Source organism: Silene latifolia, unplaced genomic scaffold, assembly GCF_048544455.1.
Source record: "Silene latifolia isolate original U9 population unplaced genomic scaffold, ASM4854445v1 scaffold_20.1, whole genome shotgun sequence".
NCBI classification, from domain to species: domain Eukaryota; kingdom Viridiplantae; phylum Streptophyta; class Magnoliopsida; order Caryophyllales; family Caryophyllaceae; genus Silene; species Silene latifolia.
In genome coordinates this window covers 97,207-169,295 of record NW_027413163.1, presented here as the reverse complement: position 1 = coordinate 169,295, position 72,089 = coordinate 97,207, and the positions used below count along the sequence as shown (strand labels likewise).

At 37.4% G+C, this 72,089-nt stretch overlaps 1 protein-coding gene across 1 annotated transcript; it reads left to right on the top strand.

The window, feature by feature from the left end:
* Positions 1-43,913: 43,913 nt before the first annotated feature.
* LOC141638452 (uncharacterized) lies at positions 43,914-44,825 on the top strand. The gene has a single exon (XM_074447865.1). The coding sequence runs from the start codon at positions 43,914-43,916 to the stop codon at positions 44,823-44,825; it is 912 nt and encodes a 303-aa protein (XP_074303966.1).
* Positions 44,826-72,089: the final 27,264 nt, after the last annotated feature.

Below are 72,089 nucleotides of genomic sequence, written 5' to 3'. Positions count from 1 at the left end.
AGTTCAGTGATTTATATACATATTGCATTGCATTAATTACTGTTGAGCATTTCATATGCATTGGAGTTGGAGGAGGATGCGGTGGTGACGATGTTGGGATACGATGTGATGTTGTGATAAGGCCCAGGCGGGTTCTGCAGGACTTGCCCTGGTGTCCTCAGCTGCGAGCTGGCAGATCGGCTACGGTCGATATATATAGTCTACCGGGGATCGGTATGGCTGGGTTGTCCGGGGTATGAGATATGAGATATGAGTTGAGATGGAGATGGAGGTGACGGAGGAGCATGCATATCATATTTATTGTTTTATTGTTTTCCCTACTCAACCTCGTGGTTGACCCTGTGTATTCGTGAACACCTGTGATGAACCATAATGGGGAGCAGATTTGACAGGTACTAAAGATTAGCTGACTTGGGAGCTATGGGATGCGTGAGGACTTGGCCAATCTACCTAGAAGTTTAGACCACATAGAAGATTTATCACTTAATTTATTTTCCGCTGCGGGTTGTATTTATCTTATATTAAGTATTAGTTGGATAATTTGTAATAAACACATAATCGTTAAGTTTTAATTTAAAGTACTTTGGTATTGTTGTACTTTGTTATTCACTACCTCGGGAAACCGAGATGGTAACAGTCCGATTTATTAGGGAATGTCTTGCTAAAGGCTCCTTCATAAACCGGGGTGTTACAAAGTGGTATCAGAGCCAACGATCCTCAGGCCTAAACCAATGAACCCAATGAACGTAGGATGTGTCTAAATAAAATGAACCCCAGGAATAAACGTTAGGAGCTCACGGTGCGGTTAAGAAGGCGCCCTTAATACGTGCTCTTTTGCCCTCTCGATTTTGAACCGTAACCCGAGAGAAATTGAGTGAATGGGTAGTTAGAAGGAAAACCTTGAATATAATCGAGTGGATGTACACCTTGAGACCCATATGTTCTAACCATTCTACAGGACAACGTTACAGTAAGTATTTTGTATGAATGATGATGTGATCATATGATGTTGTGGAAATGAGAAATAAATCTTCGTGTTCAGATTGATAATCAATGAAGTGTTGGAATGTGGTAATCGTGAGCGTGGAAATAATTACGAGATCATGATATTTACCTAGGTGGATGTTGAATGATGTGCTGATAGTACTATTATGTCTAGTGATATGCGGTTATGTGATCCCAAAGCCATGCTAGTATAGTCTTGTGATAGTAATAAGAAACACTATTGAATTGCATGTTTCTAGTCATAGCAATCGTGATTAGATTTAAGGAGTAGATCGAGATGCAACGGGATTCTATGGGGTAGATGTTACGAAGGTATACAGTGTGAGATTTAAGTTAGGATGAGTTAGTATCGATAGTGTGGTTGTAAGAGCTTGGAACATAGTAGATGAATGACCTAGTGCTGAAACACGTTTGTTTGATTTTACTCCCTAATTGATCTTGCTGTCATTTCTTTTCTGTTAATCCCCTATGGATGACACTTTTGTGAGAGATAGCCTCGTGGGTTAGTGTTCTTTTGCCGTTGGTCTCATGCTTATATGATATACGGATTGGTAGTAATAAATATTTTAGTGGGCTGTGGTCAGGAAGTTCCTGTGCAGTGATGTTTTGACCAATGATTTTGTAAAAATCCTCATTTAAATTGTATTGATAATTTTTGCATAATTCCAACTCCATCGATCAAAAGAGTCGCATATGTTTTCAAATTAATAAGCCACGAAAAATCTTGATGTTTCAATATTGAATAATAAGTGTTGCAAACTGACCCAAGTTTTGGACCAATAGCTGTCACATGTTTGTTTGGACCAACTGAGTTGTAAAATTTTTTTTTTTGGAATTCTTGTGCTTTAGACATAATTCTTTTTCCCCTATGTTTTTTAACTCTCGGTATGTTATAAAAAGTAATCTAACTCAAGTATTCGTTGGACGGTTATTTATTTGTGATTTTTGAAAGTTACAACGTGAATCATGACTTGTAAAATGTGCGTACTATGTGAGTTTTCATATAATTGTTTGGTTATTTCATGAGCCTTATCAATGTGATCTTATAATGTTTTATATGATGATAGTAGCACGCATGTTCAGTAGTTATGTATCTTAACAGGCGATAAAATTAAAGTCTAGTTGATAACATTGTTGGCATGATAGCGTGAGTAAAATTGGATAGCTTAAAATTGATTCTTAATCAAGGGTGAGATATTTTATACGAGTCCAGTTGTTGCATATTTTATGTATGTTTGGCATGTTGTAATATCTCTAGCATGTTCATCATATTTGCATAGTGGTCGGATATATATAAATATAAAACTATGTTCTCATATCTTGGTAAAGTTGATGGCGTTAAAAGTTAATTTGATTGTTCTAATATACTCGCATGAATAATTATAATAATTATGCCTAAATGTTTACACATGGATGATAATAATGAGTACGTTCAAATGTTCACACATGTAGGATGCATCTGAGTTCTAATGTCTTTCATATGAGTTGTGTGCCCATAGTTGTATTTATTATCTTCATCACATTAAGTTATTTCAGTTGGACCTAAGCCTATAACATGATAATAAACAGCGTCGTTATTCCTCATTGAATATGTTCGTTATTACATTGTCATAAAATGCTAAAGTAATTCTTGCAATTGTATGGGCGTGACATAAAGGAAATTGTTTGATATAACACGACATTTGACATATCTATATTCTCGAGTCGTTACTATCAATTATATTATAATAAAAATTGTCATGATAACTATGTTGGCAATTATAATGGGATAACTCTTTTGATGATTCACATGATATGCATTGGTTTAAATGATAGTCATTATAGTTACATTTAATTGAGCCTACGAGTTGCCTAATTATTCAATCATGCAAATCAGAGAAGTTGTTCAAGTTGCTAATCTTTTATCATAGCTAGTGTTCTACAAAGTATATGATGGCAAATGTATATGTTTAAACTATTTATACAATATATCTTGTTTTGCTGAGAATGAATTATACTAAGTTGCTGGACACGATTGAATGATATGGTTGCTAAAATGTGAAACATAGGTGTGATATGGAAGTAATGTTGTCGTTGTCATAGATCATATGTAGTTACTTTTATTGGGAAACATGTTTTCAGAATTGATATCGTGCAAACAATTTTTATAATTTAAAGTATGAATTATGGGTATGTTGTTGATTGCTTAAATTCATCGACCTAATTCGTGACCTAAACCAGTGAGTGAGTAAAGGGTTGAATGGACGTGTCAATAAGATCCTGTGATTGTGATAGATAGTAGTGGTGGATCTATTTCTGTGATATGTTTACAAATGTGAGAAGTTCTTAAATTGTTTTGTTGATTTTGCTCTCGCTCGTTCATAACCTATAATTGATCATCAAAATTGTTTAGTTGTGAAACCGTGTAAACCTTGGTTCCTTTCTTGTTGTTCTTTTAGTTTGATGTTGTGTTTTTAAGTTAAGCATGAGCTAGTAATAAATGCTACTTGTTGACAATCAGTTAATTCCTTAATAAAACCTCGTTTCGACCTTAATGTTGATGCGCAATCTCTTATCATGTATTCTTCCTGTCACATGTGGTTGATAATGATTTTGTTGTATAGGTATATGAGAAATTGAAAAGAGGTTACGAGGACGTAACCATGTTTCTAGCCGGGTATGATTGTAAAATCTTAATGTTATGTTGCACTTGTTTGTAGATGGTAGTTTTGACCAAGTAGATGTTTCGTTGTGGGGTATCTATGCAAATGAGTTCTATATGTTTTATTCATACTTCTGTTAGTTGGTTGATGTGTAAAAGAAGAGTGTAGTTAAACTATTGATATTGAGATTGAGATTGGCCACTAGTATTGAGTTGTGGGGCCTTTGTGCCGAGTTATGTTTACGGTCCAGTGTGATCATGGTTATTGAGTTACGGATCGGAATTTAGATGGAAGACGACGGTGTTCTCAGATGATTATTTAGTTGTTATACATTTGTGTTCTCAGGTAGTTATTAGTTGTAGTTAGTTGGGTTAAGTGAAGATGAGTTAAACTTCGGGACGAAGTTTATTTTTAGGAGGGCAGAATGTAACATTTCGTGTCTGTTATGTTTAATTGATGTGTCAAAAGTGTGTGTTAACTGTGTTAGAAATGCGTGACGTCCGTATGTACGATATACAATACCCTGCTGATGTTTGAGTACGGGAGCGAACTTCGGGACGAAGTTCATTTTAAGGGGGGAAGACTGTAATACCCCGTATTTTATTTGAGCGAGATATTATTATTTAGTAGTATCGTAAAAGTAATTAATTGATTCATATTGTAAGACGAGTCGGGTTTATAGTTTTAGGTGGCATTTTTGGGTCAAGATGTTATAACCCATTTACCCATTTACCAAATGTTATAACCCATTTACCCATTTACCATATAACCTAATTTTAACCTAAGTTTAACCTAATTCTACCCTAACACAAAACGTCCTACTCCCTCAACCCGCCACCCTCATTTCAGCAACACCAATCCCCATCTTCACGCAATTCGAGAGAGAGTGAGAGGGCGTGGGCAGTAGCGGCACATCAGGGATGAGGTAGGGGCTTTTGTCGACGACGGTGGGTGGCCGTGGTGGCTGTTATGGCGGCGGGAAGGTAAGTACTCAACCCATTCCTCCGTTTTAGTATTGATGTTGGGTTTTGGTTGATTGTTTCGTGTCTTATATTGGCGTCTATGGCAGTTGTTGACAGGGTATAAGGGTAGTGTGGTGAGAGACGAGTGTCCTGGTGGTTGTCGCGGTGGTTTAGGTGGTGCGTGAGGAGAGTGGGAGCGTGTGAAGGGGGGGTACGGGCTGTTTTGGTTTTTAAACGGGTTTTTCATCATTTAATCGTTATATTTCGTATCGGGTCGTATTCTAAATTAATTAATTAATTCCCGAGTGCATTAAAATAATTAAAGACGGGTTTGAGTCGGGATGTTTGAATTGTTTAAAGTTGATTCGGGTATTTCTTAAATCATATGATTCGTGTAATCTTTTATTTATCATATTAGTTATTTAATTTAATTCTCGAGTCTTTTAAATAAATTATTCCCGAGACATTAAATAAATTATTTAATTTGATCCCAGTCGTTTAAATAATTAGAGATGGACTTTGAGTGGAGTGGTTAAAATGGAAAGTTACTATAAGGGGAAAGTTTCTATTTTGGGAGATTGCTATATTTAATAGTTAGTAATTATAAATATTATAATTGTTTTAGGTGACGGATTCGTGAAGGGTCGATAATCAGATTTGTTGCTTTATTTTCTGGACTGCTTGATCTACTTAATTGGAATTGCTGGCACCTTGAGGTAGGGAAATACACTTGACCTGTTATCGTGTTGTTGAGTTGTGTTGACTTGATTCCTGGTTGTTGACTTACGTGATGATTTATATACGGGAAGTGATTGACTGAATTTATCGTATTGAGTATGATATCACAACATCGGGTAACTGGCATGACTTTATGATTTATCGATTTCATGATTTATATACATATTGCATTGCATTAATTCTTTGTTGAGCATTTCATATGCATTGGAGTTGGAGGAGGATGCGGTGGTGACGATGTTGGGATACGATGTGATGTTGTGATAAGGCCCAGGCGGGTTCTGCAGGACTTGCCCTGGTGTCCTCAGCTGCGAGCTGGCAGATCGGCTACGGTCGATATATATATATAGTCTACCGGGGATCGGTATGGCTGGGTTGTCCGGGGTATGAGATATGAGATATGAGTTGAGATGGAGATGGAGGTGACGGAGGAGCATGCATATCATATTTATTGTTTTATTGTTTTCCCTACTCAACCTCGTGGTTGACCCTGTGTATTCGTGAACACCTGTGATGAACCATAATGGGGAGCAGTTGTGGTACTAAAGATTAGCTGACTTGGGAGCTATGGGATGCGTGAGGACTTGGCCAATCTACCTAGAAGTTTAGACCACATAGAAGATTTATCACTTAATTTATTTTCCGCTGCGGGTTGTATTTATCTTATATTAAGTATTAGTTGGATAATTTGTAATAAACACATAATCGTTAAGTTTTAATTTAAAGTACTTTGGTATTGTTGTACTTTGTTATTCACTACCTCGGGAAACCGAGATGGTAACAGTCCGATTTATTAGGGAATGTCTTGCTAAAGGCTCCTTCATAAACCGGGGTGTTACATCAATCAACCCACATGCTAAATTACAACTTTGACAAAGTTAGTTTAGTTGCATCTAAAACGACATCGAAATTGTTGTCACATGATAGGGTTAAAACAACGTTCGCATATCATACATCGTAGTAGCTATGACCTTGTTTGAAATCCGACACTTGACTTAGTAGAGGCCGTTATCGACGGGCGGAGTTGGGTGTCCTTATGGGCTTCCCAACACGTACCCTCACCCCTTACTCAAGATCTATGGTTTGTGGATCCGTCTAAATACCATTGGATTACGAGAGTCATTCAAATCGAGTGATATAGGGTACAAGTCTTTATCTTTAATCACTCGTAGTCGATTGGCTTTATGCTTTTCGATGAAAGGTGTAAAGTTGACTTGAACGGTTCCAAGTTCCCAAAAAACTTGGTGGCGACTCTAATATGTCTTAATTCGATTCGAAAGAACCTCGAGTCGATTATGCCTAGTGTGGATCCCGCGGACGCGATTCCCGAGGGCCTTGTCCACGATTTGGCGACTCATTGGGGAAAAGAGGACTAGTTACACTTTGTTTCTAGGGTCTTTTCCTCCGAGGTGAAACTTGAAAAGAAAGTGTTGGAAAGTAAAACATTACTCATAGTGCTACGATTCATGCATAAACCCTTAAGGACTTGCCCGGGCCATCCCAGCGTTTCTTCGTGATGCGTGGGGGGCGACATCCCACTATGCTAGGAAGCTGCACATTGCTCGCTTCCACTTCACCTCGCGTGGTTCTTGATGGTGGGGACGATCTTCTAGGTACTCTACCTTAAGACACCTTGCTCTATAAGACCGCAAAAGGATGGAGGGCATAGACCTTCTTGTAGAAGACTTGCCGAGACTTAGAGATGTCTAGGAGCATACATCCTTGTAACATGAGAATGACAATGTGCAAATTGTTTTGCCGAGTCTTTTCGAAATTTCCCATGTCCTTTTCAAAACCGAACTTTTAAACAACTTACTTTCAAAATAGCATGGTTTTAAAAACGCGGAATGCTGCCCAAATAGGACTAGAATTTTCGGCCCAAAACAAGCTTTTATAGCCGGCATGCTGCCCATTTCAAATCTCTTTTTTTCAAATCAATCTTTCGTTTTTTTCAAAACCAACCCAAAATGTCTCTCGAACCTCAACCAAGCATGAAATGCGTCAAGTCGTGTCCGGGTCATGTTAGGCCGGGTTGTTTCGTTCTAAGAGTCTAGAACACGACCTTGTTGGGTCACCCAAGCTCACCTCTTGGGCTTTCAGTCATGTTGGTCGACCATTTGGTCTAGGATAGTCCACAGAAGCGTCCAAGCTAGGCCCTTTAGGACGTTTAACCCGAACCTAAGGACTATGTTGGTCCAATCACGGGTTTAGTCACACCGAGTCCAGTTTAGAATCGAGTTATGACAGTTTGAGTCATGTCGTTTTGTCGGGTCTAAAATGAATCGAGGTCTAAATCCAACCGTGAGTCGAACCTTTGGTTAGTCAATCTCAAGTCGAGTCTTTGTTTGAGTCAAGTTGGGGTCGTGTCCTTAAGTGTGCAGGGGCTCTTACTTTAAATATTGACTCAGTACGGGGTTTTCTTGTAGAAAGGCCGCCAACAACCCGACGTCAAGCAATGGAAGATGCTGTTAACAAGCTTACTGAGGCCGTGAACCTCATGATGACCCGAATGGATGCAATCGAATCTAAGCTGGGTGAAGATTCCCCTCTACCACTGACTGATCTAGAAAAACGGTTCAAGTTCATCGAAGACCGTTTGAAACTCTCCCAGGGGAAGAACATTCACTATGAGAATGCTAGGGCCTATGCCCCGGTGCAGGATAAGTTGCCCACGAACATGGTACTCACTGACATCCCAAAGTTTAAGGGCACAGAAGATCCGATCCACCATGTTAAGGCCTATAAGGGGTACTTAGCACCGAAGGGATTACTGCGACATGCTCTCTCGAAATTTTCGCTCAATCTCTGGATGAACACCCGAAGGCGTGGTTCTACAATCTTGACCTTAAGAACTTCCCCACTTTCGAAGATATTACGGTGGAGTTCTGCAAGCACTATCTTTGATAATGTCGAGATTCAAACCAACATAAGAACATTGGAGGTGATGACACGGAAAGAAAAAGAAGGCTTTACTGAATTCCTTGCAAGATGGCGCGCTGAAAGCGTGAAATTAGCCAAGAAGCCTGACGAAGTTGAAATGGTAGATAAGTTCGTAAAGAATCTACGACCTATTTACCGCAATGCTCTGAAATACCAGAATTTTGGCTCTTTCAAAGAATTGATAAGAATCGGGATAAAGGTAGAAGATGATGTCATAAAGGCGGAGGGCCGAAAAGCGAAAGGGTACCAAGGGGCCTCATCGTCTAGGACCAAAGCTCCAAAGAACGACCCATTTAGATGAAGGCATCAATCTCTTAGAAGGGCAATCGAAGAAGTCGCGGCGCCAAACACCTAGGGCATTCACCGATATCGGATGCACTTATACATATGCTCTCCAAAGGCTCATAGCCCAAGGAAAGCTGAAGCCTATCGGTCCAACTCCGGACCCTCCCGCTGATCAACAAGGTAAATGGTATAAACCAAATGCCTATTGTGCCTTTCATCAAGGGAAAGGCCATGATCTTGAAAGGTGCTATCGATCAAGCACGAAATTCAAGACATGATTGAGAACGGGCGCTCCCGATCCCAGTTGTTAAACCTAATAACATCACCAATCCATTTGGCGATCACTCCAACTTTGTTTATGTCGAAGACAATGTCGATTATTCCCATCTTATCCGCCCATGTCACTTGAAAGGGGTGTTTATCGGGAAAATATTTGTGGATTGCTTTGAATTCTTGCCAAACCCGAAGAATGAAATTCAAGTCGGGAGTCTTGCTCTAGAATGTACTCCTCTCATTAACGAAGTTAATAAAAGACAATTCGATTCACCAACCTTCATCACTAGCGTAGATCCTCAGAGGACTACCTCGGGATGGAGGCAGACCATCAAAGGGATCAAGGACTAGAACCGAGCATCTAAGCTGACAGCTGAACAAGAGAAAGCTCAAGACCAGATTTGAAAATTATGAGTCGGGATCTATTTTCTTATTTTAGTCGAGTCCAGTCTAGGACTTTCTTTTTCTGAAGTTGAGTCGTTTGTTCCGTGATGACCTAGGGTGTGTCCTAGGAATCGTTCCTTCGAGTCCGTTAAGCATTTGTCTTTCCAATAAAAAGTTCCAGTTTCGTTTCCAAATATGTCTTGTTTCCAATCCTCAATCATTCCGAAACATGATAAAACGCACAACACACTCAAAGGAATCCCTGGGGTAGAAATATGCCCCGTTTCAAAACGTAAGGTACAATAGGATTCCGTGTTTGATTCCTTTACCTATTCCATGTCTGGCGGTAGAAAACCTCCATCAGAACCAGTGCTTTTGACAAGCTTTTAGATGATTCTGTGATGAACCCGGACTAGCTTCTTGTTTCCCCTATCGATGATGGAAGGCAAGCCTTTTCCCCAACAAAATCATCCCATCTCGAAGAGAGAAGATATCAACCCGTTCTAACAAGGAATTGTTAGTTCCTACCCGATTTAGTTGGCGAAGCCCAGTTCTCACGGTGTATCCATTTATGACTAAGAGAATGAATAGAAGATCATTTTCAAAAAGAGGAAAAAAAAAAGATGAAAAAGAATGAAGAAATGAGAAAAAGAGAAAAGTTGGAAAAATGAAAAAAAATGAAAAATGAAAAATGAAAAAAGATGAAAGAAAAAGAAAAAAGATGTTGAAGTCATTGCAGAACGCTTTTTGGTTGAATGTCGAAGTTACGGAAGCCAGAAGTCAAGTCAAGTACCCATAGTTGAAGTTCAATGGGCGAAGCCCAAAAGCGTAAGTAGTAACCTCTTTACCCTCTAAGTCCTTCCTGAGACAGTTACGAGGGAATAGTTAGGGATTCTGAGAATCATTCCGCTTGTGTTGTTATACCTAGCCTTTAGGGTCCAGACATGGAAATTTGAACCCACATCATTTTCCAACCCATTTGTACTCGGGTTTTATCAAACCCGAGACACCCATTCCAACCACATCAGCAGCCATAGCCCTTGGCCTTAGCACTACAAAACAAACCTTCGGAATGATGGCTAACCATTCCAACTTGTTATTGCCAAGCTCCACATCCCAAAGAATCAAGACCTTTTGTACCAACCCTAGACACGGGATACAATGGTACCTTACAGGCTAGAATGGGATACGACATGATACCTTAGGTGAAACCTTCGAGTGTGTACACACAATCAAAATGCCATGTTTATGCACCATGATCGAACTACGTCGGATTTGATTTCGCTCCACGCGAATACGTAGGCAGTCCTTCAGAATAAGGGATTCAATCCACTCATCAACCAAGTTGTCATCTTGTCGGTTTCTTACGGGTCTTAACCAAGTCCAAATGAAGCCACTTTTGTTTGAGTCGGTCTTAGCACTCGATGTAGGCTAGGATGAGGATATAGGTTCGGATGAATAGTATTGAGTCTCAGAATGAGCTTTATCTAACGGTTTAGGCAAAGATGTTGAGTCACATAGATGTGGGTTTGTGTTGGGAACAGAAAATATGAAAAACCGCTGAAAAGAAAGAAGGCGTGGAAGAAAAATAGTAAAAGCCCGCTGAAAAGAAAGAAGGCGGTGGCAAGAAATGATGAAAACTCGCTGAAAAGAAAGGAGGCGAGGAGAAGAGTGACAGAATGTTCCCAACAAGAGTGATGTGTGATGTCTAAATGCTTTCATAAGATCAGTCTGTGTTTAGTGTCAGGCGATGCCAACGTTGTTGCTCTGTGATTTTAATCCACCTTGTCAATGCCAAGTGATCTTGATTCCCATGTGCCCTTGGGCATACGATATCTCTGTCTCAAGTCCGATGGCCTTATGATTCCCATTTGTCGTTTTTTGGGCGCCAGAATGGCCTATTTACATTTCTACCCCCAACAAGTCAATAGTTGAATTAAAACCCGTGTACACTTACGGTTTTATTTTCCTTTTTTGTTTTACGGTAGCGGGCTACGCCCACGTTTGTTTACATGTCATACAGAGTGTCTGAGTCGTATTTCCTGCTCACCCGTCAAGGTTCGATTTCAAAATGCCAAAGATTTGAATTCCGAAATTTCAAAAACTTTTTGCGAATTATGGGATAGATGATCCAAGTAGTGGTACATTTCAAGTCAAGGTTCAAATCTCAAAGTTCAAAATCAAATTTTGGGTCGACGACCCAACATCCAAGGGATTCATTTCAAAATTCAAAATTTGGGTCGATAGCCCAATTATTCAAAATTTTCAACATCTTCAAATTTCGGGTCGATGACCCAGTCCTTCAAACTCAAATTTGGGTCGATGGCCCAACATTCCAAGTGATGTCAAATTCAAAATCGGGTCGATGACCCAATTACTCAAAATTTTCAAATTCTATTTTCGGTCGATGACCCAATCTTTCAAATGATCTAATTTTAGGATCGATGATCCAAATGTGCTTATGTGATGATTATTGCTAGTACGTTTTTGTGTTTCAAATGCAGCAGGATATGCTTCAACTGGGGCTCTAAAGTCTTCGACTTTAGAGCCATCACAAAGGGGTTACGGCCGTGGGCTTGAGACCATTATCAAGATGTAAAGGATGACATCCACCAAGAATTCAATTCAACACAAGAGTATGAAATGGAGGAATTCCTTAGGCGAAAGCAAATGATGAAAGCGGCGGCAACCTCCTCGGAAAGTCCCGTCCCATTTGGACACTGCCCGTGATGATAAATTTTGGGCAAATGTCGTGAGATGATGAATTTCGGACAAGTGCCCGTAGATGATAAACTTTGGGCATGTGTCGGCGAGCTGCCCGAACTACGACGCGGGTTTGATTCCGTCTGAAACGGATACGTAGGCGCCTAAGGATAAGGCTCAACTCACCATATATGCAATTTTATGGGTCGACGACCAACGACGATAATTTGACACAACGAAGCAAGAGTCAATCCCAACGAAGTTTCGGTATGGTCTCTTCTTATGGTCAAGCTTATATTATATACGCAAGTCTAATGGACTATAAACGACCGAAGAATCCTCGGTCGAGAGGGACCTGGGGTATACTTTGACTTTCGCCTTGTCCAAGCCTCAGTCAAAGTGGGGGCTCTGTAGATACCCGTATCCGTCGATATTGGAATTTATAGAGAACCCGACAAACACCCGATGATGATAGGACACATGTATTTATTAGTTGTCATTGTCATTATTTGGAGCCCGTTTTACGATGTAGAATGGGCGTCGTCGATGAAGTATTTTATTAATTTAAATGATATTTAAATTAATGTTTCTTAAGTGAGTTCATTTTATTAATTTAAATTAAAGTCTTTTTAAAGTGATTTCAATTTAATTTATTTTATTTTGAATTTATTTTCCCAAGTTTATTTTATTGAAAATAAAATAAATATTTGATTTGAAAAATCATTTTGTGAGTATATTTGGTTTGAAAAATCATTTATTTTAATGTGTTAGTTGATTTGAAAAATCGATTTGAAAATCGAAAAGAACTCGTTTTGACCATGCGTTTTTGAGCTCGATTATAGCTCGGTTTTTTAGCCCGTTTTCTTTACAAGTTGGCACGAATATCGAGTACACTAACCAACCTAGACTACTACCCATCCAACCCCAGTTCGAACCCCATAACCACGGCCCAAATCCCATCCCAAATCACCCCCAACAGCCCGCATACAAACAGCCTACCCCCTGTTTTGCGTGATGAATCCCGAGCCCAAAACCCGCTCCAAATACCACCAAAACCCGTGCCCATTAACCCTAACCCATACCCTAATATCCTACCCATATTACCTTACCTTAACCACCAAGAAAAACCCCCAAACGAACCCTAGAAAACCCCCCAAAAGCTGCTGGACAGCAGCTATGCTCAGCCGAGCCCGTCTGCCTCTCCTCCCTTTTAACCTACTTTAACTCCTTATAAATACCCACCCTTCACCATACATTCATTCCTCTAAGTTCTCCATACATCCTACCATCACCCACAAGCTTTAAACCTCAGAAACAAACCCTAATTGCCTCCAAAAACCCTAAACAAAACCGACACACAAACTGAACTGTTTGTGTGTCCTCCTCGAAAAGCAACTCGTTCCTCCATCAAACCTCCATCAAAACTCGATTTTCTTGTTCCTAATTAACCACATAACATCCATCTACACATTATCCAAAGATTTACGAGCCAAATTGCCCTTGAGAGTACACGAAATCCCTCGAAAAACAGAGTGTTATACACTCTGTTTTCGCGGTTTATTCTTGTCTGTCCGGTTCTGTTTGTGCTCGTTTTTCGTGCCCAATAACCCAAAACGAGCAGGGGTTGCTTTAAGATCTCTGTTCTCCTCTCTTTCTAGTTTTCAAAACATCTTTTAAATCGAATTTTCATCGTGAAACGAGGGAGAAATCATCGTTTGAAAGTTGCTGTCCAGATTTGTCAAAAAACGCGTGTTTGCTTTGTTTCTTCGTCGACGACGGCCTCTCGAGATAAAATCTACCATCGATTACGACCCAAGACGGTGTCAACGATACATGTAGGTTGAGGGTGCATCAAATCCTCCTCTTTCTCCCTTTTTATTTCGTTTTTCATGTTTGTTTTTTATAGTTTGTTTTTTATTCGTTTATCGTTTGTTTATCGTTTGTTTTAATTAACTATGAAACTAGTTTAGTCCGAGTATGAGTTAAAGTACCACCATGAACACCCGCGTTGACTTGAGATGGGAAAATAAACCGCTACTTCAGTCGGTCGTACACCCCCGTCTCATTTACATATCCTCGTGTTCAAGGTAGGGCATAAATAAACGAATTTCTAACTTCGCTCTTCGCTTTTGACCCCTTTGTTATTTCGGCCAATTCGACACACCCTAGGATCCGTTGTATGTTAGTTTAACCTCTGATTGTTAACATATGACGTATTTAGATGACATTAGATTAATTTAATAACCTAATTAGACATGTTAGGTGGCATCGACATAGCTTTAAAAATCGATTAACAATTCTATAACCTAATTGAATACATCTTTCTTTTCACTTGATTTCTCGCTAGCATAGGAGTGCGTGATTAGCACCTTCCTATTAACACTCGACGAGTAAGCATTAATCTTATGATATCTGACCTAATTGGACCCTTTAGGCCGCGTAGAATAACACACTCGCGCGTTTCTTCTCAATCGATCAACCTGTTTTATAACTTGTTTTCTAATTCGTTTTCTAATCCGTTTCGCAATCATTCGATCTAACCAATGAACCTAACCTAGGAACTAGGATGGCCTTGTCTTGGCCGTGAGGGTGGCCGTTGGTTTGGGCCGTGAGTTGGCCGTGTCTCCCGTCTTTCTCATTTCGTTTTTCTTTCCTTGTTTATCATTTGTTCTTTGTTGTTTTGTAGCTTGTAATTTATAGTTTGTTTATCGAGTTGTAATTTTCGAGTTAGTTTTCTTTTATCGAGTCAAAAACCTCTTTCAAAAACCCTTAGTCTTGTTTGGTTAGACGGTTGTTCCCCAATGCTTGTAGGAGCGTAGTAAACCGCATGTTGTTTAAAGCAACATGGCCCGGTTTATGCTAATGCATGCTTTGGTGCGTAGCCCTATGTCTAATTCGATAAGATTAAGTGAAAGCACGCATTACGAGGAGTGACCCAAGGCCGTGTGTCATGTAGGCCGTGAGTCATCCCCTTTGTGCACGGTTTTCTAGGCCGAATGGCCGTGTTTTGTGTCGTGTATGGTTCCGTATGTAGCAATTGTATTTAGATCGAGTTGTATCTTTAATTTCTTGTTGTGTCGGCATGAAATGCCTGGTTTGTAATAGGGTAGATCCCAACGGCTCCCCCATTCCCCCTAAGCCTTGTTTGCTTTCGTTTATATGTTGCTTAGATCAATCAACCCACATGCTAAATTATAACTTTGACAAAGTTAGTTTAGTTGCATCTAAAACGACATCGAAATTGTTGTCACATGATAGGGTTAAAACAACGTTCGCATATCATACATCGTAGTAGCTATGACCTTGTTTGAAATCCGACACTTGACTTAGTAGAGGCCGTTATCGACGGGCGGGGTTGGGTGTCCTTATGGGCTTCCCAACACGTACCCTCACCCCTTACTCAAGATCTATGGTTTGTGGATCCGTCTAAATACCATTGGATTACGAGAGTCATTCAAATCGAGTAATATAGGGTACAAGTCTTTATCTTTAATCACTCGTAGTCGATTGGCTTTATGCTTTTCGATGAAAGGTGTAAAGTTCCCAAAAAACTTGGTGGCGACTCTAATATGTCTTAATTCGATTCGAAAGAACCTCGAGTCGATTATGCCTAGTGTGGATCCCGCGGACGCAGTTCCCGAGGGCCTTGTCCACATAAATAAATGAATAATAGAAGCAAATGATGTAAACAATGATAAAAGAAATGCTAAGACCGTCGGTTCACTATAGCTGCAATGGCACAAAATCCTAGGTAAGTCCGAAATACAGTCGTGTAAGATGGGTAAAACAAGTCCTCTCGGTCCAAGTTAACTAGTAGCTCCTTTCGGCCTGTGCTACCAGTCCCTAAGTCTCACTAATGCTAGCTCTCGCCCCGATTAGTGATTCCTAAAGCCTAAATTACTTATCTTTCGATCTTAGCAATTTAGTCGTCTTAATTCATTAATTAATGCCCTTCCCTATCTCTCGATCTACGGGTTAGTCAAAACTAAGCATCTAACAAATCTCCTCTCGGTCTCATTGTTAAATATTGCACTTAACGAATTATACGGTGCTAATCAGACACGAAGTCAGTCGATCGACCAGCTACCCCGATCGATCGACTAACATTCGATCGACCGACTAGTTAAGCCAGTCGATCGACCAAGCCCTAATGCGGGGTCACCTATTCTAATGCCATCTTCGCCATAGCTCCCCTCACATCTTAGCAGAGGTACTTAGCTACTCATAATAGTGATAGTAACAACAATAAAATTAACAAATACCATAAGTGAAAACATGATTAATAATATTAAGCAATAGAAACGCAATAAAGTAAATAAGGTTTCGGGAACTATCTAACAATTCTAAACTATGGAAGAATTAAAGCAAACTGAATTTGAATAAAGTAACAGAGGAATACCGTAAAGAAGAATTGAAGAATCCGAATGCCAAAAGAAATACTTTATTGAAATTAAAGAAAACTGTAAACTGTAAACTGTAAAACTAGGTAAAACTAAACTAATGAATGAATGAATAAAAGGTAGGCAGGGGTTACGTTAAATAGGAATGTCACGTAACTCTTATTCTTAAAACCTAATTACATTGGGCTTCAGAATTCTAACTTTAATTTGCGCACCAGAGTCGTGGGGTGGTCGATCGACCACTTGTACCAGTCGATCGACCAAGAGTCTTTGTCTGAATGCATTCGACGATTCTGCAGCGCGCACCGATCTTAAAACAGCTGCCATTTCTTCGTTTCTTGGTCAAATCAGGCGTTCTACGCGGCGTTGGAAAGCTAAGTGGATAAGCTTTCACCTCCAATTGGAATCACTCGATTATCTACTATATAACTCGAGATATAGCCATCTGAATAAGCCTTCACTGTCGAGAAGCATTCTGACGGTCTATAGACCATGTAGGTCAGTCTACAGACCACTGTAGCTGGTAGTTCGCTTCTAAACTCTCGCAAATAAGTCTTTCAGGCCTTGAAATGCACACCAAGTTCGCTTCCCGAGTCTCTACTCCATGTCAAATGCAATGCTAAACATTTAGGGACGGATTTGGCTCATTTTCCGCTGAAATCTTCATATTTCTGCAATATCACACAAAAAGGAAGAAATACACGAAACAAGGGAAATAGTAGTATAAACTACTCAATTGAGCTCTGAAATGCGTGTGAAATGAGGTGCAAAACATCATATTTTAGACACGCATCAAACTTCCCCAAACCAAACCCTTGCTTGTCCCCAAGCAAGAACTAGACTCGATCTTAGAACCTAATGGAACGAGTTCAATCTCAGAGCGAAATGCAACAAGTAAAGCCTAAACCATTTAATGCACAACTAACAATCAATTAGCATAGTGAATCATGCAAACGAGTTATGGAGTCGTTAAAAACTGCTGAACCGTCAACTATAGAGACTTATCAAATTGGACTCTCACGGGTCGCTCAAATCACTCAAATAAGCACAGGTGAATATATGTAAAGATAGAAAGAAGTAATTTTATAACGACACTCACCTAACTACGACCTATAAGAACATGCCTGCAATCTAATATGAAAATAATCTCTACAACCGTACATATGCATTCCAACCAAACCAGTGACCATGACACATGCCGAGGTAAATATGGATATGTGAGGTAATGGGTAAGAAGAGGCAAAACAATTATGGGAATGTGGAGGTATAGGCGGCCAAGCTAGTACCTAAACAAAACCATATGACAACATCCAACTTCCTGCTCAAGATTTTTAATACAAAACGGTGCTAATGAGCAGCACTAATCTCACAATCTCCACAAAAAGTCAACTCTCCAAATAAAAATAATAAAGCATGGGAGCAAAAATCGCCATTTGATAAAGACTTTAAATTATGCGATTTTGATTTTTTTTTCTTTTCTTCCTTCTTTTCATTTTTTTCTTTTTTCTTTTCATTTCAATTCTATTTTCTCTTCCTTTCTTTCCTCCTTTCAACATTCCACCAACCTTCTCATACAGAGCAATATAACCAAGATGCAATAAACACATTCCCACAACTACCAATACTAGCTCGGATAGGGTAGGCTAAATAATGGTATGTAGCTTATGGGACGAAAAGGCAAATTTGGCTATGTGAGGCTTATGGGTAAAATGAGAAAAGGGGACCTCTACCACATGTGTCAACAAACCACAAACCGAATGCATACGGGTATTAAGCAGATTAAGTTCATATTTATGCATATTGATGTAACATGTCTTATAAGGAGTAACTACTCACATTCCTAAATAAACTGGTCACGAATGTCACCAGTTATAAGCTCTAAACCTCAGAAAATGATGTAGTTTGCCAAAAATCAAAGTCAAGTCTCAGGCTTAGCAAGTTAATTAACGAAAACTCGTAGATATGCATATATGATTCTGCTAATAACATGTCAATTTAGCACGGCTTAGGCATAAACAGCTGCAAATGCAATGTCATCATTGAGATACTACCGTTCCGACTCGACCTATATGCTAAAATAAACATGCATTTTTTGAGTTTTTTCAATTTTTTTCAATTTTTTTTTTTTGTATTTTTGTATATATGGAGAAATTAAATAAACAATGCAAACTGAAATAATAAACATGAAACAGAAATGCAAGAAAACATATACAAATGCGACGCAAAACCCTTCCCCAAACCAAATCGCACAATGTCCCCATTGTGCAAAATCATATAATGAAATAAAAGGGAAATGGGAATTTGCGATAAATTAACTAAAATTGACATGAAATAAGGACTCAGAAACTCACAAGACTTTAAGCGCAGCAAAAAGGAAACCTCCTCAAACCAACGTGAGCTAGGAGGTTTCAGTAGCCAGCAGTGCTACTAATAAGTACCTGAAAAGACAAACAAAAGTGCCGCGCATAATTTCCGAGAAAGCAAATTTGGGACGGTAAAATTATATGCTAAAACGATAAAACAGAAGAAAACAGAAATTAATCGGAGAATAAAGTAGAGGAAAGACTCCCTCGACTCCGCAAATCGATCAACACACAGGGGAAATGACCGAAAACAGATACAGTAGCGGACAGCGGTCGATCGACCACCTTACCCAGTCGATCGACCAAAATGACGGGAACAGAAGCTCCTGGAACTGTAGCGCTCAGTCGATCGACCAAGATGGCTAGTCGATCGACTGAAATAGCTGTTGTAACTTCCTGATTTCTTCGAATTAGCTCAAGAAATTGAGCTAACAAGGTCTATAAACCTGCAAATACACATAATAACGCGCCCAAAATTGCGCAAAACCCAAAGTAACAGTCTAAAGTTTATAAAAATCCTAAGCAAACCAAACTAAGCGAAGTTTCGCGCACACGAAAAACGATAAATAGTCTAAAAGCAATAAATTGTTTTTAAAAGGTCTAAGAAACACATAGATCAACGAAAACTGCGGAAAATCTCCGACCAAGGCTTCTGTCTACATGAAGTAGCTTCCGCAGTGCTCATCTCAGAAGTTGGACTCCACTCTACTCCGACTGGAATACTCAATGGATCATCTCTAGCATCTTCCCAAGCATGGCCATCATCTTCTAGCTCCTCACACTCAAGATCCGACTCTAAAATTTTGACTCCTTCTTCTTGGGCTCCTCATCGGCTCCTCGTCGGTTGCATAGCTCGGACATCCCAAACCGCCTCTCGAACAATTGGCTCCTTCACGATTAAAGCGGCGGCGGTTCTTTCTTCCCAAACCAGTTCTACAATGATCAAAATAGAAGAATCTTCCTCCAATTTGCTCCCATTCTCGGGCGGAGGTCTCATAACAAGAATAGGCACGAGGGCGGGCACATCGAGAAAGCACAAAATAAGATTTCTTTTCAGAAATCATATTACAGGTCATGGACCACATGGGGTCTTTCTTCCTAGGGGACTGGGCAAACATAATAGAGTGCTTTCCTACCTTAAATCTCAAAGTTCTTTCCCCTACATCAATTATTGCACCAAAGATGTGCGAAACGGTCTTCCCAAAATAATTGGGGTGTTGACATCTTCAAGAATATCCAAAACAACAAAGTCAACAGGGAAAAAGAATTTTTCAATTTGAACAGGCACATTCTCTAAGACCCATACGGCCGAATCGCAACGGTCGACCATTTGCACAAACATGTCGGTAATAGCAAATCTAGTTAATCCCAATTTCTTAGCCGGACTCAAGGGCATAACAACGACACTAGCCCCTAAATCACATAGTGCCTTCTCAATTGAGAAGGTACCAATATTACGGGGGACAGAGAAACTACCTGGGTCGACGGTTTACGGGCGACTTTGTGAGTTAAATATGAACTAGACTCCTCAGTTAATTGGACAGACTCGACAACATTCAAAGACCTTTTCTTAGCTAGCAACTGTCTCATAAACTTCATATATGCAGGTACTTGATTAACTAGCTCTAAGAAAGGTACTTGCACATTAAGACTACGCACTAAATCTTTGAATTTATCAAACGTTAACTCATCTTTGGTTGGCACTAGTCTTTCCGGATAAGGAGCTGTCAGAAGTAGCTTTGCCTTCTCCTCTAGGTCTCTCATACCGGCATCAGTGGACTTAGGCTGAAAATCCACTACTTTGTCTTTGTTGTAACTTGACCCTTCTTTAGTCCGTCTCAGGAATGAACCATTGACCGTCGTAGGGTCATACTTTGGAATCGAACGGACCCATCAATCCGGATCTTGCCTCGATGATTTCGGAGTCGTAGTACCAAAACAAGTAATCCCTCAAGTTATCGGCATTGGAGGACGGAATGGTTCGTCATCATTTGCTTCCTCGGTCGATCGACCATGTTGGTCGGTCGATCGATCGTGGTTTCAACAGATACCGAAGCTATGTCATTTCGCGGATGGTCGATCGACTGGTGATGTGGTCGATCGGCCGTAATCTCGCCGATCGTCTTTTTCTCGCCCTTTTTCTTCTTTCCTTTTTCAGCGACTTTCTCGGGTCTATCGAGAGCGGACCCGCTCCTCGGCGTCATTGCATGTACGGTCTCAATACGCTGATTCGAGAGTGGAATTGACTCGGTATCTCACCGCATTCTTGTCTAATGTAGCAATTTGAGATTTCTACTCCATGATTGAGACCTCATTTGCCGCATTACTTTTCTCGTACCTCTACCATAAGCAGCTGCACTAGACTTATCAACTCTGCAACTTCATTATTTGACTCTTGCTGTGACGGAGTGGATGGTGGTAGGGCTTCATAAGGAGGCATATATGGTTGATGTGGTGAAGTAGGAGCGTAATTATACGAATTGTCAAGCTGAAGTTGATGAAAGGCAAACATCTTCTCATTAGGGTTCCTGCATGCCTCCGATGTGTGTCCCGCTCCGCCGCATCTCCCACAAAACGGCACCTGCTGCTCCTGAGAATGGAACATGGGTGCACCCTTCAAATCTCAGAGATAGGAACTGTAGGACCTAACAAAACAACACTAGAGGAAATGGTAAGAACTGCCTCAAGGTACTCAGTCTTCCCTTGAGGCGAAACACAGACTAAAATAAAAAAAACAACTAAAACTAGCGCTGCCTCTCCGTCAACGGCGCCTAAATTTGATACCTGTCGATGTGAGTATCAAAAATAATATTTATAAAACCAAACTACTACTAGCAAGCGGTAGTAAGAGTCGATCCGCAGGGAGGTAGGGAGATAATAGTTGTTATTAATTCTAGTCTAAGGGTAACAGTTGTGGGGGTTTTGATGAGAAATATAACTAAATCTAATGACATAAACTAAATAAACGAATAATAGAAGCAAATGATGTAAACAATTATAAAAGAAAAGCTAAGACGGTCGGTTCACTATAGCTGCGATGGCACAAAATCCTAGGTAAGTCCGAAATACAGTCATGTAAGATGGGTAAAACAAGTCCTCTCGGTCCAAGTTAACTAGTAGCTCCTTTCGGCCCGTGCTACCAGTCCCTAAGTCTCACTAATGCTAGCTCTCGCCCCGATTAGTGATTCCTAAAGCCTAAATTACTTATCTTTCGATCTTAGCAATTTAGTCGTCTTAATTCATTAATTAATGCCCTTCCCTATCTCTCGATCTACGGGTTAGTCAAAACTAAGAATCTAACAAATCTCCTCTCGGTCTCACTGTTAAATATTGCACTTAACGAATTATACGGTGCTAATCAGACACGAAGTCAGTCGATCGACCAGCTACCCCAGTCGATCGACTAACCGGCTCAGTCGACCGACTAGTTAAGCCAGTCGATCGACCAAACCCTAATGCGGGGTCACCTATTCTAATGCCATCTTCGCCATAGCTCCCCTCACATCTTAGCAGAGGTACTTAGCTACTCATAATAGTGATAGTAACAACAATAAAATTAACAAATACCATAAGTGAAAACATGATTAATAATATTAAGCAATAGAAACGCAATAAAGTAAATAAGGTTTCGGGAACTATCTAACAATTCTAAACTATGGAAGAATTAAAGCAAACTGAATTTGAATAAAGTAACAGGGGAATACCGTAAAGAAGAATTGAAGAATCCGAATGCCAAAAGAAATACTTTATTGAAATTAAAGAAAACTGTAAACTGTAAAACTAGGTAAAACTAAACTAATGAATGAATGAATAAAAGGTAGGCAGGGGTTACGTTAAATAGGAATGTCACGTAAGTCTTATTCTTAAAACCTAATTACATTGAGCTTCGGAATTCTAACTTTAATTTGCGCATCAGAGTCGTGGGGTGGTCGATCGACCACTTGTACCAGTCGATCGACCAAGAGTGCTGTACAGAATTGCATTCTGACGATTCCTGCAGCGCACATTGATCTTAAAACAGCTGCCACTTCTTCGTTACTTGGTCAAATTAGGCGTTCTACACGGCGTTGGAAAGCTAAGAGGATAAGCTTTCACCTCCAATTGGAATCAATCGATTATATACTATAGAACTCGAGATATGGCCATCTGAATCAGCCTGCACTGTCGAGAAGCATTCTTGCGGTCTATAGACCATGTAGGTCAGTCTATAGACCACTGTAGCTGGTAGTTCGCTTCTAAACTCTCACAAATATGTCTTTCAGGCCTTGAAATTCTCACCAAGTTCGCTTCCCGAGTCTCTACTCCATGTCAAATGCAATGCTAAACATTTAGGGACGGATTTGGCTCATTTTCCGCTGAAATCTTCATATTTCTGCAATATCACACAAAAAGGAAGAAATATACGAAACAAGGGAAATAGTAGCATAAACTACTCAATTGAGCTCTGAAATGCGTGTAAAATGAGGTGCAAAACATCATATTTTAGACACGCATCAATTATTAACAACGGTTATAATGTATTACAGAGTAAACTGTTGTTATTAGTTTTTATATTAACAACGGTTGTGCAAGTTGACCCGTTGTTAAAACCTATAACAACGGTTATCAACATATAACCGTTGTAGTTAAGTTTAGTAAAATTCGCGCCATCCATTCTACAACGTCTTATGGTAATTTTCGTGAATAAGCGTTGTTAAAGGGGCATTGTAGTTGCCTGGATTTGTAGTAGTGAGTAAATCTACTCTTTAGTAAAAAAATTTGGATTGTAATGTTATGGCTCGTATGTAACAAGGTCGATTTAGGACAAGGTTCAAAGATCATAGATCCATATTAGACTCTCTAATAAAAAATAAATTATCTCATATCTTATTATTTTTGTGATCTATGTAACATGCATGCAAATATAAAAGCATAAAAATGAAAGTTAAGGAAAAAAACAATTTCGTTACATAGCTTTTTAAGGTAATATGGGCACAAACTAGATCACCTATCTAGTTTGTTCTTGAGCTAAAAAGAAATGGATGATCCTCCTTGAAAAACCTTCAAAAAGAAAGTCTCCTTCAAGTTGCACCCAAGAACAACATCCAAAATAATCTTACAAGTATTAACTAGATACTTGTAAAATTAACCTTTGATAATATTTGTAATATTACTAACACTCTTAGTAATAATATTTTGATTGCTAACTTCTTAGTAAATGATGTATAATAATTTTAGAGAGATAAGCAATTTTTGTTCACATGCAAAATGAAGTAGTGTGCAAAAATGAACAACAAATTGGAGTATAAAGGAGGAAGTGGCGGGTGGAGTGTGTAAGTAGTGGAGTGTTGAAATTGTCTTATATTTGTCAATCTTACATCACATGTAAAATATAGTTATAAGATAACTTGTGAAAGTATCACAAGTAAAGTGAAATGATTGTGTTTATAATCATCCACTATACTCCATTTACACGGTCTAATGTCCCATTACGTGTCCATTTTGGTTCTTATATTTGTCGCACAAATACATGTAAATTTTATTTAAACACCGTTTCATGTTTAAATGTTTCCAATTAATTTCGTCCAAATCACTCCGTAAATATACGTGTACCGCTACACATATTATTTTACGTACTAATATTAATCACATTAATTAATTAGTACAATTTTAGTGAATTAACAATTAATTAACTAAAACCCGTCTCCCAAAATATATTATTCAATTATCGCATAATTAAATAATAATCTGTCGCGCGCCTCGGTTTTTCGCAACTCAAATCTTTCTAAAATAATCGACTAACCTATTAGTCAATAAATCAAGGGACTAAATAAATTGTATCTCATACAATTAATTAGTTATCAATTGGGGTTCGTTCGTATAGGTGTGACCGAAAGGGGTCAGTTGATCACCGCCATCTCACGACAATAACGTCAAATTCTAGTCAGCCAACTGTTATCGATTTACGTTAATCAACTGACAAGGATCAAATAATTAAATATCTGAAGAAATTCCTTTAATGAGATTTATTATGTAAACGCACTGTTGCGGAGGACACTAACTCCAACAATCTCCCACTTGTCCGACACAAGGTGTGCGTTACCAATTCTCTTGTCCGTTTTAATCTCCCACTCAATGCAAGATGTCTTTCAGGTCGCACTTGCACATGAACATATCGCGAGTAGTTTTCTCAATCGGGAGTGTGACTATCTGACCAGAAAAATCTCCCACAGATTACTTCCGAGCGTGGCCAGGCATTTATAGTCATTAACTCCTTGAGTGGCCTTGAGATGTAGTTACCCAACATGGGTGGACAATTCTTGTATGCCTTATCTATCCTATTGCACAATACAGATCACCATGACCTAGTAAATGCCCTTTTGGCCTCCTTTCACGGCACGACCTAGGACAAAAACCAAAGTCACTCGGAAACTGCACTTGCTCAGATAATAGTCTCCAGTCAAAAGAATCGACTTATAGGAACATCTTAGAGATCCCCGCCACGACCAGGCGTCTATAATAGAACTTAGGGACTCTCTAAATGGTCACTGTCCGGAAAAGTGTCACACACACTCTGCGTATGGAATCGACCAGTCATCACGTATGACCTTATGGTGTTGAACAACCATCAATCGACTTACAATCTAGTCACTTCGAGACGTCACCTCATTAAGTGACTAGGGACAAAATACAATGTTGATCTTATTCACTTGAATAGTGTTCAACATTGTCTCAACAACTTATTCAGATAAACAAGGTATTTAAAATTTAGTCACACTAAATAAAAGATTCATAAAACAATGAATGCGAAAACAATGAATGTGATTATCATATATATAATAAGAGATACGCTATTCAATTATTACATATCCATAATCTAAAGAAAATCTGCTGGTACTCGTCTCAATCCCATTGTGACGACATGACCATCATGCTTAGCCTTTGATAAAGGCTTGGTTAAAGGATCAGCAATATTATCAACTGTCCCAGCCTTACAAATGTCAATTTCCTTCCTTTCCACATAATCTCTAATTACATGGTATTTTCTTTCAATGTGTCTAGATTTGTTACTAGACTTCGGCTCTTTGGCTTGAAAAATAGCTCCACTGTTATCACAATATAGAGTGATAGGATCTTTGGCAGAATGGACTACTCCTAGTCCCTCCATGAATTGCCTAATCCAAATAGCTTCCTTCGCAGCCTCAAACGCTGCAAGGTACTCAGCCTCTGTTGTAGAATCCGCAGTAACGCTTTGCTTGAAGCTCTTCTAGCAAACAGCTCCTCCATTTAGCATAAACACATAGCCGGATTGGGATTTCATATCATCCCGATCGGTTTGGAAACTTGCGTCCGTGTAACCTCTTACATGCAACTCAGTTTCTCCTCCAAACAGTAAGAACGAATCTTTAGTCCTTCTCAAGTACTTAAGGATTTTCTTTACGTCTATCCAGTGACTCTCACCAGGCTTGGCTTGATAACGACTTGTCATGCTCAAGGCATACGCAACGTCGGGACGAGTGCAAATCATAGCATACATGATAGACCCAACAGCAGAAGCATAAGGGACGGTCTTCATGTGTTCAATATCCTTAGGGGTAGAGGGATACTGTGACTTGCTCAAAGTAATCCCTTGGCCCATAGGTAGAAATCCTCTCTTGGAGTCTTTCATATTGAACCGGTCAAGAACTTTGTCAATATAAGCTTCTTGACTCAACTCTAGTATCCTCTTGGACCTATCCCTATAGATCCGAATACCCAAGATTCTTTGTGCCTCTCCCAAGTCCTTCATTTGGAAGTGTTTCCCTAGCCACTCCTTAACGGAAGTGAGCGATGGAACATCATTCCCAATGAGCAATATGTCATCCACATATAGGACAAGGAATGCAACCTTACTCCCACTAAACTTCATGTATAAACACGGTTCTTCCACACTTCTAGTAAAACTGTATTGTTTAATAACATGATCAAAGCGATGATTCCAACTCCGAGATGCTTGCTTAAGACCATAGATGGACTTCTTGAGCTTACACACCTTCTTAGGGTTAGATGTATCCACAAAACCTTCAGGTTGTATCATGTACACCTCTTCTTCTAGAATCCCATTCAAGAAGGCGGTTTTGACATCCATTTGCCAAATCTCATAATCATGAAATGCGGCAACCGCTAAGATTATCCTAATGGACCGAAGCATAGCGACTGGAGCGAAGGTTTCGTCATAGTGTAGACCATGAACTTGGGTGAAACCTTTTGCTACCAATCTAGCTTTGTAAACATCTACATGTTTATCCACACCGAGCTTAATTTTATATATCCATTTACACTGAACGGGTCGCACTCCCTCAGGTAAATCCACCAAGTCCCATACTTGGTTCTCGTACATGGAATCCATTTTGGACTGCATGGCTTCTAGCTAATGCGTGGAGTTGGGACTAGACAAGGCCGATTTGTAGGTAGTGGGTTCATCACTTTCCAAAAGTAACAAAATACCATCCTCTTCGATGTTACCAAGGTAGCGGTCAGGTGAATTAGAAATCCTAATTGACTTTTTAGGAACAATTACCGTTTCAGAGGAAGAGGGAATGCTATCCTCCACGTTCTCCTCTACCTCATTCTCGGTTTGTGGCTCTCGAACTTTGTCAAGTTCAAATTTTCTCCCACTCTGTCTCCTAGAAATAAACTCCTTTTCTAGGAAGACAGCATCACGAGCCACAAACACTTTGTTCTCATGTTTATTGTAGAAGTAATAGCCACGTGTTTCCCTTGGATATCCTACAAAGAGACATTTCTTAGACCTGGGTGCAAGCTTATTGTCAGACTTGATCTTGACGTACGCTTCGCAACCCCAAATACGCATGAATGACAAATGAGGGACTTTTTCTGTCCATATCTCATATGGAATCTTATCGGCCGCTTTAGTCGGGCTTCGATTTAGTGAAAATATTGCAGACAAGAGGGCAAAACCCAAAAATGAAATAGGAAGCTCAGTTAGACTCATCATTTACCGAACCATATGAAGTAAAGTTCGGTTTCTCCTTTCAGCCACACCATTTAGTTGTGGTGTTCCAGGAGGAGTCCATTGTGATACTATACCACAATCATTTAGGTGTGAATCAAATTCAGTATTTAGATACTCACCACCACGATCGGATCGTACCGCCACAATCGGATCGTAGGGTCTTAATCTTTTTATCCAATTGGTTCTCTACTTCATTCTGAAACTCCTTGAACTTGTCAAAAGCTTCACTTTTATTCTTCATCAAGTAGACATACCCATATCTAATCAAGTCATCAGTAAAAGTAATAAAGTAGTGAAAACCTCCTCTAGCAGTGATGGTTAATGGACCACATACATCCGTGTGTATGAGAGCCAAAACCTCACTAGCTCGTGTCCCTTTTCCCGCAAAAGGTGCACGAGTCATCTTGTCTAAAAGACAAGACTCGCATGTATAATAAGATTCGAAACCAGATGGTTTGAGCACTTTTGATGAAGCAAGTCTCTTAATGTGTCTTTCGTTTATGTGACCTAAACGACAATGCCAAAGGTAGGATTCATTTGGATCACCCGTTTTGAGCTTTTTAGTTTCCATATGATAAACGTCATTAACATCATTTAAAACATAAATGCCTCCAATTGAAATATCCTTGCTATAAACCACATCATTTAATGAAAAAGTACAACTATTGTCCTTAATCATAAAACAAAAGCTTTCCGCGTCTAACACGGAAATGGAGATGATGTTCTTGGTTAAAGTTGGTACAAAATAACGCTTATTTAAATAAAACTCTAAACCACTAGCTAAAGTGAGCACATAGATCCCCACGGAAACGGCCGCTACTCTAGCTCCATTGCCCATGCGGAGATCCACATCACCTTTTTCTAGTGCTTGCACGTCCCTTAAACCCTGCAAATGATTACAAAGCTGAGAACCACATCCGGTATCAAGTACCCAAGTGGAAGTGCAAGCATAATTAACGTCTATCACATAGAGAGATGAAATCATACCAATAGGCGTCTCACGCCCTTCCTTGAGATCCTCCAAGTATTTGGGACAACTCCTCCTATAATGCCCCTTCCCATTACAATGGAAACATTTGGCCTCAGAGAGTTTGACACTTTTTGCCTTGGGATTGCCATTCTCAACGGCCTTCCCCTTTCCCTTGTCATGTTTCTTTGACGATTTCTTGAATTGGGACTTTTGTTTTCCCTTTCCTTTCTTAACTCCAAGGGACATGTTCTTTAACTTCATGGTTAGAACATCCCCTTTATCATTCCCACTAGCTTCCATATCCCTCTCCGCTTGGGTGAGGAGTGCATGAATTTCATGATAACTCTTATCCATGCCATTCATGTTGTAGTTTACCCTAAAGTGGGAAAACTTGGTGGGAAGTGAGTGGAGGATTCGATCCACCACAAGTCTTAGGAATCTTACACCCTAGACGCTCTAGGTTGTCGACATATTCGACCATTTTGAGTACATGGGGACCAATCTTTTGGCCCCTCTCAAGCATAGCTTCAAAGAAGCGTGCCGCCGCATCGTATTGACGGACTTTAGGTGTTTGTGAAAACATGGTAATCATTCGAGTGAATATCTCGTACGCATTTAAAGAAATGCATGAAAGCTTTAGTTTTGGGGACATCGACCATATCAATACATTCTTGATATCATTCGGCATCCTCACATGGTCATCATAGGTGGTCCGCACCGCCGATGAAGCTCTTGGACCGGGCTAGATGGGAGGAGCATCGGTCAAGTAAGTGAGCACATTGTCGGACCGCGGCACTTTTGATGTTGGATTCCCATTCAAGAAAGTTACTACCATCATCTTTTAAGATACATTTGTCCATTACGGACCTTAGCCATGAATCTTTGCCTAGTGAAGTAGTTGATGGAGTTGAAGAAGTTGCCATTGCGAATTAAAATGCTACAACAAATAAGGAAAAATTAACATCCATTGTTTTAAAATTACTTGTGAAAACATGTTTAACCAGTTTTAGCATTTATATAATGACCTTCCACTAAGTTATATAAATGATTCCAAGACCCAAATCTTAAACAAAAATGAGCATCGCTTGGGCGAAACATCCCATAATCGTGTAAATTCGGTAAGTCACGTTGACTAATTCTACCTCTAGAACTCTTGGTTGATTAATTTCCTTAAATTCATCTGCTAGCACCGGAATACAAGACCGTCTTATACCCCGTTGAGTCCAAACAATTTTGGCGCGTGATAACCGTTTACCACCCTACTTACCCAAGGTAAAAAGAGAACACCTCGCTTGGGCGAGCGTGGCTCTAATGAACAAGGGATTCATATGTGTTACTAATTGGTAAGGTTAATCTCAATTTTAGTTATGTGAGAGATCTTGTCAATTTAGTCATAAATTCCCAATAAGTGAACTAAGTCGGTGAATATAAATGACGTGACTTGACAAACGCAAAAATAATGCATGTGAATGGCGATTCTGGCATGCGCGAAAATAAAACAAGCAAGCAAGTAAGCATATGAAAAATCCTAGTATGGCCACCTAGTTAATAAAAACTAGTCTATTACATTTCGGAAACCAAATCCTTGGTCCCTTGCCTCTTCATTCCAAAAGTGGCTTCTTCTTGTGGGATTTGGAACACCTTCCAAAAATAGACTCCGTCTCGATGTAATCCGTCTTTTGGAAACGTCGGTAAGAATAACTATTACAATTGAATTACATAGATATTCCTATTATACATTAATTAATAAAATAAATAAAACTATTAATTAATTACAAACCAACGATATGAAATCGTATTTAATTACAAACAAATCGATATTCCCATTCATTTCGGGTAATAACGATTAATATAAACTAGGTCATACTAGGTACAACAAGATAAATACTTTAAATAAATGACAATAATTCATTCAACTTAAATAAATATGCTTAAAATGCTGTAAAATGATGCCAAAATCGCCCTATCAATCAATCGTTGGTATCCGGCCATCTCGGTTTTTGTGGATTTAATCGACTTTTAACTTGTAAAAATCAATAATCAACTCTTAAATCTCATTTAAGTCCAAACTATTTGTCCAAACTGTTTTGGACCTCAAAATTAGTCCTCACTAATTTTATGATGAAGAATTAGTTTGATTTGGTGATATTTTGCTAATTTAATCGGTAAAATCATAATATTTAAGTAAAAATCCAAAATAATTGAAAATTTACCCAAAAAATTGAAACAAAAATTTTGAGTGTTCTGGAACACTCCCAAGAACACCAAAAAGTCAGAAAAATTGCCCCAAAAATTCGGATAAAATTTATGAAGAAAAGGATCGATATTTATCGGTTATTAACCACTAAAACCAATAAACATCAAAACAAGGTGAAATCACATTTTAAATTTCACTTCTAACTTTTAAATAATATTTTTAAATGTACATAAATTTATCAAGGGCAGGAACAATCGTTTCAAAATTATGATTAATTTATTTCACTTTTATCTCATAAAATCGATAAACATGCAAAACTTCAAACCAACCTTCAAAATTTTGCATACAATCTGTAGAAAACATGCATGAAACACCATAAACATTTTATGACCTGAATCAACATTTAACTATTTTTAGTCAATTTATAACTAAAATACGGCATTTTGACTCGGTTTTCTACCAAAAATCATTAAAAATAGCAAAATAACTTCAAAAATCACCAAACTTTACCACAAATCTTTTGAGATCAGTAGGTGTGCATGCCCTAAAAATTTCGTGCTAAAACCTCTTCTAACACAATTTTTGAGTTTTTTATAAATTAACTCATAATTTATTAATATGCTTAAAATCAACATGCAAATTACAAGCCTAAGCTCTGATACCACTTGAAAGATCATATATTCATATTAGACTCTAATAAAATTTAAATTATCTCATAATTTATTATTTTAGTGATCTATGTAACATGCATGCAAATATAAAAGCATAAAAATGAAAGTTAAGGAAAAATAATTTCCTTACATAGATTTTTATGGTAATATGGGCACAAACTAGATCTTGAGCTAAAAATAAATGGATGATCCTCCTTGAAAAACCTTCAAAAAGAAAGTCTCCTTTAAGTTGCGCCCAGGGACAACACCCAAAATAATCTTACAAGTATTAACTAGATACTTGTAAAATTAACCCTTGATAATATTTGTAATATTACTAACACTCTTAGTAATAATATTTTGATTACTAACTTCTTAATAAATGATGTATAATAATTTTAGAGAGATAAGCAATTTTTGTTCACATGCAAAATGAAGTAGTGTGCAAAAATGAACAACAAATTGGAATATAAAAGAGGAAGTGGGGGGTGGAGTGTGTAAGTAGTGGAGTGTTGAAATTGTCTTATATTTCTCAATCTTACATCACATGTAAAATATAATTATAAGATAACTTGTGAAAGTATCATAAGTAAAGTGAAATGATTGTGTTTATAATCATCCACTATACTCCATTTACACGGTCCAATGTCCCATTTATGGGTCCATTTTGGTTCTTAAATTTGTCGCACAAATACGTGTAAATTTTATTTAAACATCGTTTCATGTTTAATTGTTTCCAATTAATTTCGTCCAAATCACTCCGTAAATATACGTGTACCGCTACACATATTATTTTACGTGCTAATATTAATCACATTAATCAATTAGTACAATTTTAGTGAATTAACAATTAATTAACTAAAACCCGTCTCCCAAAATTTATTATTCAATTATCGCATAATTAAATAATAACTGTCGCGCCTCGAGTTCGCAACTCAAAATCTCTCTAAAATAATCGACTAACCTATTAGTCAATAAATCAAGGGACTAAATAAATTGTATCTCATACAATTAATTAGTTATCAATTGGGGTTCATTCCTATAGGTGTGACGGAAAAGGGTCTGTTGATCACCGCTGTCTCACGACAATAACGTCAAACTCTAGTTGGCCAATCGTTATCGATTTACGTTAATCAACTGACGAGGATCAAATAATTAAATATTTGAAGATATTCCTTTAATGAGATTTATTATGTAAACGCACTGATGCGGAAGACACTAACTCCAACAAATGTCATAATACCGTTACTTTCACAAAGCAACGTTTTAACAACAAGACATGTGTGCTAAACTCCCACATAGCTATACTCCCACTCTATCTTTATAGATTATAGTTCCATTACTTTCACAAAGTAACTCATTAACTATAAGACATGTTTGTGACGATCTAATCTACTCCCACTCTATTTCTTAGAAATACCTCTATCTTCTTAAGAGATAGCTTTGTGAGTTACAAACATATATGGTGAAGTAATTGGAAGTTTGTCTAGACGTACGTGTTAGCACATAAAAGACAAGCTCTATCATGGCAGCTTGATTCATGTCATATGCGAGCCTGATCCATGTTATTTGTTAAATAGACTCTCTATTTCAGGTATTTCCTGGTTGACCATCTGCTTAGAATTATATGTCCGTCTTGGATTGCAAATTCCCAAAATTGAGTTCAATAACTCAAACCAACTCATATTAGTTTGATCTTATGGGTACTGACACTAGGTCATAATCCATATTTTAATAAATCAAATTCATTACTTAGATCTTTGCCACTACGATCAGATCGTAATGCTTTAGTACTTTGTTCAATTGGTTCTCTACATCATTTAGAAATTCCTTAAATTTCTCAAATGCTTCACTTTATATTTGATAAAGTAAATATACTCATATCCACTTGAATCATCGGTAAAAGGGACGAAGTAGTCATAAATTCCCTTTGCGGTGATGCTCATTAGAACACATACATCGGCATGTATTAGTCCCAACAAATCACTTGCTCATGTCCCTTTAACACTAAAGGGAGTACAAATCATTTTGCAAAGGAGACAAGATTCACATATTCCATATGATTGAGAATCAAATGGTTCATAAAATCTAGTCAATACTCGCTTTCAATGCGTTTCTCATTTATGTGACCTAATTGAAAAGGCCAAATGTACAAATCACTTGGATTAAAAGTTTGAGTCTTTTGGATCGTATTATGAAGATATCTTTGCTTGAGTTGGAAGTGTCTAAAACTTGTATATCAAAAAAATAAGTGACATGGCTCACAGCCATGTCTATTTTCAACAAAATACAACAATTGTTTTTGATGGTTAAATATGAATCCTTCCATGTCTAACATGAAATAATGTTTTAGATAAAATGGGTACATAATAACAATTATGTAAATTACAACTCAAAGCTATTAGCAAAAACAAGTACATAAGTCCCTCTCTAAGTGGCGGCTACCCTAGCTCCATTTCCTTGTCGGAGATTTATATCACTCTTGTTTAGCTTTTCCACATTTCCAAGTCCCACTTGGAGTAATAAGTCCAACTTTGATATCTCCCAAATACTTGGGACAATTTCGCTTCCAATGGTCCATGACATTACAATAATGACATTCTACATAAGATTGGGCACCTTTCTTCGTCTTGGTTGTGGTAGTCTCACTATCCATTTCTAATTCATTATCAGGTTTGGGTTTCTCACCCATATTTGCTTTTCCTTTAATAATACCAATACTCCTTTCAGTTGCAAGAACACTCTTGCTAGAACTCCCACTTAACTTAATATTTCTCCTTGTTTCTTCAAACAAGGATACCATGGGTTTAGTTAGATTTTCTTCACAAGATTTTCTTACCAAAGTGGTGGGCATTAATATTGGAGTGGGTGGTGTGGAGGTGGTAAAGAAGCAAAAACTTCCATCCTGACCAATGCCAACGTGTAATTCTCTAATCGTATCATTGTCATACTCGGAGCACTTTTCATCGAATGATTGGAGCCATGAATCAATGGTGATTGGTGTAGGAGTATTAGATGAATTCATTACGTATAATTAACTACAAAAATGGAAATAAAGGAAATAATTAACATCTATCGTTTTAATCAAACTTGTAAACACTTTAAACAAGTTTTAGCATTTATATAGTGACCTCTACCCAACTATTATAAATGATTCTGAGATGCAAATTCATATTCACTCGGGCACGGTGAGCCGATTCATCCCTTATTAATATAACTCGGTGGATTAACCTCTTAATCGATTTTACTTCTAGAACTCTCGGTCGATAAAAATTACTCTAATATTTATCTTTAGCCCGGAACACATGCGACTACGGTCACGAATACTTCCGTTGAGCTCAATCCAAATTTCGATGTAATAACTTCTTATTACCCACTTACCCAAAGTAACAAGTTTAGTACCCCGGTTTACCACTTATTTGGTAAGGCTAATTCTCAATTATTATAAGTGAGAGGTTTTGTCAATTTATTATCAATCACGTTTTAAGTGAACTAAAGCGGTGAACTACGATAATTATAATTGACACGGTCGATGACTCGATATGATTTGCATGTGTTGTTATAGCAATTTGGCAATGCATGCAACATATTAAAATAAATGCAAGGCAATAATAAAAAATTCCTAGTATGGCCTTCCTAAAATAGAAAATCAAATAATCTATTACATATTTGGAAACCAACTCCTTTGGTCCCTTGAATATTCAAGTGACACGCCTCCCAAGAACACCGTCTTTGTCGGAACGCCTTCCCGAATGGCACCGTCTTGAAGAAACTCAATAATTACAAATAATAATAAAAATACAAAACTATTCCTATTATACATTTTTAATATGAAAAACTAGTAAAAATAAAAGTGATACGAGATCACATTAAATTACAACCGAATCAATATTTCCTTTCATTACGGGTAATATCGATTAAAACTAAGGTCATACTAAGATAAAATTACATAATTCAAAATTCAAAATTACATAAATAAAAGGACATTCAACAATTGAAATATGCAGCATTATAATATGTATCTATCATGCCAAATTATGTGCCAAATCGCCCTATTTAACTTACATCATATATATAGCCCGGTTTTATGGAAATGCGTGATAATAACCTCTTAAAATCAAAAATTAACACTTAAATCACATCTAAGCTCAAGTTAATTCTCCAAACACTCTTAGGGCTCAAAAATTAGTTATCAGTCAATTTTTGACAATAATTCAACTTGATTTAATTTTTATGCTCATATTTCACCTTAAAATCATAATATATATGAAATAAATCCAAATTAAATTACAATAATTTCAAAATTTGAATTTTAAATTTTTGAACATTCTGGAAAAATTCCATGACACTCATAATATCAAAAACCATGGTTAAAATTTTCGAATTAATTTTGAGAAAATATAGTTGCAATTTATCGGTTTTATCTCATAAAACATCTAAAGTATCCAAAAATTACTCCAATTGATTTTACAACTTTAGATCTGATAAGTGGGATATTTATTCAACCTAAAATGATTTTCTCATGCCATGCAATTCGTTTTAGCTATTTATGCTAAAATAGTCACTATTTATGCCATTTTTACTCTAAATATTCATAAATCATGCTAAATGAGATCATTTCATCTCAAAATTTACATACACTCTGTAAATCATGCATGTGACAACATATTAAAGTTTCATGGCCCAATTCGAAATTTAACTATTTTTAACCATTTTACCTCTTTTAATCCATTTTTATCTCATAAAAATCATAAATCATGCAATATTAATCCAATTAATACGATAATTTACACACAACTTGTAAAATATGCATTTTAGGTCATATAAAATTTTCAAGGTCATAGAGTAAGTTTAACCATTTTTAATCATTTTACTTCCATTTATGCCATTTTTACACTAAAAATTCATAAATCATGAAACATTAATCACATTAATATGATATTTTACATGAAATACATAAAATATTAATGTGAGGTAATACTAAAATACCACGGCCAGTAATGAAGGTTAACTTATTTTAGTGAATAAAACTTCATTTTACTCATAAAAATGTAATAAAATCACTAAAAATCTTTAAAATGAGCAATAAATTTCCATAAATCATAAAAATGACCTACAAATATTTTAGGACCAGAATATATAACATGCATAATTATTTCGTGACTTTCTCTTATAAATCACAATTTTTTAGTTTTATATGTTAACATTTTAACTCGGAAAAATAATAACCGATTATGCATGCAACATCCTATGCTCTGATACCACTTGTTAGGTTCATATACCTATTATTAGACTCTTCTAATAGTGAACAAATTAACATTTTAATATCTAGTTCTTTAGATCTAGTGCATGCATAACAAAATAAGAGATTTATAAGAAAAATAATGTCCCTTATATTATTATTTTCGGATTTATGGGCACAAGTAAGGTCTCCTACCTTCACTTGTTCTTGAGCTATAATTAGTATTAGGATGATCCTCCAAAACTCTAAATTAAAAGCTCTCCTCTTGATTGCACCCAAGATTTAACCCTTATCACTACTAAATAATATTTGCTAGATATTTGTTTAATAGTCTACCTTAAGATTGATTACTAATACTCATATATTACACTAATAATATTAGTAATGTAGTTGAACAATTTGGATCATCATTTCTCAAGTTTTAGAGAAAGATGAACAAGAATGTGTGAGAGAGGATAGTTTTGCGTGTGTAAAAAGAGTATGCATAAAGTGAATGAATATAAGAACAAAATCCTCCAAAAATATGAAGGGTGTACCGGTTTTGGGGAGGGAGGAGGACCAATATATGGACTTTCACTTTTCCCTTTTGTTCTTATCTAAACATTAGGTGTAAGACTAGGCTAGTGTACTCATGACATATGTCATACACTATGAACAAATGCAAACAAACAAAAGCCATTTCATCCTACCCAAAACCGGTTTCTCCTCATAAAATGGACTATCATTTTATTTTGTCAATTTGTCATTTGTCACACAATATGTCACATGTAGTATGTTACATGTTATTAATTAATTTAATGCATATTTATCACACAAATATCATTTTATAAAATAATTAAATTACATACAACAAATTGACTAGTGATACTTGATCACATAAATAAAATGGGTCATCTAATTATAATTCACAACATCTTGTAATTATAATTAATCATTCATTCTTATCTCAATTGTTTCACAAACAATAAACAATCTTAGTAATAAAGTATTTCAATTACTAAAATAAATCTTATTTAATCCCATTACAATAAGATATAAATTTTCTCTCTCACAAATGAATTGTTCAATCTTAAGGAATTGATCAACTTGTATCGTCATACAGTTAATCAACTTTACTGATTAGGGCATAATCCTTTAGGTGTGACCTTAAGGGATCAACTGACCACCACCATTCTACGACAGTAACGTCAAACTCTAGGAAGCCAATCGTTACCGATTAATGTTGATCAGTTGACTATTTAATTTATCATCCCTTACGTATTCTTAATATGAGATTTAATTATGATATTTAAATCATGTAATCGCACTATTGTTGAGGACACATATTCCAACAATCTTCCACTTGTCCGAGACAAGTGTGCGTCACCAATTCTCTTGTCCTATTACAATCTCCCACTCAATGCAAGGTGTCTCGTAGGTCGTACTTGCACTTGATCATATCTTGAGTGGTTTTCTCGATCTGGAGTGTAACTGTCTGACCGGAATTATCTACCATAGATACCTTCCGAGCGTGGGCACGCATTTTCAGTTCACTGCTCCTCGAGTGGCCTTGAGATTTCAAATAACTCTGACAAGGGGGTGGACAATTCCTATCGCACTATTACCTTTGTCCAGCCATAGTTCATCATAACCCAAAATATACCCATTTGACCTCATTTACGACAGTCGTAGAGTATAAATCAAAGTCAATCAGAAATTTCTGCCAACTTGGGCGAATATTCTCTAGTGAAAAGAATTGACTCACACGAATACTATAGTAGCTCTTGCCACGACCAGGCTTTATGAATTACCAGAACTCTATAAGCGGTCACTGCCCGACAAAGTGTCCCATACAGTCTGCCTATGTGATCGACTAGTCATCCCATATGACTCTATGGCACTTGAACTTGCCATCAATCGCATCACACTCTAGTCACTTTGAGACGTCACCTCATATAAGTAACTAGGGGCGAATACCATGTCAATCAAGTTCACTTTAATGGGGTTCAATTTGTCTCTACAACCCATTCGGATAAGACAAGGTAACGGGTGAGTTTAATGAAACTCAAACGATAAATGCGATTATCACATATGAATAGTCAATACATTATTACTACTTCATATCTTATAATCTTTAGTGTATTATTAACACTAGTTAAAATGCAATAAAAGCTAGGCAAGTGGATATACCATATATCCATATATTCCAACTTTGTCAATTGCTATTTCCTTCAATTCAATGTTATTTCTAATAACTTGAATTTATCTCTAAGTATTTATCTAGTCTTCTTACTAGACTTGGACTCTTTAACTTGAAAGATGCTCCCACTGTTATCGCATAACTTGTGATAAAGTCATTTGTAGAAGGATTCACCCTTAGTCCCTACATTGACCATTTTATCACAATTTACTTAGATTCTTTTTGTAGAATTTGCAATACATGAAACTAAAACACTTTTCTAGTTTCTTACTCCTTCGTCAATAAAATCAACCTAGGATTTCGACAAATCCTTCTCGGTTTGAAAACTAAAGTTTGTGCAACCCTTCAACACATGACTTAGCTTATCATCCAAACAATCGAACAAATCCTCAATTGTTCTTTAAGGCTTTCACAAGACCATCTTATGAATTAACTTGTTATTGACTTAATTATGCTCTTAGCATATGATTCATCATGACATGTACATTTAATGGCATACATGATCATTCTAATGGCAGAAACATTAGCAATCAATCTCATGTGATCAACAAATTAATAGGTTCAGTGAACGACCATGACTCCATCATTGTAGTTCTACTTTCATCACCATGAATAACGTATTCAACCTGGTTGATTTTAAACAGTTATGAAAGATCTTATCATCATAAGACCCTTAACTCTATGCCAATATTCTCTCTCATAGATTCATAAATCTTTAGAATATATCGCACTTTTTCCTAGTCTCCCAAATACTCTTTTACAGAAGAAGGCATTGGTACATTATTCTCAATAAGTAATATGTTATCAACATATAAGGCATGGAACAAATAATTCTTGCTCGCACTTAACTTCATGTATAATCATGATTCTTCAATCATGTGAATAAAACTATTCACAATTATCACATGAACGAAAAGTACAATCCTTTAATGCTAGCTTAAGACCATCTTGTGATCACTTAAGATAGCTACGCATAATATGTTAGGATTCTTAGATCTTTATCTAAGGTTTTGTGTTTCAAACACTTCCTTCTCTAAATTCCCATTTTAGAAAAGCTAATTTTAATTATCATTTGCCATTCTTCATTAAAATGCAATGCGGCAATTCCTAACTTAATTTATCATAATTAACATCTTCATGTCAATCTATGCACTTAAGTACTCTAAAGCTCTATTTACTTTTGAGGAGACCCTCGCCTTAAAGTAAATCTACTCTTGAGTAACAATTTTTGGATTGTAATGCTATGGCTCGTATGTAACAAGGTCGATTTGGGACAAGGTCATAATACCATTACTTTCAGAAAGCAATGTTTTAACAACAAGACATGTGTGCTAAACTCCCACGGAGTTATACTCCCACTCTATCTTTATAGATTATAGTTCCATTACTTTCACAAAGTAACTCATTAATTATAAGACATGTTTGTGACGATCTAATCTACTCCCACTCTATCTCTTAGAAATACATCTATCTTCTTAAGAGATAGCTTTGTGAGTTACAAACATATATGGTGAAGTAATTGGAAGTTTGTCCTAGACTTACGTGTTAACACATAAAATACCAGCTCTATCATGGCAGCTTGATTCATGTCATATGCGAGCCTGATCCATGTTATTTGTTAAATAGACTCTCTATTTCAGGTATTTCCTGGTTGACCATCCGCTTAGAATTACGTGTCCGTCTTGGATTGCAAATTCCCAAAATTGAGTTCAATAACTCAAACCGACTCATATTAGTTTGATCTTATGGGTAGTGACATTAGGTCATAATCCATATTTTAATAAATCAAATTCATTACTTAGATCTTGCCACTACGTTAGTACTTTGTTCAATTGGTTCTCTACATCATTTAGAAATTCCTTAAATTTCTCAAATGCTTCACGTTATATTTGATAAAGTAAATATACCCATATCCACTTGAATCATCGATAAAAGTGACGAAGTATTCATAAATCCCTTTGCGGTGATGCTCATTAGAACACATACATCGGCATGTATTAGTCCTAACAAATCACTTGCTCATATCCCTTTACCACTAAAGGGGGTACAAATCATTTTGCAAAGGAGACAAGATTCGCATATTCCATATGATTGAGAATCAAATGGTTCATAAAATCTAGTCAATACTCGCTTTCAATGCGTTTCTCATTTATGTGACCTAATTAAAAAAGCCAAATGTACAAATCACTTGGATTAAAAGTTTGAGTCTTTTGGATCGTATTATGAAGATATCTTTGCTTGAGTTGGAAGTGTCTAAAACTTGTATATCAAAAAAAATAAGTGACATGGCTCACAGCCATGTCTATTTTCAACAAAATACAACAATTGTTTTTGATGGTTAAATATGAATCCTTCCATGTCTAACATGAAATAACGTTTTAGATAAAATTGGTACATAATAACAATTATGTAAATTACAACTCAAAGCTTTTAGCTAAAAAAAGTACATAAGTCCCTCTCTAAGTGGCGGCTACCCTAGCTCAATTTCTTTGTCGGAGATTTATATCACTCTTATTTAGCTTTTCCACATTTTCAAGTCCCACTTGGAGTAATAAGTCCAACTTTGATATCTCCCAAATACTTGGGGCAATTTCGCTTCCAATGGCCCATGACATTACAAAATGACATTCATCATAAGATTGGGCACCCTTCTTGGTCTTGGTTGTGGTAGTCTCACTATCCATTTCCAATTCATTATCAGGTTTAGGTTTCTCACCCATCTTTGCTTTTCCTTTAATAATACCAATACTCCTTTCAGTTGCAAGAACACTCTTGCTAGAACTCCCACTTAATTTAATATTTCTCCTTGTTTCTTCAAACAAGGATACCTTGGGTTTAGTTAGATTTTCTTCACAAGATTTTCTTACCAAAGTGGTGGGCATTAATATTAGAGTGGGTGGTGTGGAGGTGGTAAAGAAGCAAAAATTTTCATCCTGACCAATGCCAACGCGTATTTCTCTAATCATATCATTGTCATACTCGGAGCATTTTTCATCAAATGATTGGAGCCATGAATCAATGGTGATTGGTGTAGGAGTATTAGATGAATTCATTGCGTATAATTAACTACAAAAATGGAAATAAAGGAAATAATTAACATCTATCGTTTTAATCAAACTTGTAAACACTTTAAACAAGTTTTAGCATTTATATAGTGACCTCTACCCAACTATTATAAATGATTCCGAGATCCAAATTCATATTAACTCGGGCACGGTGAGCCGATTCATCCCTTATTAATATAACTCGGTGGATTAACCTCTTAATCGATTCTACTTCTAGAACTCTCGGTCGATAAAAATTACTCTAATATTTATCTTTAGCCCAGAACACATGCGACTACGGTCACGAATATTTCCGTTGAGCTCAATCCAAATTTCGATGTAATAACTTCTTATTACCCATTTACCTAACGTTACAAGTTTAGTACCCCGGTGAGCCGAGCCTACTTCCTCATGAAATTGGGACTCATGGTTTCTACTATTTGGTAAGGCTAATTTTCAATTATTATAAGTGAGAGGTCTTGTCAATTTAGTATCTATCATGTTTTAAGTGAACTAAAGCGGTGAACTACGATAATTATAGTTGAAACGGCCGATAACTCGATATGATTTGCATGTGTTGTTATGGCAATTTGGCAATGCATGCAACATATTAAAAGAAATGCAAGGCAATAATAAAAAATTCCTAGTATGACCTTCCTAAAATAGAAAATCAAATAATCTATTACATATTTGGAAACCTACTCCTTTGGTCCCTTGAATATTCAAGTGGCATGCCTCCCAAGAATACCGTCTTTGTCGGAACGCCTTCCCGAATGGCACCGTCTTGAAGAAACTCCATAATTACAAATAATAATAAAAATACAAAGCTATTCCTATTATAAATTTGTAATATGAAAAACTAGTAAAAATAAAAGTGATACGAGATCACATTAAATTAAAACCGAATCAATATTTCCTTTCATTAGGGGTAATATCGATTAAAACTAAGGTCATACTAAGATAAAATTTTATACCCAAAAAGAAAGTTAATGACTCAGTGCTTGATTTTCGTCCTATTTATTGTTGTACTACCTTCTATAAAACTGTCAGTGTAATTCTTTCTGGTAGACTTCAAAAGCTCCTCCCTGATATTATTGGGCCTGAGCAAGCAGCTTTTGTTCAAGAGAGGAACATTCATGAGAACATTATGCTCTCACAGGCTTTAGTTAAGGGTTATGACAGGAAACATTTAACTCCTAGGTGCCTTGTTAAAGTTGACATCCGCAAAGCTTTTGACTCCCTGCAATGGTCATTCATCAAGAATATGCTCATGGATTTTAACTTCCCTCCCTTATTCATTACTTGGATTATGGGATGTCTATCTAGTTCCTGGTTCTCTATAAAGCTAAATGGGGGTACTCATGGTTTCTTCAAAGGCTGTAGTGGTATAAGACAAGGTGATCCTCTTTCACCTTACATTTTTGTCTTAAGCATGGAGGTGCTTTCTAGGTATTTGAGGGTTATTTGTACTAAACCTTTGGTTTCTTATCACCCTAAATGCTCCAAGTTGGCCCTCACACATCTTATTTTTGTGGATGATCTTATGATATTCACTAGAGGTGATGTTCCCTCTGTTCAAGCTGTGCTAAATACTCTCAAAGATTTTTCTAGTTGGTCTGGTCTTCATGCTAATATTGATAAGACTGACATTTACTTTGGGGGGGTCCATTCTACTATCAAAAGTCAGATCCTCCATGCTACAGGTTTTTCTGAAGGCACTTTCCCATTCAGGTACCTTGGGCTTCCTTTGAACACTGCCAGAAACACTATTGATATGTATGCTGCTCGTATCAGCAAAATTCAGGCTTCTGTCCAACACTGGTCATCAAAATTCTTATCCTATGCTGGAAAACTCCAACTTCTAAACTCTGTTATATTTGGTCTAGAGAATTTCTGGTTGCAGATGGACTCTTGCCTAAAAGTGTTCTTAAAATAATTAATAAGATGTGCAAAAATTTCTTTTGGGGAATTGCAGATAATAGTCGAAAGCTTATTATGAAGAGTTGGTCTAGTATTTGTTCCCCTAAGGATGAGGAGGGGCTGGGGGTAAAGGAGATTCGGTCCTGGAATAAAGCGCTCATCAGTAAATGGATTTGGCTACTTGATAAAACTCCAGTTAGTATATGGTGTCAATGGAACAAAGGTTATAACTTCCCTCATTGTTCCATCTGGGAGCTGTCTTGCAAAGGGCATTTCTCTGAAAGTTTCAGGAGCATTCTCTCAGTTAAGGATGCTCTGGTCAGCTCTGTTGGTTCTGGTTCTTCTGCTAGGCAGCTGCTTGATTCCTGGACTAAATCTGGGAAGTTTGTTGCTCAGTCTGCTTATGACTGGTTTAGAGACAAACATCCCCTTCAAATATGTTATAAGGCTATTGCTAGGAGAACTATTGTGCCTAAGCATGGCATCATTACTTTACTGGTTATTCAGAAGAAGCTTGCCACTGTTGATTCCCTTCAAGCTAGAGGACTTGTATTGATAAACAGATGCATACTTTGCAAAAATGCTTGTGAATCACACTCGCATCTCTTCTTTAAATGTCCTTTCTCTCGTGAGGTTTGGCATGGGTTGCTGAATTGGATGCATATCTCTGGTCGCACTGATAACTACATCTATGAGCTTCTGTGGGCTAAGAGTAGAGGCAGTAGCAGACATTGGAAAAATGCTTGGTTCTCTAGCTGCATCGCTGGTGCTATCTACTACCTTTGGGGGGAACGGAATAGGAGGATTTTTAATGCCACAGAATCTACAACTGCTCAGCTCCTTCACTCCATCAAGTTCACTGTTAGTACATTTTTACTAAATGTCACTTTCCCTAAGCCTGATCTTAGGATTATTAATAGTATTAGTGTTTCTTAGCCTCCCTCGTTTGTGGAGGCTTTAGGGGATATACTTTTGTAATGCAATGTATCCTTTTCTTTACCCCTTGAGGATGAATAAGAGGATTATAACATTCTTGCAAAAAAAAAAAAAAAAAAAAAAAAAAATTACATAATTCAAAATTCAAAATTACATAAATAAAAGGACATTCAACAATTTAAATATGCAGCATTATAATATGTATCTATCATGCCAAATTATGTGTCAAATCGCCCTATTTAACTTACATCATATTTATAACCCGGTTTTATGGAAATGCGTGATAATAACCTCTTAAAATCAAAAATTAACACTTAAATCACATCTAAGCTCAAGTTAATTCTCCTAACACTCTTAGGACTCAAAAATTAGTCATCAGTCAATTTTTGACAATAATTCAACTTGATTTAAGTTTTATGCTCATATTTCACCTTAAAATCATAATATATATGAAATAAATCCAAATTAAATTACAATAATTTAAAATTTTAATTTTAATTTTTTGAATATTCTGGAAAAATTCCATGACACTCATAATGTCAAAAACCATGGTTAAAATTTTCGACTTAATTTTGAGAAAATATAGTTACAATTTATCGGTTTTATCTCATAAAACATCTAAAGTATCCAAAAATTACTCCAATTAATTTTACAACTTTATATCTGATAAGTGAGATATTTATGCAACCTAAAATAATTTTCTCATGCCATGCAATTCGTTTTAGCTATTTATGCTAAAATAGTCACTATTTATGCCATTTTTACTTTAAAAATTCATAAATCATGCTAAATGAGATCATTTCATCTCAAAATTTACATACACTCTTCAAATCATGCATGTGATAACATATTAAAGTTTCATGATTCTAATTCGAAATTTAACTATTTTTAACCATTTTACCTCTTTTAATCCATTTTTATCTCATAAAAATCATAAATCATGCAATATTAATCCAATTAAAACGAGATTTTACACACAACTTGTAAAATATTCATTTGAGGTCATATAAAATTTTCAAGGTCATAGAGTAAGTTTAACCATTTTTAATTATTTTACTTCCATTTATGCCATTTTTACACTAAAAATTCATAAATCATGAAACATTAATCACATTAATATGATATTTTACATGAAATACATAAAATATTAATGTGAGGTAATACTAAAATACCACGGCCAGTAGTGAAGGTTAACGTATTTTAGTGAATAAAAGTTCATTTTATTCATAAAAATGTATTAAAATCACTAAAAATCATTAAAATGAGCAATAAATTTCCATAAATCATAAAAATGACCTAAAAATATTTTAGGACCAGAATATATAACATGCATAATTATTTCGTGGCCTTCTCTTATAAATCACAACTTTTTAGTTTTATATGTTAACATTTTAACTCGGAAAAACAATAACCGATTATGCATGCAATATCCTATGCTCGTATACCACTTGTTAGGTTCATATACCTATTATTAGAATCTTCTAATAGTGAACAAATTAACATTTTAATATCTAGTTCTTTAGATCTAGTGCATGCATAACAAAATAAGAGATTTATAAGAAAAATAATGTCCCTTACATTATTATTTTCGGATTTATGGGCACAAGTAAGGTCTCCTACCTTCACTTGTTCTTGAGCTATAATTAGTATTAGGATGATCCTCCAAAACTCTAAATTAAGAGCTCTCCTCTTGATTGCACCCAAGATTTAACCGTTATCACTACTAAATAATATTTGCTAGATATTTGTTTAGTAGTCTACCTTAAGATTGATTACTAATACTCATATATTACACTAATAATATTAGTAATATAATTGAACAATTTGGATCATCATTTATCAAGTTTTAGAGAAAGATGAACAAGAATGTGTGAGAGAGGATAGTTTTGCATGTGTAAAAAGAGTATGCATAAAGTGAATGAATATAAGAACAAAATCCTCCAAAAATATGAAGGGTGTACCGGCTTTGGGGAGGGAGGAGGACCAATATATGGACTTTCACTTTTCCCTTTTGTTCTTATCTAAACATTAGGTGTAAGACTAGGCTAGTGTACTCATCACATATGTCATACACTATGAACAAATGCAAACAAACAAAAGCCATTTCATCCTACCCAAAACCGGTTTCTCCTCATAAAATGGACTACCATTTTATTTTGTCAATTTGTCATTTGTCACACAATATATCACATGTAGTATGTTACATGTTATTAATTAATTTAATGCATATTTATCACACAAATATCATTTTATAAATTAATTAAATTACATACAACAAATTGACTAGTGATAATTGATCACATAAATAAAATGGGTCATATAATTATAATTCACAACATCTTGTAATTATAATTAACCATTCATTCTTATCTCAATTGTTTCACAAATAATAAACAATATTAGTAATAAGTTATTTCAATTACTAAAATAAATCTTATTTAATCCCATTACAATAAGATATAAATTTTCTCTCTCACAAATGAATTGTTCAATCTTAAAGAATTGGTCAACTTGTATCGTCATACAATTAATCAACTTTACTGATTAGGGCATAATCCTTTAGGTGTGACCTTAAGGAATCAACTGACCACCACCGTCCTACGACAGTAACGTCAAACTCTAGAAAGCCAATCGTTACCGATTAATGTTGATCAGTTGACTATTTAATTTATCATCCCTTACGTATTCTTAATATGAGATTTAGTTATGATATTTAAATCATGTGATCGCACTATTTTTGAGGACATATATTCCAACAAGCTTCCCAGTCCATATTCTCCAACTTGTATGCCCCGTTACCCACGATGCCTTCTATGCGGTAGGGACATTCCCAGTTATAGGCGAATTTACCTGTACTCTGATTCTTGGTGTTTGGGAATACCTTCCTGAGTACCAGGTCCCCTATCTGCAGCGTTCTCAGTCTTACGTTTTTGTTGTAACTCCTGACTGTTGTCTGTTTGTAGGCTGCCATCCTGATTTGGGCACTGGTTCTTGGCTTATCAATGGTATCCAGGCTGCTGGCCATTTCTACCCGGTTCCTCTCTTCAGTGGCATTGGCATATCGATGTGTCAGTACTTGCACCTCACAGGGAATAACTGCCTCAGCCCCATATACCAGACTGAATGATGTTTGACTTGTTGCCACTTTGGGGGTGGTTCTATCAGACCATAGTACGAAGGGGAGCTCATCTGCCCAGTTGGCTCCTATCTCCTCCAGCCTTTTTTTTAGGTTGTTCATGACTATCTTGTTGCTGGATTCTGCCTGACCGTTGGACTGTGGATTCCTAGGAGTAGACTTAAACATCTTAATGTTCCACCTGGCGCAGTAGTCTTCCGTTCTGTTGGATATGAATTGTGACTCGTTGTCACATATGATTTCTGAAGGGATGTCGTATCTGTTGACTATGTTCCTCTTGATGAAAGATATCACATGCTTCTCCAGGATCTGAGGGAAAGTTTCTGCCATTATCCATTTAGAGAAGTAGTCCGTCATTGCCACCATGTATGTCCTGTTTCCAGAAGCACGGGGTAATGGTCCCACAATGTCCATTCCCCATTTGATAAAAGGCCAAGGCGAGATGATCGGATACATATGTTCTGCTGGCTGGTGGCTGACAGGAGCGTGCCTTTGGCATTCTTCGCATTTTTTGACGTAATGTATGGTGTCCTTCCTCATGGTAGGCCAGAAGTAACCCTGCCTTAGTGTCTTGTTGGACAGGCTCCTACCCTCTGTGTGATTTCCACAATCACCACTATGGATATCACACATTACTGCATGTGCCTCCTGTATGCTTAAGCACCTCAGATAGGGTCTTGCCGAGGACTTCCTAAATAGGATACCATCAATGAGTACGAATCTGGAGGATTTCATTTTGAAGCTCTTGGTGTCTTTCTGGTCAGGTGGTAATACCTCATCATGTAGCCAACTAATGTAAGGCTTGCGCCAATCATCAGTTTCTTCCTGGGGTGTGGCAGTACACAGTATCCCTGCCTCGTATGTCCACTGGGTGGATGCAGCCTTACTAGCGTTCTGCTGTTTATTCTGGCGTATTGCATGTTTCATGACATGTATGAATGGTATAGGACCCACTGCCTCTGGAGTGAAGGCTGCTCCTGTTGGGAAATGTGTCCTCAACAATAGTGCGATCACATGATTTAAATATCATTATTAAATCTCATTTTAAGAATACAATTGGGAAGTAATATTGTTCTTTGTCAAATCGGTCAACATATATCGGTAATGATTGGCTGACTAGAGTTTGACATTACTGTCGTGTGACGGTGGTGATCAGTTGACCCCCTAGGTCATACCTAAAGGGCAATACACTTAATTGATTATTTAATTAATCGTATAACGTTGCGAGTTGATTAAATTACTTGAAAATTGACGGACGATTTTGGAAGTAATATTTACGTATCAAATTGAAATGTGATTAAATGAGATACGGTCTGAGTAATTAAATTGTATAATTACTCGGATGAAATAAATTGTTTAATGTAACAATTAAAATGAATGAATTATTATAAATTCAATCAGTTGAAATTTATAAATGGTAAAATATTTTGGCACAAGTAATTATGAAATTACTAAGTCGATTTTTGTATGTGACGTATTTTTATTAATACGTTGAATTTTTAATATGTTAAAAATTACATAACAAATATGTGTGGCATGTGACATGTAACATATAGACAATTGACAAAATAATATGGACTCCATATTATGTGAAAGTGCCGAAATAGTGTAGGAGGATTAGGCTTAAATTGTGTTTATATTTTAAATAAGAAACATAATGATTAAAAGCTAATAGTAGCCATGCAACCCTATTTATCTTGTGAAGAACAAATTCTCCATGCATTGGCTCACCCATAAAGGCCCTCTTACACGGTTTTGGGGAAGACAATTATCATTGTTTTTCTCTATAATTTTACCAAATAATATACTAAAGCTAGTGTATTATTTTTCATTATTATTCCATCTTCAAACATAGAGATTTTCTAGAGAAATAAAATCCTCTCTTCTTCTCTCTAAAACCGAAAACACATAAGGGTTTCATAAAGTTTTTGGTTCAATTTTCACTACATTAATATTATACTAGCACTTATAATATTAATTAGATTAAGTGTTAAGCCTTGGGTATAAAGCTTGGGGAGAGATCTTATTCTTAGATTTTGTTCATCCATTGGAATAGCTCAAGAACAAGAAGAGAAAGGTGATCTCTCTTGTGCCCAATATAGCCGAAATATTGTATGTAAGGACATTATTTCTCTTCTTTTATATTAATGTTTGCATGCATAAAATCCGTTTTAATTTTATGACAATATTAATTAGACATATATGACTATGTTAACATGTATATGAATCTACATTTCCTTCAATCGGTATCAAGAGCCACGGTTGTTTGCATGCAAATTGGTTAAAAGTTTTTCCGAGTTATATGAATAACAAAATAAAACTTGTAAAATTTGTGTTATTATGATATATCACGAAATAATTACATGCATGTTAATATTTCTGGTCCTAAAGTGTTTTAGGATTTTTTGGTTAATTTTTCGGATTTTTATTGTTCATATTCAATAATAATGACATTTAAATGTGATTTTATGAGTAAAAATGTCATTTTTGGTCGAAAATTAGCTATACTTCGAATTTTCACTTGGTTTTTGGATATGTTGTTACATATATTATTTTGAGATAACCTGTAAATTTTCATAATTTTTGCACTTGTTATGCTCGAAAAATGAATTTTTCATTATTAAATTCGGATTTAAGAGAAAAATAGGTTAATATGAGTTAAATTTCGAATCTGGTCATAGAAAGTTAATATGTTGTCACATGCAATTTTACAAGATGTGTGTAAAATAATTGGCTATAAAGAAGTCTTTTAGCATGATTTATGAATTTTTGAAGAAAAATGGCATAAATAGTGACATTATTAGTTGAAAAATTAATAAAACATAATCTATGACTTAGGAAAAACGTCTAATGTTGCATTTTATTATATTTTTCCAGATATAAAATGAAAAGTTAATGAAAATAATTTTTCCATGTTTTTATGATTATTTTATTAAATATTGATAAACCGCAACATTGTTTTTCCGGAAAAATTTCGAAATTTTTAACCTAAGATTTTGAACATTATGAGTGTCATGGAATTTTTCCAGAATGTTCATGAATTTAAATTTCAAATTTTGAATTTATTTGAAATTTTTGGATTTATTTGAAGTTTAATAGCTTATTTTTGTAATTTTTGTCCATTTATGAACAATTTTGTAAATAAAAGTTAATTATGGTCAAATTACTAGTGGAGACTATATTTTGAGTCCTAAAAGGTTAGGGTAATTAACTTATGCATAAATATGAGTTTGTGCATTTTTGTGATTATAAAATGTTGAAATCACGCAAATCCGTAAAAACCGAGTAATATACGATATTGGCTAATTAAAAGGCGATTTAGCGTAATATTGAGCATGTTCATACATAATATAATGCTGCATTTTCTTTATGATTGTCATAATTTTAATTTATGTAATTTTGAATTATGTAATTTTACTTAGTATGGCCTTAGATTTTAATTGGTATTTCCCGAAATGTATGGGAATATCGATTCGGTTGTAATTTTTATTGTGATCTCGTATCACCGTTTTGTAATTTAATAGATTTATTTTATTTTAGTTACAAATGTATAATAGGAAATTATGTAATTTATTATGTAATTTTATTCATTCCGGAGTTCCTAAAGACGGATTTCTTCAAGAATGGTGATACATAAAGACGGTGTTACCTCGAGATGCGTGCCACAACCGAAGTTCAAGGGACCAATGGAGTTGGTTTCCGAATTTGTAATAGATTAATAGTTTTTCTATTTTAGGAAAGGCCATACTAGGATTTATTGTTCTTTATGCTTGCATTTTATTTTATGTCACATGCATCGCTAAATCGCCATAACTAAACATGCATTGTCTTATTTTATCGAGTTTATCGACCGTGTCAATTCGAATTATCGTAGTTCACCGCTTTAGTTCACTTAAAACGTGATAGATAATAAATTGACATGACCTCTCGCTAAAACAAACAATTGAGACATAGCCTTACCAAATAGTAGAAACCATGAAAACCTATTTCGCGAGGGAGTGCACTCGGCCCTACCGGGGTACAAACCTTGTTACGTAGGGGAAGTGGGTGATGAGTGTTAATCCACCGAGTTCATGTTAATGAGGGTTTCATCGGCCATACCGTGCCCAAGTTGATGTGGATTTGGATAATGGACACATTTATTCGAAATTTGGATTGAGCTCAACGGAAGTATTCGCGACCGTAGTTGCATGTGTTCCGGGCTATAGATAAATATTAGAGTAAATTTATCGACCAAGAGTTCTAAAAGTAGAATCGATTAAAACGTTAATCCACCGAGTTATATTGATAAGGGTTTCATCGGCCATACCGTGCCTAAGTCGATATGAATTTGGGTCTTGGAATCATTTATTATAGTTGGGTAGAGGTCACTATATAAATGTTCATATCTTGTTAAATTTGCAAGTATGATTTAAAAAGACAAATGTTAATATTTCCTTTCCTCCATATTTGTAGTGCATTACAATGAATCCAACAAATGCTACCGCACCAATTACTATTGAGTCATATCACCATGTTCTTGACGACGTATGCTCCAACAATAATTTCGATACAACTAGAGAACTTCATTTTGGGATAGGTTCGGATGGAAACCTTAATTTCATCACCACTTCTAAACCACCCACTACTACTAGACCACGTGTGAGTCCGTCTCAGGAAGACTACCTCACACGATCTATAGGGTCTTTATCTCTGGAAGATAAGGATGCCAAAGCTAGTGGGAGCTCTAGCAATCAAGTTCTTGCTTCCAAGGGTAAAAGGTTCAAGAAGAAAGGGAAGAAAGTCAAAAACTTCAAGCAAGTTAATGATGAATGCCATTATTGCTATGGCATGGGACATTGGCTAAGGAATTGCCCTATGTATTTGCGAAATATAAGGGAGGGACTCATTACTCCAAAAGGTACAATTCCTAAAGAAATTTATGTTATTGATATAAATTATACTTCCACTACGACATGGGTACTAGATACCGGTTGTGGTTCTCACCTTTGTAATCATTTACAGGGTTTAAGAGATGTGGAGAAGCTTAGCAAAGGAGATGTGGATCTTCGACTTGGAAATGGAGCTCGGGTAGCGGCCGAATCCAAAGGAACTTATGTTCTAGCTTTGCCAAACGGTTTTGAGTTGTATTTGCATAATTGTTTTTATGTTCCTACGCTCTCTAAAAACATTATTTCAATCGCCATGCTAGACATGGACGGTTTTTGTTTTGTCATTAAGAACAATCGTTGCTCTATTTCTAGGAATGATTTGGTTATTGGCCAAGCTTCTTCCATAAATGGCATTTACATTTTAGAGACCTCAAATCCGACAAATGATATTTATAACATACAATCAAAGAAACTCAAAACAAGTGACCCAAGTGAAGCGTTCATTTGGCATTGTCGATTAGGTCACATAAACGAGAATCGCATCAAAAGATTAATTTCTACTAATGTGATTACACCATTTGATTATCAATCATTTGGTACATGCGAATATTGCCTACTTGGCAAAATGACTCGTAATCCTTTTAGTGGTAAAGGGACGCGAGCTAGTGAACTATTGGGACTCATACACACCGATGTATGTGGACCAATGAGTATCACCGCTCGTGGTAATTATGACTACTTTATAACCTTCACCGATGACTTAAGTAGACATGGGTATGTCTATTTGATGAAACATAAGAGTGAAGCATTTGAGAAATTCAAGGAATTTCAAAACAAAGTAGAGAACCAATTGAACAAAAGGGTAAAAGCACTACGTTCCGATCGTGGTGGTGAATACCTAAGCCTTGAATTTGATTCACACTTGAAAGGTTGTGGTATTATATCACAACTTTCTCCACCGGAACACCACAACTCAATGGTGTTGCCGAAAGGAGGAATCGAACCCTACTTGATATGGTTCGATCCATGATGAGCCAAACCGAGTTACCGAACTCGTTTTGGGGATTTGCGCTTCAAACCGCAATTAGATCTTTGAACAATAGTCCCACTAAATCCACCGAAAAGACTCCATATGAGATGTGGACTGGAAAAGTTCCTAATATATCCTATATGAGGATTTGGGGATGTGATGCTTACGTCAAGACTAAAGCCGACAATAAGCTTGCCCCAAGATCCGAAAAATGCACCTTTGTAGGTTACCCCTCGCATTGTCGAGGATACTACTTCTATAAACCTCAAGAAAACAAAGTGTTTGTGTCTAGTGAGGCTGTCTTCTTAGAAAGTCAATTTATTTCTAAGAGACAGTGGGAGAAATTTTGAACTTGATGAAGTTCAAGAGCCACAAACCGAGGTAGAGACGCAAGAAGATGTTCCTTCGTCGTCTAACGCAGTTGTACCTCCTCCACTAAGAAGGACGGGCCGAGTAATTCGCCATCCCGATCGATATGTGGGACTTATCGAGGAAGATGGAACACTCGATGTGTTGCTTATGGAAAGTGACGAGCCCGCCACCTACAAGGCCGCAATCTCTAGTCCTAATTCCAACTTATGGCTTGAAGCCATGAAGTCCGAAATGGATTCTATGCTTGAAAACCAAGTTTGGGACTTGGTAGATTTGCCTAAAGGGGCAAGACCCTTCAATGCAAATGGATATTCAAAGTCAAGAATGGCATAGAAGGACATGACGATGTCTACAAATCTAGGCTAGTGGCAAAAGGATTTACCCAAGTCCAAGGTCTCCATTATGATGAGACCTTCGCCCCGTAGCCATGCTAAGATCCATACGGATTTTGTTAGCGATCGCCGCATTTCATGATTATGAAATTTGGCAAATGGATGTCAAAACCGCTTTTCTAAATGGGCATTTAGAAGAGGAGGTGTACATGATACAACCCGAAGGTTTTGTTGATTCTACAAATCCTAACAAAGTATGCAAGCTTAAGAGATCCATTTATGGTCTTAAGCAAGCATCTAGAAGTTGGAATCATCGATTCAATCATGTTATAAAAGAAAATGGGTTCACTCGAAATGTTGAGGAACCATGTTTATACATGAAATTCAGTGGGAGCAATGTTGTGTTCCTAATCTTGTATGTCGATGACATACTACTCATTGGAAATGATATTCCGATGTTGTCTTCTATTAAGAAATGGTTAGGTAACCACTTCCAAATGAAGGATTTAGGAGAGGCACAACGCATATTAGGTATCCGGATCTATAGAGATAGACCCAAGAGGATATTGGCACTAAGTCAAGAGTCTTATGTTGATAAGATTCTTCGACGATTCAGCATGGACAAATCCAAAAGGGGTTTGGTACCTATGGTAACCGGAACGATATTGAGCAGGACTCAATGTCCCTCCGAACCCCATGATGTTGAACGCATGAAGTTGATCCCTTACGCTTCGGCTGTTGGGATCAATCATGTATGCCATGATATGCACACGTCCTGATGTCTCGTATGCCTTGAGCATGACGAGTAGATATCAAGCAAATCCAGGTGAGAGTCACTGGATTGCTGTCAAGAACATCCTTAAGTACTTGAGAAGAACTAAGGACTCTATCCTTGTGTTTGGAGGAGACACTGAGTTGCGTGTTACAGGATACACGGACTCAAGTTTTTAAACAGATAGAGATGACATGAAATCACAAGTCGGTTTTGTTTTCATGCTCAATGGTGGTGCCGTAAGTGGAGAAGCTTCAAGGAAGTCAGAATCATGATTCAACAACGGAGGTGAGTACATAGCAAGCATCGAGGCTGCCAAGGAAGCTATGTGGATCAAGCAATTCACGGAAGGTCTAAAAGTAGTACCTACCGCCGATGATCCCATCACTCTCTCTTGTGATAATAGTGGGACGATCTTCCAAGCTAAGGAGCCCAAGTCTAGTAATAGATCTAGACATGTACTTAGAAAATATCATGTAATAAGAGATTTCATTGAAAGAAAGGAAATTGCGATTTGTAAGGTTGGGACGGATGACAACATAGCCGATCCGCTCACCAAGCCTTTATCGCAGGCTAAGCATGATGGGCATGTTACGTCCATGGGACTTAAACGTGTACCAAATTTCTGTTAGATTTTGAAATGAAATAAAAGTGTTGTTTTTGTTCATGTTCATAATCACATTTGTCTTTTATCTTTAATCTATACCTTGTTACATCCATACGGGTTGTAGAGACAATTGAACCCCGTTAAAGTGAACACGGATTAACATAGTATTTGCCCATAGTCACTTGTATGAGGTGACGTCTCGAAGTGACTATAGTGTGAGGCGATTGATGGCAAGTTCAAGTGCCATAGAGTCATGTGAGATGACTAGTCGATCACATAGGCGATCTATTAAGAACATTTTGTCGGGCCTAATGACCGCTTATAGAGTTCTGGCAAATTTATATAGCCTGTCGTGGCGAGAGCTACTATAGTATTCAAATGAGTCGATTCTTTTGACTAAAGACTATTCACCTAAGATGGCACAGTTTGATTAACTTTGATTTGTGTTACTACGACCTTCGTAAATGGGGTCAAATGGGCATATTTTGGGTTATGATGGTGTGGCTAGTCGAAGGGAATGAGTGCGATAGGAATTGTCCACCCCTAGTCGGGGTTATAACAATATCTCGGGGCCACTCGAGGAGTAATGAATCGGAAATGCGTGGCCACGCTCGGAAGGTATCCGGTGTGGATAAATCCGGTCAATCGCTTATTCTCCGGATCGAGGAAACCACTCTCGATATGATCACTTGCAAGTACGACCGAAAGACACCTTGCATTGAGTGGGAGATAGTAATAGGACAAGAGAATTGGTGACGCACACTTGTCGAGGACAAGTGGGAGATTGTTGGGAAATGTGTCCTCAACAATAGTGCGATCACATGATTTAAATATCATTATTAAATCTCATTTTAAGAATACAATTGGGAAGTAATATTGTTATCTTGTCAAACTGGTCAACATATATCGGTAATGATTGCCTGACTAGAGTTTGACATTCTCGTCGTGTGACGGTGGTGATCATTTGACCCCTAGGTCATACCTAAAGGGCAATACACTTAATTGATTATTTAATTAATAGTATAACGTTGCGAGTTGATTAAATTACTTGAAAATTGACGGACGATTTTGGAAGTAATATTTACGTATCAAATTGAAATGTGATTAAATGAGATACGATCTGAGTAATTAAATTGTATAATTACTCGGATGAAATAAATTGTTTAATGTAACAATTAAAATGAATGAATTATTATAAATTCAATCGGTTGAAATTTATAAATGGTAAAATATTTTGGCACAAGTAATTATGAAATTACTAAGTCGATTTTTGTATGTGACGTATTTTTATTAATACGTTGAATTTTTAATATGTTAAAAATTACATAACAAATATGTGTGGCATGTGACATGTAACATATAGACAATTGACAAAATAATATGGACTCCATATTATGTGAAAGTGCCGAAATAGTGTAGGAGGATTAGGCTTAAATTGTGTTTATATTTTAAATAAGAAACATAATGATTAAAAGCTAATAGTAGCCATGCAACCCTATTTATCTTGTGAAGAACAAATTCTCCATGCATTGGCTCACCCATAAAGGCCCTCTTACACGGTTTTGGGGAAGACAATTATCATTGTTTTTCTCTATAATTTTACCAAATAATATACTAAAGCTAGTGTATTATTTTTCATTATTATTCCATCTTCAAACATAGAGATTTTCTAGAGAAATAAAATCCTCTCTTCTTCTCTCTAAAACCGAAAACACATAAGGGTTTCATAAAGTTTTTGGTTCAATTTTCACTACATTAATATTATACTAGCACTTATAATATTAATTAGATTAAGTGTTAAGCCTTGGGTATAAAGCTTGGGGAGAGATCTTATTCTTAGATCTTGTTCATCCATTGGAATAGCTCAAGAACAAGAAGAGAAAGGTGATCTCTCTTGTGCCCAATATAGCCGAAATATTGTATGTAAGGACATTATTTCTCTTCTTTTATATTAATGTTTGCATGCATAAAATCCGTTTTAATTTTATGACAATATTAATTAGACATATATGACTATGTTAACATGTATATGAATCTACATTTCCTTCAGCTCCCAGGGTGGCGAGAGCATCTGCTTCAACATACTGGTCCCTTGGTATCTGCTGGATGTGGAAGGAGGCAAAACGGAGTTTGAGCTCCTTCGCCACTTCCAGGTAGGCTACCATTTTAGGACCCCTGGTCGTGTACACGTAATTCACGTGGTTGACAATCAGTTGGGAGTCACTATACACTTTTATGTGGTTGATTTTTATTTCTAAGGCTAATTGGAGTCCTAAGATTAGGGCCTCGTATTCAGCCTCGTTATTCGTTGCTTTGAACTCGCACCATACTGCCTATGTTATTTGTTCCCCCTGAGGTGATTTCAGGACCAACCCTAGCCCTGATCCCTTCGTGTTGGATGCCCCATCAACATGTAATTCCCATACCTGCTCCCCTATAGCCTCACTTAGTGTGAACCCCCCCCCCCCCCCCCCCCCGCGGTTATACAAAAACATACACATATAATTAGTAACGGAAAATACGTAAGTTATTAAAACTTCAATGCATGGCCGCAGAATTCACTGAAAACATTTGAAAAATACACCTAATTACTAAATTTACAAAATAAATACATAATACAAACAGAAATATACAAGGGATCTCAGATCCCCCCAAATTTCCAAAAATGCAATAACGAACGATAATCAAAAGGGTATATCGTTGCCTCGGCAACACTCGCTAGCCACTCGTCATGTAACCCCTAGCATATACCACCGACATGTGACCTGTCAGTCACAAAAATGAATGCCACAGTCAGTGGGGAGTAACTCAGGTGTCCTCCAGCCATATTACAATGTAATAACATAAGTACAATAAAAAACATATACAACATAGAAAAGATAAATAAGATAAATAAATCATGTAATAACGGAACTGAAACAACCAAAACGTGTCCCACTTTACTACGACCAAAAACGACATCGTAGTAAAGGAAGCACGAGGATAACCCATGCCAAAAATGACGTACTGGACTAATGTCAATGTACAAATGCTAAATCAACCATAAAAAAAACCACGATCTCCCGGTAGGACAGCTAATTAGCATCACGCTTTCGGGATACAACACATACCCCGACAATCAACGGACTACAACACATAGCCGATATAAGCAGTCCTAGCTTAAGTAAGTACCAGCCTTTCGATAACCCGACACTATACTCTCGGAATACAACACGTATCCGAATCAACGGCTACAGTAACTTCCCGTAACCTCGAGACTCGTAACCGGGCTACACCACATAACCACGGCAGAGTAACTTCAATCCGGCCACCTAGTCCACGACACATGAGCTAGGATCCGAATTGAAACGATCGTAACAAATGAGATTGATTATTACTAGTATAGAATGACAAACACACTGAGGCTCAATATACTTACATATCCAGCATGGACTAACCATACAACCCAAAGGTGGAAACAACCACGCGACACGGGAATGGGAATAAACACACATGAATATGAAAATACCACCTTATATTGGCCGAACAATATATCTTGCATCCCGTACCTATTTCAACATAATTAAAGTACATATATATAGGGCCTATAATGTTTATTGTCTCGCCTGCAACAAAAAAAAAATATAGAAAGGCAAGTCCAGACAACAATATATCACTCCCATTTACCAAAATTGATAAGTAAATGCATCCAAACTTTCTCTAAGTGTCAATTTACACCGTCTTAAATATACAACACACTAACTAGCATTCCAAATGATCCCCACGGATCAGTATACACCGTCTCAATCATTTCCACATATCAGTATACACCGTCTCAACTATAGAATATGCTAATTAGCATCCAAAATGATCCCTATATATCAGTATACACCGTCTTAACTATAGAACATGATAATTAGCATCCAAAATGATCCCTATATATCAGTATACACCGTCTCAACTATACAACAAAGTCACCAACAATCAAAACACACATATTTTACAAGTAATATTGAGTAACTTGTCATCGTTACCTTTTTGCGAGCGAACAAGTCCTCCATGACGTAAATGTCTTGGAACGGACTGTATATCTCAGCCCCTACAACCTTCTTACAATAAATAAAACTGAAACTATAAAATGGGGTTGTAAAATTCTATAATTAAACTTAATTTTACTTACAACGGAATGACGAGAACGACGAGAGGAGTGCTATGGAACAAAAATAGTTGAAAACGGATGAGAAACGAAGCACCGACGTCGATTAACAGATCAAATTTCAAAAAAAGAAAGAACAATATATAAAAGAAGGAAATAGAATGAAGAAGAAGAAAGGAGAGACGTGAGGGAGTGAAAAATGAGACATCAGCCTACCAGCCTGCTACTTATTATACGTACGTTTCTTCATCGTTAAGTAATTTCGCTAGTTTCTAAAATCGTCTCGAGTTAAATTAAACCAATTTGAGAGAGTCCCATAAATGAAATGCAATCAATAATAAATAAATTTAATGAGTGAAAAAAAAAAAAGCAAACTCAGTTAGTTAGCGGAATTAATACAAAACCAGCTCGAATCAGAATTAGTAGTGATTTTTACTAAATTAGCGGATTTTAAAGATATTTGCTAATTTATCGGAACAAACTCGAAATAGCTAACTGGAAGATTCTCCTCAGATCCGTCTGGAGCCCACTTAGCTCGACTTCGATAAAAGGTACTCGGAAAGAAGCAAAAATTATTAAATAAATAAAACTATTTACGTGAACCCATAAAATATCAGCTAAACAAACTCGAGCTAACTTTCAAAAGAACTTATTAACGATTACTAAATTTAACGTAATGAATTATAATGAAATTAATTAATTAGCTGAGAAAATAATATATAAATCGATGGGTAAACATATTGAGAAAAGTTATAAACAAGATGTTTAACGGACTGCGAAAGAACTACGGAAGCTAAATTTCTAATTCGAGACGGAGGAGTGCGAAGAATAAATGAAGAAAATGATGACTTTAATCCCCGACAATCATCGCCTAATATCAAAAGTTTCACTTTAGTATAAGAATAACCCAAATGAAAGAAAACAGAAGTCAACAACTTACTGATAACTCAATGATTTTGGGGCACAGGTAAAAGTGCATCAAAACAATGGTTACATGGATGAAAGAATTAGTGGAGCTGGTAAGTGTCACACACGAGAGATGATATAGGATATCCAATACCAAAATCCATAAACTAGAAACAAATGGTACTCACAAATTTAATGATACTCACTCAGTTTTCTGTTTTCTGTTACTCACTAATCCACAATTTATGCAAATGGTCAAAACCGCGCTACCATCTACCAAATCCCGTTCCAATATCAATATTACTATCAGCACTCAAACTCAAACATCAGTCTTCAAATAATCACCATTGAAATTTTTAGTTTCTCTACTGTAACGCATTCCATATATGGAATCTCCAAATATTTTATTCCAGTTCATCTCCATATAACTCAAATAGAATCTCACTAAATTCGCAACCGAAACAATATCATATCCTTGATAAACCTTAACACTCAATCGAAGGTCTAATCTCGTAAGTTTTGATATTGTCCAAAATATACACTTCTACTACTATTCCATAATATCATAACACTAATCATACCCGCTCGACTTCTAACATAGCCTCTTCCACTCAACTCACTATTAAGCATTAAAGTACAATATTTAAGACATCATTGCCCACACAATATTTCCCGACTTCTAACCTAGCATGGTCTGTAGTTTATAAACCCCTTTTCACCTATTCTCAAGGATTTTCCTCAAAACTCTCGAAATCAAATTCTACTCACTAGCCAAACCATAAAAGCGGATCCTTAAGGTTACTAATATCCCAAAAGATCATTGCCTAAGTTGTCTAAGCTAGTTTACACACCATACCTGAACTCAATCAACATTCTCCAAATAGAGTGTCCTACTCTCTCTTTCTATGGAAAACATCCAACAACTCTCATCCCAAATCAACTACTCTCACTCTTGCCACGGTTCCCAAAGTAGTTCACAATCATTGGTTTCACAACCTTACCTTACCTTACCTAGACATTCGATCCCGCAAGTTTATAGTTGAATCCCAATTTAACTCTATCTCTCAAGGTCAAGTAAAACAAAAACATGCTCAATCCAAATAAGAGTGACACATCTCAAGGGTCCTCTAATAACAGTCCATCAAGAAAAGGTAAGGTATCTATGAACCAGACGGCAATAAAGAATTCTCAAGAGTAGTACAACTCAGGTCAAGAAATTACTAGGAACGGATAAAGGTTCGGAATGAGGGAAGACTAAATCAATCTACAAGTTTAAAGATTAAGTCTAAACCAAGATAACCCACAAAGACAGGAACAATCGATGACACGATATAAGAGCATAAGCACGAAACAGAGCATGATGGAAAGAATAACTTGGAATATTATGAAAGGTGTACATATGACTATTAAATGGAAGTTCTTGAAACTAGGTTAGTCTTAAGACACTAGAAGCAGACGATATATGGACAAGAAAGAGAACTACTCATGAAGAAATATGTCACTGGATAATTCCACTAATATTTTCCCAAAGGGTACATGCTTACTTACCTAACAAGCCAATACACTGGATCTAAAACCAAAAAATTAGTTAAAAGATTATCCGTACTAATAATCTCAGTGAACTTAAATTTCCCCAAGATGGTTCACCGGTTATCAAATCACAACCTGAAACCAGAAAGGCTACCAACAAAAAGTATCAAAGTTTAGTCCTAAACACAAGCTCATCCTTGCAAAATCGGTTCCTTGCGGTAAATACACTCAACCTTTATCGCGCATCTAAGTTCCAAGATCTTCAAAACACCATTCACCTGAATTCTCTAAGCTTACCCAACAATTGAAATATTTCAAAAGTCTAAGGCAAGTTTCTATAAGTTATGGCAGAGGAAAGAATAAGACACGAAGGATAAGTCAGAAAGATGATTCCAAACCATGAACAAAGAATGTTTTATAAAAGTAACAAAGAATAATACCTTTCATTTTAGCAAATCCCCAAGCCAAATATAATGAAATTTATTCCTCTAAATTTAACATGGTTTCATCCTAAACAAGACTATATCCATCCAAGATCAAGTCCAACTACCGAGTACACAACCTATGAAAAGATCTAGGTTCGAGTATTCCCAAAATACTTCTCACAAAGCTTTTCAGGCTCACCCCAAAACCGAAGTAATCAATCCACCTAAAGGTAAAGTAAGGCAGGGTACTTCAAATATGTAGAAGAAATGTGAACAAACCACGAAATAGAAGTCGAAAGAAGAATTCTTAAACATAGAGTTCAAATGTTTTAGACAAGAAGGAATAAGAGTACGATCTATTGCAAAGAAAAGGATTGGAATGATAAAGATATCAAAATTAAAAGAATAAAGCGAGCAGTACCAAGAACGAGTAGAAAATACGAGGAAATAGAAGCGCCTCTTCTTTTAGTCTAACAAATCGTCATACAGTACAACGACCACTTTCTCTCGTTTTCTTCACATGCCGACATCTGAAAGTCGATTCAAGTTGTATATAAACCTTTCACTAAAACCAACAAACAGATTAGCACTTAACAAGTAGAAAACACACAAAGACTATCAATTTTGGTTCTTATTTATACCCACTCTCACCTATTCTAGGTCAATTTCATTGGGGTTACACGAATGTGCATCGGGAGCGTTATGCTTTGATACCAACTGTGAACCCCTCGCGGTTATACAAAAACATACACATATAATTAGCAGCGGAAAATACGTAAGTTATTAAAACTTCAATGCATGGCCGCGGAGTTCACTGAAAACATTTGAAACATAGACCTCATTACTAAATTTACAAAATAAGTACATAATACAAACAGAAATATAAAAGGGATCTCATATCCGTCCAAATTTCCACAAATGCAATAACGAACGATAATCAAAAGGGTAAATCGTTGCCTCGGCAACGCTCGCTAGCCACTCATCCTGTAACTCCTAGCATATACGACCGACATGTCACCTGTCATTCATAAAAATGAATGCCACAGTCAGTGGGGAGTAACTCAGGTGTCCTCCAGCCATATTACAATGTAATAACATAAGTACAATACAAAATATATACAACATAGAAAAGATAAATAAGATAAATAAATCATGTAATAATGGAACTGAAACAACCAAAACGTGTCCCACTTTACTACGACCAAAAACGACATCGTAGCAAAGGAAGCACGAGGACAACCCAAGCCAAAAATGACGTACTGAACTACTGTCAATGTACAAATGCTAAATCAACCATAAAAAGTAAACCACGATCTCCCGGTAGGACAGCTATTTAACATCACGCTTTCGGGATAGAACACATACCCCGACAATCATCGGACTACAACACATAGCCGATATAAGCAATCCTAGCTTATGTATAGTACCAGCCTTTCGGTAACCCGACACTATACTCTCGGAATACAACACGTATCCGAATCAACGGCAACAGTAACTTCCCGTAACCCCGAGACTCGTAACCGGGCTACACCACATAACCACAGCAGAGTAACTTAAATCCGGCCACCTAGTCCACGACACATGAGCTAGGATCCGAATTGAAACGATCGTAACAAATGAGATTAATTATTACTAGTATAGAATGACAAACACACAGAGGCTCAATATACTTACATATCCAGCATGGACTAACCATATAACCCAAAGGTGGAAACAACCACGTAACACGGGAATGGGAATAAACACACATGAATATGAAAATACCACCTTATATTGGCCGAACAATCTATCTTGCATCCCCTAACTATTTCAACATAATTAAAGTACATATATATAGGGCCTATAATGTTTACTGTCTCACCTGCAACAAAATACAAATATAGAAAGTCAAGTCCAGACAACAATATATCACTCCCATTTACCAAACTTGATAAGTAAATGCATCCAAACTATCTCTAAGTGTCAGTTTACACCATCTTAAATATACAACACACTAACTAGCATTCCAAATGATCCCACGGATCAGTATACACCGTCACAATCATTTCCACATATCAGTATACACCGTCTCAACTATAGAACATGCTAATTAGCATCCAAAATGATCCCTATATATCAGTATACACCGTCTTAACTATAGAACACGCTAATTAGTATCCAAAATGATCCATATATATCAGTATACACCGTCTCAACTATAGAACATGCTAATTAGCATCCAAAATGATCCCTGTATATCAGTATACACCGTCTCAACTATACAACAAACTCACCAGCAATCAAAATACACATATTTTACAAGTAATATTGAGTAACTTGTCATCGTTACCTTTTTGCGAGCGAACTAGTCCTCCATGACGTAAAAGTCTTGTAACGGACCGTATATCTCAGCCCCTACAACCTTCTTACAATAAATAAAACTGAAACTATAAAATGAGGTTGTAAAAATCTATAATTAAACCGAATTTTACTTACAACAAAATGACGAGAACGACGAGAGGAGTGCTATGGAACAAAAATAGTTGAAAACGGATGAGAAACGAAGCACCGACGTCGATTAACAGATCAAATTTCAAAAAAAAAAAAGAAAAATATATAAAAGAAGGAAATAGAATGAAGAAGAAGAAAGGAGAGACGTGAGGGAGTGAAAAATGAGACATCAGCTACCAGCCTGCTACTTATTATACGTACGTTTCTTCATCGTTAAGTAATTTCGCTAGTTTCTAAAATCGTCTCGAGTTAAATTAAGCCAATTTGAGAGAGTCCCATAAATGAAATGCAATCAATAATAAATAAATTTAATGAGTGAAAAAAAAAAAAGCAAACACAGCTAGTTAACGGAATTAATACGAAACCAGCTCGGATCAGAATTAGTAGCGATTTTTACTAAATTAGCGGATTTTAAAGATATTTGCTAATTTAGCGGAACAAACTCGAAATAGCTAACTGGACGATTCTCCTCAGATCCGTCTGGATCCCACTTAGCTCGACTTCGATAAAAGGTACCCGGAAAGAAGCAAAAATTATTAAATAAATAAAACTATTTACGTGAACCCATAAAAAGTCAGCTAAACAAACTCGAGCTAACTTTCAAAAGAACTTATTAACGATTACTAAATTTAACGTAATGAATTATAATGAAATTAATTAGTTAGCTGAGAAAATAATATATAAATCGTTAACCAGCGTAATGAAATACAATGTATCAATTAAATGAATTTTATCAAACATAATAAAATACGAGGTGTTACACTTAGGGTCAAGATTTCACTGTCAGCTTGTTCTTGAAGGGTGGGACTAAAATCTGACACAAAGTCATCTAGGGCTTGGGGCTTTGTGGCTATTCGGGGTTCAAATTTTAGGTCGTACCCACTTAGGTGGACAGACCACTTAACCATTCTCCCTGACAGTTCGGGTTTCCTCATTATGGTTCTCAAGGGGTAGTTGGTCACGACTGAAATTGTATGTGACTCAAAATAGGGACGCAATTTGTACGAAGCAGTAACAAGTGCTAAAACGAGTTTTTCTAGAGATGTGTACCTGGTCTCTGCAGGTAACAGAGACTTGCTTATATAGTATACTGATTTCTGCATACCTTCGTGCTCTCATACCAGTAATGCGCTTACAGCCGCCTCTGTTACTGACAGATACAACAACAATGGTTCTCCCTGTTCTGGCTTGGAGAGAAGAGGAGGGTTGCTTAGGTACTGCTTGAGCTCGCCAAACGCCTTTTCTTGCTACTGCGTCCATTCAAACTTCTAGCTCTTCCTCAGGATGTCATAAAACAATCGGCACCTGTCTGAGGACCTTGATATGAACCGGTTTAGGGCTGCTACTTGTCCTGTGAGCCTCTGTATGTCCTTTGGCTTCTGAGGAGATTCTAACTGGAGTACTGCTTTGATTTGCTCCGTGCTGGCCTCTATCCCTCTTTGCGTCACCAAGTACCCCAGGAATTTCCCGAGGAGACTCCAAAAGTGCATTTCAGGGGGTTCAGTTTCATATGGTATTTTCTGAGGATCGAGAAGGTATTTTCCAGATGGGACATGTGTTGTTCAACCTTCTCGGATTTGACTACCATATCGTCAATGTAGACTTCCATTGTTCTTCATATCTCCTCGTTAAACATTCTGTTCACCACGCGCTGATAGGTGGAACCGACATTCTTGAGGCAAAAGGGCAGCACATATTAGCAGTACAAGCCTCTGTCAGATCTGAAGGCTGTTTTCTCCTGATCCTTAGGGTCCATTTTTATCTGGTTTTACCCACTCTAGGCGTCAAGGAAGGTAAGTAGCTCATGCCCTAATCTTGCGTCTACCATGGAATCAATGTGCCGTAGGGGGGAACATGTCTTTTGGGCAAGCTTTCTTAAGATCTGTGAAATCAACACATACTGTCCACTTGTTGTTCTTATTGGGTACAACCACAACATTCGAGAGCCATTCTAGGTAGTTAACTTCCCTGATCTTGCCTGCTGCGAGGAGGTTGTCTACCTCCTGGTTCATCACCTCGTTCCTTTCAGGAGAAAATTTCCGCCTTTTCTGCCGGACTGGAGGAAAGATGGGGTCTACATTTAACCAGTGTGTGATTACAACTGGATCAATGCCAATCATGTCTCTATGGGACCAGGTGAAACAATCCATGTTAGTACGTAGAAATTCAATTATCTGCTCACGGATGTTACCTGCACAATCAGCTCCTACCAGCACTGTTCTTGCTGGAAACTCTGGATCCAGGACTACTTCGGCGAGCTCCTCCTGGGGAGGTGCGATATACTCCCTCTGGACATACAGTTTCTGTAATTGCTATGCTGGACCAGCTGTAGTGGGTTTCAGAGCGTTCTTGTAGCAATCCCGAGCGACATTTTGATCTCCTCGTATCTCCTGTACCCCCCATGGTGTAGGGAACTTTAGGCTCTGATGGTACGTTGATGGTACCGCTTTCATTTCATGGATCCAAGGCCTGCCAAGTATCACGTTATAAGTTGACGGACCATCAATGACCAAGTACCGTACCTGTTTGTTCATACCCCCTGCAAAGGGAGGTATCACTATTTCTCCAAGGGATTGTTTAATTCCTCCGCTGAAGCCTACCAAGGGTATTACCTTCTGCACCAGGTCTTTCTCGCTAAACCCCATGTTCTTCAAGGTTTCCAGCATTGTTAGATTCATAGAGCTTCCTGTATCTACCAATATCTTTTTAACAAGGCAATTCCCTATAGAAAGGGTAATGATCAAGGCGTCATGGTGGTGTTCTGCCTCATCGGGTATGTCTGCCTCGTCGAATGAAATTGCTAGTAGATCATGTCACGACCCGAGGGAGAACTCTAGTTTATCTCCTTTGGTCTCGCTTGCATGGCGCTTTCTTCTTGAATAAGTGAGACCACATATCTCGACCCTCTGTGATGACACTCACGACCTTTGAGTAAGGTGGAGGTGGGGATGGTGGGCCAGTCGGTCGGCAGATTGACCTTTCCGTTTCGCTCCCTTGGAGAGCAGGTGATCCAAGCATCCGGCACTGTAGAAGTGTTTTACTTCCTTTCGTAATACTACACAATCCTCTGTATTGTGGCCAATATCGTTGCGGTATTCACACCTTTTTCTGGCGTCTCTTCTGTCGTTCTCCCTGGGGGTAGGCTTTTTAGGCCACTTGGCCCTCTGCCTTAGTTCCCCGATTGCCTTGAGGACCCCAGCAAGTCCAGTGGTGAACCCATACTCGCTGAGCTTAGGAGGAGCCTCAGTGCTCTCTGTTTCTCCTTAGACTTTGTTCACTGTGTTCTTGCTGTAGGGTTTGGCTCTTTCGTTCTTCTTCTCTGTTGTTATTTTTCTGCTGGACGACTCTATTCTGTACAGGTCCCTTCTATCCTCATCTTTCTAGGGAATAAGTAGCCTCTGCCATTTGTTTGAATTCCTCGAAGGTGGCACATGGGTGCTTGGTGAGATCCTTGTACAAATCAGAGTCGCGGTGCAGTCCCCTTCTGAAGGCATTGACTGCTGTTGTAGGATTTCACCTAGGGATAGATATTTTTTCCACATTGAACCTGGCAAGATAATCCCTGGTGGACTCCTCGAACCTCTGGACGATCCGGTATAGATCACTTAGATAATTTTTTCTGGCTTGCGACTGCTGGCGAACTGTTGATTAAAAACGTTAACTAACCCCGCGAAGCTGGAAATAAACTTGTTGGGAAGGTTAAGGAACCATTGGAGTGCCGCTCCAAACAAGGTGGAACCGAATCCCTTGCACATACATGCCTCCTTTTCAGGCCATGTTGCTGCAACCACCATCATTTTTTTTTGTACTGGTTGATGTGCTCCAGCGGATCCTCTGTTCCATCATACAACGTCATTGTTGGCGTGGTGAACCCCTATAGCATGCTGACAAGGGCAATGCTGTCCACAAAGGGGGAATCCACATACCACTCCAGGGTTGCCACCTCCATGGGACGTGGTAACCCTGGAACCTTGCTGAGTAGGGACCTGATATCATGCAATTGTTGTTCTACATGGCCTCCTATCTCCACACCCTAGTTGTGGGGTACTGAATAGGCCCCATATGAATTTGGTGTTCCTCTTGACATGTAAAGAGGGACCATGTAGCTTCCAGGTAATGGTGTTGAGTTCACAATAGGCCTGAATTGGCTGTCTGTAGTATATGGCATATAGGAGCACATCCCGGGATATGCGTTTCTTGTTGACTGTTCCCCTGGATTGCTTCTTGGTGCCACTGGCGTACCGCTGGTTGTTGGTATGGGATCTGGAGTCAGTGCTCCTAATCCCACAGGATTGAGTACCATAGGGTACGTATGTGCCATCCTTGGTGGTGGTGGAACCCCTGGTGGTTGGATCGTACCCTGGGTGGCCACCGTTCCTGCTGGATATACTTGCTCGGGTGGCGTGGTTACCCCCTAGTGGCAGCATATCCATGTCGAGCCTGGTTACTAGATTTTGCGGCAGTAACCTCCCTGAGTACTCCGTGGCATTACCCTGGCCGAGTGTCGACCTTGCCATCTGCTGGGTCGTTCCCAGAGATGACACTGCATCTATCTTTTCCTGCAAGGACTGGTTGTCCCTTTGTAGCGCTATCACCGCCTGGTGCAAGGATGTCATCGCTTGGAGCAACTGATGTACCGGATCCGGTTGTGACGCTCCTGGGAGACGGGCTCCTGTCAGGTGTCCTGTTGATCTTGGGCGCTACGGAATCCCATCCCGACTAAGCTTGGGTACAGGATTGATAACTGGTGATTTGCCAGCCTTCCCTGCTCCCAGATCTGTGATTTTGGGGGAGTAAGGAGGCTTTGCGATACTGGCCGAGCGCTGCATCACTCTCCGTGGTAGGGGCCGCCATTATTGGAACACCGTAGGTTGCTGGCGCCGCCCCTAGTACTGGAGTTTGCACTGATGTACTAATCGGATCTGATACGTTCTGATTGGATCCTGACATGATCAACTATAGAGATGTTAGGATATTTTGAAAAGAGATATTTTAACCAAGATTTAACCACAATGCCCCCACTGTGGGCGCTAAATTGTTTTGGTAATATTTTACCGACTAAAGATTTGTGACTCAATGTGGCTATTCCAATTAAAATAACATATTAAAGATTTAAGCATGTCGGTAGTAAGAACATAGCGAGAACGAAAGTAAACAACGAGTACGCAAGAGAAACATACGAAAAGAAGGAGAGAAAAATGAAAAGAAAGAGAGACAAACGACACAAGCAAAATGGTGACGCGGTAAACCCAAAATGTGGGATAAACCGTGGGGGGAATGGTATCCCACCAATGATCCACTAGTAATAATAGCATTCGTGGGTAAACCTAGCTGGAAAAATCAGGAGGAACATCAGAACAATCTCCAAATGGCTAAGTACAAATGATACGAATGGTGTATATGATGGATGCTATATGTATTAATTATTGAGCATTGCAGGCTGATGAGTGGTATTTCTACAAGTGGAGTTGATGAATGAATCAAGAATGCCCTGAATCTCATGTTTGTTGCTCTTTTATAGCCTTCCTTGAATTATCGCACATGTTCCTATATTTGCTCAACCATATGCTCCACTTCCTATGAAATACGAAGTGGTTGCTGACTTTGTCAAAGCTCCTGCTGATAACCGCAATGTTCCTACTGACCATTTCAACGTTCCTGTTGTCTGTTTGTTATTTAGTTCAATCGTGGCCTTTGTATTACTTGAATGTCCCAGTTCGTCCCCCCTTGCTCTTCCTTGCGTCTAGCCGCCTGCTACCTTGTCATTGATCCGTGTGCCTCTATCTTACCCAATAGCGAGTTGCCACGTCATGATGAAAAATGAGAGGGTATTTTTACCCATACAGTAACCACAGTAGCAGAAGTAGTAACAACAGCAGGAACAAGGGCAGTGGTCACGGGGGTGGGTGTCGACGCAGCAGGGGTCGACACCACTATAGTAACAGCGGCAACAGCAGTGGTTGCGGTGATGGTGATAGTGGTAACAGCAGGGACCACCGTCTCTGAAACAGACAGAGTAGTAGCAGAAATAGAAGCAGAGCTCATCGAAATACTACTATCCATCTTATAATCAAGAGTAAGTTCTAAATTCAACAATTAATCAACCAAACGGATTTTTCCTCAAACCGAGTTTTCAAAGCCTTAATTCGAAATTAAAGCAGAAAAAACACGATTAAACATCAAAGGAAAGGGGAGTGGAACTTACCTGAATTGATTACCCAACAATAGTCACAATTAAAATCAATTAAAGCTCAGATTAGTCGAAATAAACTTCGATATTTCGAAACCCTAACTTCACAATTAACTTCAAATTAATCGAAAATCAATGAAGCAAATTTGGGGGGTTGATTTAATTGATGATAAGGAGAGTATTTGGGCAATTAATTTGGTAATTTAGGGTAAGAAATTAGGGATTTGAGGTTGGGAATGAGAGGGTGTCGAGGGAATTGGGGGAAATTAGAATGAACAAATGAATAAAGATAAGGGATGAAAGAACTCCCTCGTGCATTAACCAGCCGAATCTGCTCGATCGAGTAGTTTTAAACTACTCGATCTAGAGCTTTTCTCGTCATTTGCTCAATCGAGGACTTTTATTACTCGATCGAAAGCCCCCAATAATGACCTCCTTGATCGAGTGTTGTACATTACTCGATCGAGA

Bases quoted from the DNA above. Each gene is read 5' to 3' on its own strand.
- LOC141638452 (XM_074447865.1), top strand. From the start codon at position 43,914: ATGTGCAAAAATTTCTTTTGGGGAATTGCAGATAATAGTCGAAAGCTT.